We start from the raw sequence: 72,089 nt of genomic DNA on the forward strand, positions 1-72,089 counted from the left end.
AGGTTGAGACATCTTATTTAACATCCCTGGTGCACAGTAGCAGTATGTCCCCGTAATCCCCTCACCCACATACCGCAGCTGACATACCACATTATAAAGTCTGAAATCCAGCAAATTAAGCCCTCCCTGCTCTCGGGGGTGCTCCAAGACTGTATAAGCCAACCGAGCCCGTTTCCCCCTCCACAGGAATTTTTGTAAACTAGCGCTCAATTGTCGAAGATCTCCAGCCCTCAACCAACAGGGAATCATGTGCAGCAGATAAAGAAGCTGTGGCACCAGCACCATAGCGACCAAAAACAGAGAGAGGGAGGGCTTTAACATTATTCAAGGCAGAGTCAATGTTTAATAGGGATGTGCATTCGTTTTTCCTGAATTAGTGCGTGCTAACTCTGACACGTTAATGCGCACTAACCCGAAAATCGGGGCCCCCGGAAACAAAACCCTGAACCGCGGGAAAAACAAAATTCCCGTGGGGGGGTGGCGACACAATAGCAAAACCCGAAGCACATCTCTAATGTTTAAGGCATAAAGTTCTTCAGTCGATCACGTGATCTGAATCCCCAAGTAGTGGAAAGAAGAGCCGGCCCAAGCTATCGGAAAAGGGCCAGTCCAATTGTCTGGTAAGGAAGGAGATATAGGAAATGCCTCTGACTTCTCATAATTTATCAAAAGACCAGAAAAGGCCCCAAATTCATTGATGGTGGCAATGATGTCTATTTAGCACCTGTCGGGGTTTCCCAGATACAGTAGCATTTCTTCCACAAAAAAACTGTTGCCAGAAAAAGACTGGAGAGCTCACAATTTAATGGCGAGAGGCTCCAGGGCCAGGACAAAGAGCAGGGGAGACAAAAAGCACCCCTGGCATGTGCCCTGTCCTAAGACAAAGGTTTCTGAAAGGGTGCCATTTACCACGAGCTGCGTTTGTGGCTGGTTATGACAGCAATTTAACCCAAGATAAAAATGAAGTCTGAGATTAAAGCCTTCTATGACCCGAGACAAATAGGGCCATTCCATGCAATCAAATGCCTTCTCGGCAACTAGACTGACCAGGAGGTTATTACTATTTGCAGTAGTAGAGAAAAGGGTTGCCAACAGGGATTTTAAAATGTGGACAAGTGCAATGTGTTGCATATAGGGAAAAATAACCCTTGCTTTAGTTACACGATGTTAGGTTCTATATTAGGAGCTACCACCCAGGAAAAAGATCTAGGCATCATAGTGGATAATACTTTAAAATTGTCAGCTCAGTGTGCTGCAGCAGACAAAAAAGCAAACAGAATGTTAGGAATTATTAGGAAGGGAATGGTTAATAAAACGGAAAATGTCATAATGCCTCTATATCGCTCCATGGGGAGACCACACCTTGAATACTGTGTACAATTCTGGACGCCACATCTCAAAAAAGATATAGTTGCGATGGAGAAGGTACAGAGAAGGGCAACCAAAATGATAAAGGGGATAGAACAGCTCCCCTATGAGGAAAGACTAAAGAGGTTAGGACTTTTCAGCTTGGAGAAGAGACGACTGAGGGGGGATATGATAGAGGTCTTTAAGATCATGAGAGGTCTTGAACGAGTAGATGTGACTCGGTTATTTACACTTTCGAATAATAGAAGGACTAGGGGGGCATTCCATGAAGTTAGCAAGTAGCACATTTAAGACTAATTGGAGAAAATTCTTTTTCACTCAACGCACAATAAAGCTCTGGAATTTGTTGCCAGAGGATGTGGTTAGTGCAGTTAGTGTAGCTGGGTTCAAAAAAGGTTTGGATAAGTTCTTGGAGGAGAAGTCCATTAACGGCTATTAATCAAGTTTACTTAGGGAATAGCCACTGCTATTAATTGCATCAGTAGCATGGGATCTTCTTAGTGTTTGGATAATTGCCAGGTTCTTGTGGCCTGGTTTGGCCTCTGTTGGAAACAGGATGTTGAGCTTGATGGACCCTTGGTCTGACCCAGCATGGCAATTTCTTATGTTTTTCTTATGTCTTAAAAGATTGGAATTGGAGGTTATAAAGCTATTTAGACTAGGGAAAGTTTATTCTTTCCCTACTAGTCAATTTGATGGGACTCCTATCCTGATTAGAGATCAGGTTAGAAATTTTGGTGTTTTCATGGACTCAGCATTATCCCTTCACCTGCATTTTAAGGTGCAAGTTCAATGATGTTACTACAAACTAGGGGTGTGCATTCGGATTGACCGCATTAGTAAAACGCAACTCATATTTTTTTTTTACTTAAAAAATTGATTCGACATAAACGATCGGATTTCCCACATATCGAACATAGATATGTTCGATATGTGGGAAATCGCGATTGTTGAGCCAAAATAAAAATATAAACCCCCTCACCCTCCTTAATCCCCCCCCCCCGACTTACCACAACTCCCTGGTGATGGAGCGAGGAGTGAGGACGCCATTTCTGCAATCCTTGGCGAGAAGCATGTGACGTCGGCGGCACGTCGAGTGACGCCGGCGTCACGTGATTCCCGGCTCGTTCGCGCCGGACGGCTCGTTCGGCCCAAAAAGAACTTTTGGCCAGCTTGAGGGGGTCAGGAGGCCCCCCCAAGCTGGCCAAAAGTTTTTTTTGGGCCGAACGAGCCGTCCGGCGCGAACTTGCCGGGAATCACGTGACGCCGCGTCTGAGTGACGCGGCGCCACGTGATTCCCGGCAAGTTCGCACCGGACGGCTCGTTCGGCCCAAAAAGAACTTTTGGCCAGCTTGAGGGGGTCAGGAGGCCCCCCCAAGCTGGCCAAAAGTTCTTTTTGGGCCGAACGAGCCGTCCGGCGCGAACGAGCCGGGAATCACGTGACGCCGCGTCACTCGACGTGCCGCCAACGTCACATGCTTCTCGCCAAGGATTGCAGAAATGACGTCCTGACTCCTCGCTCCATCACCAGGGAGTTGTGGTAAGTCTGGGGGGGGGATTAAGGAGGGTGAAGGGGTTTAAATTTTTTTTTTGCACATATGTACATATACCCAACTCATTGGATTTTTTTTATGTCCATATTGGCCGCAAGTGGGACCCCCTTTCGGACATAAAAAATATGAACATAAAATTTTGCTCTGCACATCCCTACTACAAACTGCGTCTTCTATGTAATTTAAAGAATTTATTAAACCCTTCAGATTTTCAATTGGTGACACAATCATTAATTCTATTATCTTTAGATTACTACAGTGTTTTGTTTTTGTGTTTGCCAAATTCCAAACTAAAAACCCTGCAGTTGATCTTGAATTCTGCCACTCTTCTAATTTCAGCTTTAAAGATAAATGAACATATCTACCCTGTTTTAGCTTCTTTACATTGGCTTCCTATAAAATGGCAAATAAAGTTTAAAGTTTTATTTTGGTACCTCCATGCATTTCAGAAGCAGTCTGGATTTATCAACCTAGTCGTACCCTTCGATCAGCGAGTAAAAATTTTAGAAAAGTTCCTACTATAAAAGTGGCTTGATTAACGGAATCCAGAAATTGGCTATTTAAGGTGTCAGGTCCTTCTTTGTGGAATAACTTACCATTGGACATTAGGGAAGAACCAGACTTAATTCATTTTAGAAAAAAGCTGAAAGCACATTTTTATATTTTAGCTTTTGGAGATTAATGTTTTAATTTTCTTTTAATAGTATCTATTTATTTTAAGTGTTTTGTGAACTATGGCTGTTGTTATTAGTTTTGTATTGTTAATTTAAAGACTGCGTATGCAACTTTGTAATCCACCAAGAGTTTTAGATTGGTGGAATACAAATGTTTTTAAATAAATAAAACAAATAAATTAACCCGATTAACCACCAAATTAAGTTTCACTGAGATGTTACTGTTTAAAGCCTGGATGGCTTGCCAAATAGATTCAAGAATAATATTAACTGAGCTTACCAGCTCAGAGAAAGAAATTCCTTCTAGAGGTGAAACAGTTTCTCCAGTCTGCCATTGAGCCTCTGCTACAGTGCTTCCCTCATCTTCACTGAGAGTGTCAATCGGTGCTGGGGAAATTCCTGCGTGTGCAGCTGCTTCAGAACGAGAGGCATCACACACGACATCATCAGTCGGCATCTTGTCTCGTCACGTTCCACGTGACCTCACCTCAGCTGGGTTAGCAGGAGGGATCCGCTCTATCCGGGGACAAAGTTGTAAATGGCTCAGGGAGTTCTGCTTCTTCCTGGCACGACTCCAACAAGCCTCCTCGCAGATTAATTTTCTCCGCACCAGATGAGCGCCCACCGGCCCTACAATAAGAGTTGAAAGAGATATGGCTGAAACATCCCGCTCTCTAGCCCGTCATTTATGACCAGAATGAGGCATTGTACAAAAAAAACCAATGAAGACCAGGTAAGAGCGAGCTCAATCTTGCAATGCCGGTGTAGCCATCTTGGATCACTGTATCTCTTTTTCTCTGGTACTCTGAGATAATGTATATAATGTAATTTATTGATTGTAAATAGGTGTAAGTAATTTTATAATTTCAAAGTTAAATTGTTCAGTTTTCAATTCCCCATAAAGTATGATATGCAAATAGTGCTTCTTACCCAGTGTCCTCCCTTTCTTACCTCTCTCTGAAGTGAAGTGTCTTGTAACATAGCCTGGAGGCCATATCACCTCTGCATGTCTCTCTCTGGTCTTAGGCCCACCTCAGCATAGTTTGGTCTGTCTCCTTCTGGTCACATCTGCAGTTGGACAGCTTTCATCTGTTTTGGGCTGGATCTGGCTGTCTGTTCATCTGCCCAAGACCTGTTCATCTGCCCAAGTTGTCTGCATTGGGACTGATGCCTTGTGTTGCCTGGATACGTTGGCTGAGCATTTGCCCGGATACGTTAGGGTTGAGTATTTACTATATTGTTAAGCTGTGGCCTCACTCTTTATTGTGCTGTCTTGTTTTTCATCTCATTGCTTGGATCTGTGCATAAATCCCTACCCCTAAAATGTCAGGGCTTCTGGGTTATTTGGGTCAAAAGAGACTAAAATGTTCATTACAACATCATGTGTGGTTTACCTCTTCTCCCATGTGATCAGGGGATTGAAAAAGCTTCCGAATATGAGGTCTCCCCTCATTGGTTGTTTCTTCTCTTAAAATACATATGATGCTTATATGACACTTCTTATTCTTCAGCTCTCATCAGTCAATCAATATCTGGCAAAACTGAGCCTTTCAGGCTCACCTGTAATCATGTCCTCATTCTCGTCAATACTTGCCAAGTTCCAAAAGGCTTCTGTTTGCTTTGCTAGTGCAGGGTCCACCTGCTCTGCAACTGACTGTTACAGCTCTGACTTTTAAAAGTCACAAAATATTCTAAAAGTCCCAAATGCTGAAAAAGTCTCTAGGCCTCATTTCTCTGACTATTGTATGTATTTAAAGGTCCATCATTTTTAAATGCCCATTTTATCAATAGTATGCCCATTGCAGAATGTCCATTGCAGAAACTTAAACTGTTTGTGTTTAAATGTCCATTATTCTATGTATTCTAAGAGGTTTATATAGTAGGCCAAAAATATAAATGTACATATGAGAAGCTTCTTAGAGACAAATAGGACATTCTTCAGGAGCTTATCCTGACTTCCTATTACTAATCTTGTATGGAATTCTCCACCCGAGCTCTAATCATAACAGTAATATTTCATAATGTGCTGGGCGGAGCGAGGAGCAGAGTTGGGGGGGGGGGGCGTAACTTGGCTGATTTACTTGCCACCCCCCAAACAAAAAGGAATTCTGCTGCCCTTTATTTGAGCAATTTCAATTTCAATTAAAAAGTTAGGGAAGCAAAAGTCTGTATAACCCCCTCTCTGCTCTACAGGATTTATGCCTCATTCTAAAACAGGAACCCTTTCAAATTCCACAGCAACTTTATGCACAAGTTTTGAAAAACATTTATCATGGAATTCCCTCACCACCAACAGAAGTTGCAATCAATTTAAAGCCTTGAACAAAAGATGTATTATTTTAAACAGTAAATCGACCAGCATTCCTCTTTCACTAGTTTGCTTTAAGTGTGCCCGGACCTTACTCTTTCCTGATAAATGGGAAAACATTTATGCTCAGAATTTTGTGCATTGTCAAACAGAAAAACAAATGAATGAGTGGTGGAGTATCTGTGGTTCATTTTTATTGTTTCTAATGTAGGTTGCAGTTCCTTCCAGCTCTGTTTCAATGCTCTTTTTTTTTTTTTCCATCTGTTACAGCTAGGCTAGAATTATTACTACTGGATTATGTGAAGCAATGTTTTTAATTTTTTTTCTCAAATTTAAATGATAAGGCACAAGTGCTCAACAAGATCTGAATCAAAACTTCCAGAGCTAAAGCAATGCATATTATGACAAATCACCTGGAGGAAATTCCTGTGTTTATCAAGCACTGTGATCATCTCATTAGTGCCCACTATAAGCACTCAGCCATCTGGTCTCTAACTTCATTTAAAATTGCTTTTTGCTGTACATGTTTTATTGCAGAGTTCTTCCACTGTATTAACTATAAAGGGATAACATTTTTTTTTGTATAACCTGAATATGTCATTCTGATTTGCATAATTTTAGTATTTGTGCAACATGTTTAATCTAGATATTGATCTGGTAATATTGTAACATGACAAGACTATCAGAAATGTCAGAATGATAAGAAACCCATCACTTTATTCCCTCCTCCTCTCTCTCCCATCCAATCTGCCTCCCTCCAAAGAAAAGAGAACATTTCCAATAATGTCCTAACAGCAAAGGGAAAAAAAACCCTACAGAATTTCTACATGATGCTGAAATTATTTGGATCCATGACAATTTGGTAGAAGTGACCTTTCCAAAAATTTAAAGCACATATTATAATATACTTAAAACAACAAGTTGGTCTATGGCATTTACTGGAAATAAGAGCTTTGTGAGTATTGCTCTTATCTGCATTGTGAGTAGGGATGTGAATCGTTTTCCATATCGTCTTAACGATAGAAATCGTGTGGCAGGGCAAGAAAATCGTCTTAGGCACGATTTTTTAGTTAAAAAATCGTTAAAAATCGTTTTTTCCGATTAGTGCGCACTAACTGGGAGTTAGTGCGCACTAACTGAAAATGATACAATTTGACACTTTTCAGGTCAGTTAAGGTCAGTTTAGGAATGAATATGTATTCCTATTGGCTGCCCTCTTATTTATTCATGTTACCAAGTTTCCTACTGACAGTATATGGGGGATGGGAAATGGAAACAGTTGGTAGCTTGACAAAACAAGTAATGTGATCAGTCAATGTGACTAGAACTTGTGCCCTAACCCTGATACCAGGGGTATTGTGATCTTCCTGCACACAGTGCCCTATCCCTATTAATACCAGGAGTGTTGTGATCTTCCTGCACACAGTGCCCTATCCCTAATACCAGGGGTGTTGTGATCTTCCTGCACACAGTGCCCTATTCCTGATACTGGGGGTGTTGTGATCTTCCTGCACACAGTGCCCTATTCCTGATACCGGGGGTGTTGTGATCTTCTTGCACACATCCCGATATCAGGGATAGGGCACTGCATGCAGGAAGATCACAACACTCCTGGTATTAATAGGGATAGGGCACTGCATGCAGGAAGATCACAACACTCCTGGTATTAATAGGGATAGGGCACTGCATGCAGGAAGATCACAACACCCCTGGTATCAGGGATAGGGCACTGTGTGCAGGAAGATCACAATACCCCGGAGGAGTGAGGGTCAGGCAGCTCCCCCCTGTCTGTGAAGCCAGCCTCTCACTAGTAATGCAGGGAGGGAGCTGTCTCAGACTTCACCATCCTCCCCCCCCCCCCTCACCCACACACCATTCACTAGCTGGGACATGGGGGAAGTCAGGAGTGAGGGTCAGGCAGCTCCCCCCTGTCTGTGAAGCCAGCCTCTCACTAGTAATGCAGGGAGGGAGCTGTCTCAGACTTCACCATCCTCCCCCCCCCCCTCACCCACACACCATTCACTAGCTGGGACATGGGGGAAGTCAGGAGTGAGGGTCAGGCAGCTCCCCCCTGTCTGTGAAGCCAGCCTCTCACTAGTAATGCAGGGAGGGAGCTGTCTCAGACTTCACCATCCTCCCCCCCCCCCTCACCCACACACCATTCACTAGCTGGGACATGGGGGAAGTCAGGAGTGAGGGTCAGGCAGCTCCCCCCTGTCTGTGAAGCCAGCCTCTCACTAGTAATGCAGGGAGGGAGCTGTCTCAGACTTCACCATCCTCCCCCCCCCCCCCCTCACCCACACACCATTCACTAGCTGGGACATGGGGGAAGTCAGGAGTGAGGGTCAGGCAGCTCCCCCCTGTCTGCGAAGCCAGCCTCTCACTAGTAATGCAGGGAGGGAGCTGTCTCAGACTTCACCATCCTCCCCCCCCCCTCACCCACACACCATTCACTAGCTGGGACATGGGGGAAGTCAGGAGTGAGGGTCAGGCAGCTCCCCCCTGTCTGTGAAGCCAGCCTCTCACTAGTAATGCAGGGAGGGAGCTGTCTCAGACTTCACCATCCTCCCCCCCCCCCCTCACCCACACACCATTCACTAGCTGGGACATGGGGAAAGTCAGGAGTGAGGGTCAGGCAGCTCCTCCCTGTCTGTGAAGCCAGCCTCTCACTAGTAATGCAGGGAGGGAGCTGTCTCAGACTGGTATCAGGGTTAGGGCACTGTGTGCAGGAAGATCACAACACTCCTGGTATTAATAGGGATAGGGCACTGTAAGAGATGACTGTAGTAGATTGAATAAAGATCTGATGTTTCTGCTCTCCTCACACCAAACAAAAACAACACACAAGCAGAGAAGCCCTTCTTACAAAGCTGAGCTAGTGAGTTAAGTAGGAGGAAAAGTAAACATACTGGTGCCAGTGTGGCTACTTAAAAAATACACTTACCAACAATCAATTACATATATTTGAACTGTGTACAGTTCCAGCCAGGACCACCTTTCTAAAATGCACAGTGATTGGCAAATTCAACATGCACTAGCATTTCAGGTGCCTGCTAACAAAAATAATAAACAAACAAGTTCTAGTCACGTGAGTGCTGATCATTACATTACTTTTTTTGTCAAGCTTCCAACTGTTTCCATTTCACATCCCCCCAACCATATTGGTAACATCAATAGATAAGAGCACAGCCAGCCAATAGGAATACATACATACATATTCATTCCTAAGTGACCTTTACTGACCTGGGAAGTGTGAACACTTTGTTTCATTTTCTGTTGGTGTTCGTTAGTTTCCAGTTCCATTTCCCATCCCCCCAACCATCACCTCTGTGGTAACCTTGGTAATATCAATAGATAAGAGGGCAGCCAGCCAATAGGAACACATATTCATTCCTAACTGACCTTCAGTGACCTGGAAAGTGTTTATTTGTATCATTTTCAGTTAGTGCGCACTAAATCGAGTTAGTGCGCACTAACTCCCCGTTAGTGCGCACTAACTCGAGTTAGTGCGCACTAACACAATTTAACGATTTTTAACGATAAATCGTTAGAATTTCTATTGTATCGTGTTCTATAACGATTTAAGACGATATAAACATTATCGGACGATAATTTTAATCGTTGAAAAACGATTCACATCCCTAATTGTGAGTAGTTTTTCTTGCAAGAAATAGTGATGTTAATCCTTGTAGTGCATCCTTCTCATATTTATACTTGCACTTATTCCAGTCACTTAAGTTCTTATACAGGGAATGAAAGATGAATTGGGAAAGCAATAGGAATGGTCAAGTGTTTTGAAACATCAATGCAAAAATATTTAAAATCATTCATGTGGGATATAAGATCAATAAGCCACTGACCCATTAAGAAGAAAAGAACTGGAAATTATAAACAAGGAAAGGGAACAAGGAGTGATCTTCTCAGGTGACCTGAAGATTGCCAATCTGTGAGATAAAATGGTGGGTAAAGCTAACAATAGGTTCATATTCCTAAAGATATAGATAACCAGTAAGAAAAGGGAAGTAATATTGCCTCGAGTATGTCCCCCACCCCCACTATTGAGATCAGCTCTGAAAAACACATCTTTGTAAGAAAACATAGATGATGGAATAGTTCAGAAGAGAGTTCTCAAAATGGTGTAAGCCTGCAAAAGAAACTTGCATAGAGACTTGAACAACTCACAATGAGGAAGAGAAAAGAAGAATAAAGTAAAAATATACACATAGGGCTGGATTTTAATAGCTACGCCCGTGCAGCCACACGCATGTTATAAAATCCGGGGTTGGCGCGCGCAAGGGGGTGCACACTAGTGCACCTTGCACGCGCCGAGCACTAGAGGAGCCCTGATGGCTTTCCCCGTTCCCTCCGAGGCCTCTCCGAAATCGGAGCGGCCTCGGAGGGAACTTTCCTTTGGCCCCCCCCTTCCCCTTCCTTCCCCTATCTAACCCGCCCCCCAGCCCTACCTAAATCCCGCCCTACCTTTATTTTATAAGTTGCAGTAGCGACCAAAGGAAAAAAGGATCAATAAACGCCGTCTGAACCTTTTATAAGTTGCGCCTGCCTCTGGGCAGGCGTAGGTTGCGCGCACTGTCCGATGGCCAGCCCGCGATCCCGGGCACAGCGGCAAATGGCTGCTGTGCCTGGAGGCTCCGGCCATACCCCCGCCCCATCCCCAGACTGCCCCACCCCACCCATTTTTTTGAGCCCTGGGACATACGCACATCCCGGGGCTTTATGCGTGCCACCTGGCCTTTTGAAAATAGGCCTGGCATGCGTAACCCCGCCCCCCTACACACGCAAATCCGCCTGGATTTACGCGCGTAGGCTTTGAAAATCTGCCCCATATTTTCCATAAGAAAAAGAAGTTCAAAGGAAAGAAGTCATGACATCAAGTTATAAGGAGAGATAACGAGAGAAATGAAAGGAATAATATTTTACTGAAAGGCGATGCCTGGGGCAGATCCACAATGCAAAAGTAAGGGGAGAAGTGTTGACCATAGAGCAATGCGAGGTTTGGTCATCATAGGAACCAGGAATGGATCAGGTTGGAGGACAGATATCCATGTTAATGGACTCACTCTAGAACACAGGAAAAGACCAAAGCCTCAGGGAAAAAGCTTCCAAGATAGCCTTCAAAATCCTACCTCTTAACAAGTTGGATTAGGGGGAGGACCACTCGAAAAGATTTGTTGGAAGTAAAGACATTTTTGCAGCAACATGAAAGCCACGCAGCTTTCTTGCCACGGAACCTTAGTCCTGGGTTCCTTTCTACATTTTGCCAAATTTACCTGTAGCTTAGATCTCCCTCACACTAGAGAGCAGCCTGCTCTCCTGTAGACTTTATTGTCTCTTGATTCAGGATTTAAACTACTGGTTCACTATTGCAAGAGCACAGTTAGGGGCGGATTTTCAGCGCCCTGCTCGCCTAAATCCGCCCAAAACCGGGCGGATTTAGGCGAGCAGGGCCCTGCGCGCCGGTAAGCCTATTTTACATAGGCCTACCGGCGCGCGCAGACCCCGGGACTCGCGTACGTCCCGGGGTTTTCGGAGGGGGGCATGTCGGGGGCGTGTCGGGGGGGCGGGCCCGGTCGACGCGGCGTTTCGGGGGCGTGTCGGCCGCGTTTTGGGGGCGGGTACGGGGCGTGGCTACGGCCCGGGGGCGTGGCCGCGCCCTCCGTACCCGCCCCCAGGTCGCGGCCCGGCGCGCAGCAGGCCCGCTGGCGCGCGGGGATTTACGTCTCCCTCCGGGAGGCGTAAATCCCCCGACAACGGTAAGGGGGGGGTGTAGACAGGGCCGGGTGGGTGGGTTAGGTAGGGGAAGGGAGGGTAAGGTGAGGGGAGGGCAAAGGAAAGTTCCCTCCGAGGCCGCTCCGATTTCGGAGCGGCCTTGGAGGGAACGGGGGGAGGCAGCGCGGCTCGGCGCGCGCAGGCTATACAAAATCGATAGCCTTGCGCGCGCCGATCCAGGATTTTAGTGGATACGCGCGACTCCGCGCGTATCTACTAAAATCCAGCGTACTTTTGCTTGAGTCTGATGCGCAAGCAAAAGTAGGCTGTTCGCGCGCCTCTTAAAATCTACCCCTTAATGTGCTTACCTTGTCACTTGTTCAACATGAAATAAAGGCCTAAACTTGTACTTTACCTGCTGGTCTATCTGTGCCTCAGCAATCCATGAGTAAATCCCACAAGGACCTAATATTTAAGTTGAGTCAGTGGTGAAACAATAAGTCAAATGAAATGGACAAACTGAATGGGCAAAGTCATCTGCTGACCCCCCCTGCTATGTAGGAATCAATATTACAGTACATGAATCATTCACAATATTATACAGAAGAGGCAAATTGCAAACTAATCTGTTAACCAGACAGTCAGAACTAGCATTTCAATCGCTAATAACAGGAAGAATGATTCTCTTTCTATAGGAAGACCCAAGTAAGGTCCCCCAAGATTACCAACCAATAGGGCTAACCCTAGAGAGGTGTGGAACCAAGATGAATCATCCTGAACAGGGTCTCCCACAAGAGGAAGAAAAACTCAGGGTGGCATCTCATGACGATCTGCCAATATTAGAGATACCTGTTTTCTTTTCCACTGCTATGCAGGCCATGGTGAATCCTCGCCTGCTATAACAGGAAATTATGTTGAGGCTGGGCTATTATGGCATCACATCTGGGGCAAGAGACCCAATTCACACACACTCCCAACAGTCCTGCCAACCAGTAACTTGTCCACATACAATTTACAAGCTGTTTACTGCAATAGATGCAGATAGACTATATGATCACATAGGTTCTAATAATATGGCAATAGAACAGAAGAGCAGAGGGGGGAGACTCTTCAAGATGGCCGCCGAGTGAGACATGCAGCAAGAGAGCTCCCGCCAAGTTTACCTTTTATTCTATTTTTCTCAGATGAAATGCTTCACACTAAAAGGAAAGCCAGGCTAAGAGTTGTGACTACTAGTTTACCTTCTTTAGACCTGACTCAACCCCTCATCGAGGGTTTTCTTGCCGCAAATTCGGCTTGATCGCTGGGGGTTTGGTAAGAGAGCGGATACCGTCCCCCTTGACTTTTGATGTCACTCTAATCCCCGGAGCACCGAGTAAGTCCCCCCACTGTACCTGTGGGCTTGACTAGCCTAACGGCTGCAGCGACTACCCTGGAAGTGAACCAGGGAGGATCGGAGGCAGAGCGTCAGGTGAAACCTTCAGAGGTGCTTCAGGGGACCCAGGTGGTGAGAGGAAGGATGCCTGAGGATGCCGGTTACAGCTTGGATCGAACTTCCCCCCAGGCCTCATATTCTTCGGACTTTTTACAAGGATGCAAGGTACAGATGTGGGGGTAGGTGCCATTGTGGGTGGAGGTGGGGCCCAGGACAATGTTCTAAGCACTGGGTTTCAAATACAGCGACCAGCGTAATGTCTTTGGTAACCATATGGACAGTGTTAAAATCGATTGAAGTATCAGTAACTTCAATGTCCCAAGCTATTTTGGACACTAAAAGCCAAGTAATAGTTAATACAAATTTGATCTCATCATTTAATCAGAAAGTGGAAATTATGGAACAATGGATTTCAATGGTAGAAAAAGTACAACAAAAGTTGATTCAATCTGAGATAACTAACAACAGGAAACTGGAAAATATAGAAAATATCTTAAGGTCTCATAACTTGAGAATACAGAATTTTCCAGTGATTGATTTAGTATCTCCACTCAACTTATTTAAGGCATATGTTTGATGTGATCCATGTCATGAAAGCCGGTATAGTAAAAACAAAATAAATAAATAAATAAATAAATAAATAAATATGTAACACAGGTGTTAAAAATTCCTGAGGCAGCAATGCAAGTAATTACAAAGGCATATTACTTGCCCCAAGCAGCCCTAGTGAAGATGTTTCTAGATTGCATCCTGGGATGGAGATTTCAGAAATATTGGAGTTATCACAAGACACTGAGGTTGTGAGAAGAAAACCTTTATTGATCACCTTTGTTTTTCTAATGGTCAGAAACAATGTTTTAAGGCTTTTCTTTTGGAACAGACAGAGTCTATTCTATGGTCAAAAGCTATGGCTTTATCCGGATTGACAAAGTCCACTCAGATTCGAAGGAAAAGTTTTCTTGCCATGCGTATGGAAGCAATTCAACTGGGAGTAAGATTCTTATTGTGTTACCCATGCAAGTGTTCTATTAGATTTCAAAACGTGAACTATGTGTTCTTTGAACCCAGCCAACTTAGAACATTCCTGGATATACACACCCAAGGATCACCCCCAATTAGCTTGGCTTAATATAAGGGAGGTTGAATAACCCGCTCAATGCCTAAGTTTTTCCTCAGTAAATTAATGTGATTTCAAATTGTATCGCTCTTATTATAGAGTCTGCTCTCCTTAATTTATTTTATTTAGGTACATAAATGTTAGGTTTTTTTCTTCTTTATAATCAAGGATTGTAATGTATTTCTTACATGATGAACCGCGATTACTTACAAAGGTAATTCTTGTGAATGTTTGAAAATTCATGAGAAAAAAAAAAAAAAAGAACAGAAGAGCAACAAGAGAAGAAATTATGGAAGCAAAGACCAATTAATGTTCAATAAAACCATCATGATCGGCTGTAAAAAGAAAATGACATATCACACTATAGCATGGATTGTCTATAAGAAAGTTTTTGATAGCATTAAGAATTCCTGGATAGTACATTTCCTTGAAATGTAAAAAATAAAATAAGGATTGACAGAGTACATCAAGTTTGTTTTGATGAAAGCTAATTGTTAATTTTCTGTTTTTGCTTTTGAGGGCGCTGAAATGTGATTATACTATGTGTCATCTTTGTTAAAGTATTTGATCCTCTCAGATAAAAAGATATGTAAAAAAGAAAAATGATTTAACAGCACAGAAAAAGATATATGCCATCAATCAATTTACAATCCCCACGCCTTCATACAGCTTTGATATGATAGACTGGCCCCAGAAAGTTCTGAACTAATTGGATGTAAGAACAAAAATATTCTTTCATAATCACCAGCTAATCTTTAAAAACAATGTATGTCAAAACTGTACATCCCAAGAGCTGAAGGAGATCTAGATCTTATAGAAATAGATTGCGCATACAGCGCTACCATCTACCCTAAGGCATATTTAACAGAATCAATAGGGTTGTGCAGCCCAAAAATATTGTTTGTTTTTTTTTTTAGTTGCAGAGGTGGGGTTATTTTAATTTGGTTGTTTAATGTCTTTTTCAGTTCAGTTCATTTGCAAACAAGAAAAAAAAAATTTAACAAACAAAAAATCCCAATACAAAAATACCCAAATCAATATTTTTAAAAATGGTCTCTGGGGGCCCTGGCTGAACCTTCCCAGCACCAAGAACTAGATCCTGAGCTGAGTCCCAGGTCTGGACTGTGCCCAATGCTGAGACTTAGACCCAGCACCAAGATCTAGTCCCAAACCGGGCTTGGCACCAAGACTTAAACCATAAATGGCACGAGACATACTGGAGGGGAGATGCCAAAGAAACATCACTTTGGCACCATTCTCCAGGTGGACAACACCATTTTTTAAGTGCTGAGACTCTCTCTTCTGCTTTTCAGTAGATCCAGGAAGGGGATAAGTGGGGACTGTGGTGGAAGCTCTCCAGTCTCGGCAACTTTACAGAGTGGGAAGGCCCTGGCCTTGGTACCAGGCCTAGACCAGGCTTAGGTCTTAGCACAGGGCCCAGCCTGGGTCTAGGTCTTGGCACTATGCCTAGGCCTCAGTGTCAGGTCCAGCCTTGGCTAAATTTTGACACTGAGCCTAGGCTTCGGTGCCAAGCCCAGCTTGGTTCTAGGTCTCGGCATCATCTAGGCCTAGGACTTGGACACCAAGTTTGTCCTGGGTCTAGGCCCTGGTACTGGGCCAGACCCAGGCCTAGGCCTTAACACACGGCCCCATTGGTACTGGGAAGGCCCAGCCAGAGCTGCCAGAGGCCCTCTTTTTAAAAAAATGCCATGAATACGAAAACACCTGAAAATTTTGTGTTTATTTTTGTAAGTGGCTAATTTTGGTTAATTCCATTCTTAAGAAGCTGAAAATGGCCTAACATTTTACATTTTTGGCATTTGTTAAAAATGAATGCACATTCCTAAGTATCAGTAGACCCAAAAAGTGCTGAAGTACGAAAGCAAACTGGTATAGTTTCCATCTTTACACTTGGATATGTGTTCTGAAGAATAGGAGAGAATCTACCAGCACACATGTGAAAAGAAGCAACAGAATATTCATAACAAGAGAAAATATTCTTTAAAACAAGGACAAATGCACAAATACGGCAGGAAATACAAAGAGTTACTTCAGCCGTCAATCATAGATCAAAACCTGATAAAGGCATTGTTAAAGTTGATCTTAAACCTAAAGATGAGACTGATAATTGCAGGACATCAGGTCTCACCTTAGGAGGGTGCAGTGCCTGTGGCAAATTAACCACATTGGTGCCATTGAACACTGGCTGACAGCAAATTGTAATGTTGGGAATGGGGCTATCATGGTGGCATGGGACTCGCCATAGTGCAGTTGCTCCTATTCACACCCCCCTAAAGAAGACCATGCAACACAGGACAGTGGATTTTGGTCAAGACGTTTCACAGCCAGCAAAGAAAAAACTGGCAAAATAGACAAATGCAGATTCTGTAGTACAGAAATGGAAATAGTTACACAACTCATTACTGGATGTGACGTGTCAATATAAGAAGGCCTGTATACAGAATGATATAATAAATTGCATGGTTCATCTAGTGGAAACAGTGGAATACTAACTATAACATCACTGTACCAGAAAAGCACTGACATCATGACCCTTAACGAACTATAAGAAATGAAGACGGTGTGATCACATGAGACATTTCCATTTCAACTAATTAAAAGCTTGATGTAGAAAATCAGTCATTGTGGTAAAAGAGAAAAACACAAGGCCAGCATTTCTAGTAGAAGTGTCCATGCCAAGCAACTATTCTTTGCTACATATGGAGAGGCAGAAAATCATTAAGTACCATGAGTTGCAATAAGAGACCAAGAAAATGTGGCAGAAAATAGAAATAATCACAATTTCATTGGGTGCAACTGGCTTGATTAAAAAGAATTTCCAACCACATTATGACATGTTGCTTATACATATTGGGGCAGATTTTAAAAGCCTTGCGAGCGTAAATCCAGCTGGATTTACGCGCGCAGGGGGGTTACGCGCACTGAGCCTATTTTGCATAGGCCTGGCGATGCACGCAAGCCCCGGGACGCGTGTATGTCCCGGGGCTTTCAAAAAGGGGCATGGCGGTCCGGGGCAGTCCGGGGGCGGGACCGAGTCCTCCAGCACAGCGGCCGTGCCGGGGGATTGCACGCCAGAGGCAGGTGTAAATAACACAATAAAGGTAGGGGGGAGGATTTAGATAGGGCTGGGAGGCGGGTTAGATAGGGGAAGGGAGGGAAAGATGGGGCGGAGTGGAAGGAAGTTCTGATTTTGGAGCGGCCTCGGAGGGAACGGGGAAAGCCATCGGGGATCCCTCAGGGCTTGGCGCAAGCAAGGTGCACAAGTGTGCACCCCCTTGCGCACACTGACCCCGGATTTTATAACATGTGCGCAGCTGCGTGCGCATGTTATAAAATTGGGCGTAGATTTGTGCGCGCCGGGTTGCGAGCACAAATCTATGCCCATGTGTAGTTATTAAAATCCGGCCCATTATACCCTAGCATATGAGCTTCAGAAGGAAGCTCTTTTTGGCATAATGTAAGTATAAGACTAAAATCAGTAAATTTGAGAGCTTGAGATCATATCTTACCCTGACTTGTGCATAAAGTACATTCTTGTCACAGAGCAAACACACAATTACTCAAGAAAACTTTTAATTGGACTACTAAATTAACAACCAGAAAAATAAGTCCAATTTCTGCACTTATATAGTTAATTAAAAAATAGGACCATCATACACCATAGGAAACAAACTGGCTACAATTGGGTATTACAGAATATTAACATCAGTCCAAATTTTTCATGAATTTTATTTATTTATTTATTGTGTTTTTTTCTATACCGGCATTCACGGTTGGTCGTATCATGTCGGTTTACATATAACAAGGGGTGAGCAATACATTATAACGTAACGTACAGAACTATAACCTGTGAGTATACATTAGAAATTAGAAATTATAACAAGTGCACAGAAGAAGAAGTTACAATAAAACAGGGATGATTCTAACTGGGAGTAGAAGAAAAAGAAGATAGATGTTTAACAAAAGTGGTAGAACGTTGTAGTAGCTGGTGAAGTCTGGATCAGTTTGATGGAGGAATTTTGATCAGTTACTTCACCCAGTGTAAACACAAAAGTCAATAGCCAGGTAACTCTCAAATAATATATAGCAAATTGATAATTAAAAAAAAACTAGGAAGTCCAGCTTATTGCACAAAGCTGAATGATCCCACTTATCTCCAGGCCTGGATTTAGGCATAGGCAACTGCCTAGAGTGCCCAGTTTTGAAGGGACCAATTACCCGGCTCAAAGAGAAATCTTCTCCCTCTTGCTTTAGGGCCACACATCAGTTTCATTTCAAAAAGGCATCACCATTGCCCTCTGTCCCAACAACCCATCCTCTGCTTTCCAGTCTCTAGGGGTGAATTCCCTATTCTGGCTTCAGAGACTGTATTCCTGTGTTACTGACAGTCCCCAGGTCAACTAGCTCTTATCATCTGCTGGGCTCATCTGAAACCTTACCTGAAGAGCTACCCCAGATCCCGCCAGCTCCCCGATCCACTCTGGCCTCTGGGCATGCCCCCGATGATGTCACCAATCCAGGGGGTCAAGAGCCGGTGAGTGATGCTGGAGGAGCACCTGCTCTGTCACTCGCATGAAGGAGTACAACAAAGGAGCTCCTTTGTGCGCTCCTTTGTGCGTGCTGCGTTTAGATGATTTGTAAGGCCCTTTCCTTCATATTGCTCGAATCCTCGGTCAAGGTAGATATTATTTATTTATTTATTTATTTTTAGATTTTTATATACCGGTGTTCCTATATGAAATAAAGATCACATCGGTTTACATTGAAACAGAACATGAAAATTGCCAAAAGGCATTACATAGAACAAAGTTATGAAACTTGGAACAGAGTACATAAGTTCAAAATTTAACAATAACGTTGTAACATTGATGACCAAAAGATAAAGGAAAGAAAAAGACTTAAACAATTAAGTTGACAGGTCTTATTGAGCATAAAAATTATAACGTATAAGTGAGAAAGTCTCAAGTGTCCTGCAGCAAGAGATTAGATACCGAAGTAGGTAGTGGTATGGAAAATGGGGGTTTGTGAAGAAGATATGCTCTTGCTGGTTGGAGGGGAAAAAATGATGATCATGGTCCTGGAAAAGCTTGGCTAAAGAGCCAGGTTTTAAGTTTTTTTTTGAATGAAGAGTGGCAGAGCTCAAGCCGAATGTCTGGTGGGAGCGCATTCCATTGAATGGGGCCTGCTGTAGATATGGCACGTTTATAATGCGAGGATTTTGTTGAAGGTACATAGAGTGTGCCTTTATATGCTCCTCTGATGGGTCTAGAGGAGGAGTGAGGGCGTAGTTGGTTACATAATTGAAGAGGAGAGATATTGTGAATGGATTTATGAATTACGGTGAGTACTTTATATAGGATCCTTTGCTTTATAGGCAGCCAGTGGAGGAGCTTGAGAATGGGGGTGATGTGATCTCTTTTATTCGTATTGGTAAGGATTCTGGCTGCAGAGTTCTGTAGCATTTGGAGGGGTTTGATGGATGAATATGGAAGGCCAAAGAGAAGCGAATTGCAATAGTCGACTTTTGATAGAATAATGGCTTGTAGGACCATCCGAAAATCATTGAAATAAAGAAGAGGCTTCAATTTTTTTAAGACTTGTAACTTATAAAAACAGTCTTTGGTGGTTGTGCTTATGAATTTTTTAAAATTGAGCTGATTGTCTAGCATGATACCTAGATCTCGAACATGTGGTGAGTGATTTAATATGGGAGTGGATGAGTTGAGTAGGTCAGCTGGGTTTAGAAGTTTGATGTTGATGTCTTGATTGATGATTAGGATCTCAGTTTTGTTATTGTTAAGAATGAGGCAAAGGCTGGAGAGAAGATGATTGATCTGTTGCAAACAATTGTTCCAGTGAGTCAAGGTTTTTTGTAAGGATTCTGAGATTGGGATGAGTATCTGGATGTCATCCGCGTAGAGATAGTGAGTTAGGTTTAGTTTAGTAAGTAGATGACATAGAGGTAAGAGGTAAATGTTGAAGAGGGTAGGGGAAAGGGAGGAACCCTGAGGGACCCCCCGGTTGGAAGGGATCGGTTGTGATTCTTTGTTGTTAATCTTTACTTTGAATTGTCTATTTGCTAAGAAGGATTTGAACCAGCTGAAGACTGTTCCTTTAATGCCTATATCTGCCAGACATTTTAATAGAGATGAATGATTGACAGTGTCAAAGGCTGCAGAGAGATCTAGTAGTATCAAAAGATGTGGTTGTTTTTTGTCCATATTAGATAGAATAGAATCGGTAAGAGAGATAAGGAGAGATTCAGTGCTTAACGATTTCCGAAAGCCATACTGGGAAGATACAAGAATGTTGTTTTCTTCCAAATATTCAGATAGTTGTTTATTGACTATCTTTTCCATAAGTTTGGCAATCAATGGCAGATTAGCTATTGGGCGGAAGTTAGCTGGATCTGTGGTTGGAAGGTTAGGTTTTTTAAGTAGAGGTTTGAGAATGGCTAATTTAAGTTGGTCAGGAACTAGACCCTGGGAGAGAGAGCAGTTAATGATGTCTGCAATTGGTTTTGATATGGAGTTTCTTATTGCGATGAGAAGGTTAGTAGGAATTGTGTCTAAGGGATGAGATGACGGTTTCATTTTTTTAAGTATGTTTTCTATCTCAAGTGCTGAAGTGGTCTCGAAAGTTTCCAGCGTTGTATTTAGTTGAGGTGAGGTAATGTGAGGGAATGGGGGATATGAAAAAGATGATGAGAAAGAAATAGTCAGTTTGTCAATTTTATCCTTAAAGTATTCTGCTAGTTCTGATGCTTTGTTGAGTGCTTGATCATCAGGAATGGTAGGAGGTGATGGTTTAGTGAGAGCTGAAACGTAGGAGAAAAGTGCTTTTGAATCAAATATGAAATGATGTATTTTTTTTGAGAAAAAATCTCTCTTTGTTCTCAGTATGGTGATCCTATAAGCATTGAGGGAGGTTTTATAAATAGCTAATGTTGTGGGGGATGGGTTTCTCCTCCAAGTGTGTTCTTTATTTCTTAGCTCTTGTTTAAGCAGCTTCAGTTCTGGGGTGAACCAGGGTTTCCTGTTGTCTGGCGAAGGTTGTACTACTTTTGTGATGGAAGGGCAGGTAATGTCTGCAATCTTTTTGGTGATGTTGCACCATGAGGTGGTGGCTGTAGATGCGTTGGAGAGATCGAGATGTAATAATTCATTAGTGAACTGATTGATGAGAAGGTCTGTAGAACAAGGTTTCCTGAATTGAATAGTGTTTTTTGGGAACGAAAGTGGAGGATGTTGTGAAAGCTTGAAGGTCGTGTTGATGATTTGATGGTCCGACCAAGGGACAGGTGAACATGTGATTGTATTTGTGTTTGAGATGCACTGATTAATGAAAATAAGGTCTAAAGTGTGACCTGCTTTGTGGGTAGGGGTTTTTATAATTTGTGTGAAGCCCATGTAGTTGAGAGCTGAGAGTAGGGTAACACAATTTGGGGATTGTGGTGAAGCATCGACATGTAAGTTGAAATCACCCAGTAAGATGGCAGGTTTGTCTGGGTTGAAGTATTTGGCAGAGAGTTCAATGACTGGTGAAGGGTCAGAATCTAAAGATCCTGGTGGAGCGTAGATTAGGCCAATTTGTAAATGATCAGATTTAAAGAAAGAGAGCTCTAATTTTGATGTGGTATATGAATGTTGTAAAGTTATTCTTAGATCTTTCTTGGCTGCGAGAAGCAGACCTCCTCCCTTTCTTTTGGGTCTAGGTATGGAGAAAAAATCATAAAGCTGAGTTGGTAGTTGATTTAACTACCAACTATATGAGATATGATATCTTATATATAAGATATGATATCTTATATATAAGATATGGAGACCTTGCTCCTATATGCGCCCATAGAAGCCGTTTTCTAGTTTGTGCACTTTATAAACTCCCGATGCATTAGCATACCATCAGCTTACTGCATCGGGAGTAACATATATTTTAACCTGCACATTAAAAAACTGCACTGAATTTCAGCGCAGCTTTAATGCACACGCTATTGCATCATCCCCAATGAGAGGTAAATAACTCCTCCAGGGGCTTGGACCGGCCATCCCCGCGTGATCGGCGTCGGCCCATCGGGGCCAGGGGAGGCGGTCTCAGCGAAGGTGGTCCCGGGACAAGCCTCCCACGAGGCCCCCGAAGCGGCGCAGCGCCATTCAAAGGAAGACGGCAACTTAAAAAAGAAAAAGAAAGAAAAAAAAGCAGAGAGTCGCCGCGCACGCGGTAAGCCCGCCCCGGAAACCCTGTCATCACTCCCGGCACTCCAAAGCCCTTTAAAGGGCTGAGACGGACCCAGGCGTCGCGCGCCTGGCGTCGCGCGCACGAAGGAGCGCAACAAAGGGGCTGCCCCTTTGTGCGCCCCTTTGTGCGCGCCTGAGCTGAGAAGGTTAAACAAGCCCGCTAACCCCTTATCTCATATAAGCTCACCTACAACACTTCTCCGCAAGCTTTCGCACACCCAATCCTCCATTTGTCTCTAGCCACTCCACTATCATCCAATACTCTCCAGCATTTCATTTGTGTTCCAGCCAACAGCGGCAGCTCCCTCCTCCTACATTTTAACAGCAACACCAGAGGGACTCTCAAATCCAGCTCGGACCAGTCCAGGAACCTTTTTTGTCAGGCTTATTAAATACCAGCTCTCGGCCCCTCGCCAAAATGCACTCCTTTACCATTCCAATCATCAACAAGCACCTAAGAAATAAAGAGAAACCTTCTTCGCCTCACACTATCCAGCAGAAGAGGCTAATCCCCATCATTCTTTCACCGATGACACAACTTCTAGGCCTCTCTCTCTTCACCTTGACCCTTTTCAACGCCCAATCCCTCTCTAAAAAATCCCACATTCTCAATGATTATCTCTCAGAGGCCACCCCAGACATCTGTGCCATCACAGAAACCTGGTTAAAACCCACAGACTCAGTTCTGTTAAATCAACTTCCCACTCAAATCTATGACATATTCTCTATCCCCAGACCTAAAAAAAGAGGAGGGGGACTTTTTCTAGCAGCTAAGAAAGGCCTAAAAATCACCCTTCAACAATCAAATCAAATTGCTAACCTAGAATGTGCATATTTCAAATCCAAACAACTCCAAATATGCCTTATCTACGCTCCTCCCGGAAAGCTCAAAACCAACCCATCACCCCTCATAGAATACATCGCCAAACACATCAACTATGACTCCCCAGCACTAATAATGGGAGACTTCAACCTTCATGTAGATGCAGCCATACACTCCTCTAACTGTGAGACCCTCCTATCCTCTCTTCACCACATGGGCTTTAAACAGATCATTAACAACCCAACTCACAAGGCAGGCCATACTCTTGACCTGATCTTCATGAATGAAGGCATCTCTCTCTCATCCTCTCCAACTTGCACACCGGTTCCTTGGTCAGACCACCAAATCATCACTACGGTCCTCAAGATTGCAGACACTCTTCCCCCTTCCTTCCCCAAAACCACGGTTCACTTTAGGAAACCTTGCTCTTCAGACATTCTAATTAAACAGCTTGACAGGAACTCCCACAGCTCAATCTCTCAGATGCTAACTCAGCCATCTCATCATGGCACTCCATCACCAATAAAGTCGCAGAACAAACATGCCCTCTAATCACCAAGGAGCTTCACAAGGCCCAGGACAACAGAAAACCTTGGTTCACACCCGAACTGAAGGCTATTAAGCTAGACCTCAGAAACAAAGATCATATTTGGCGTAGAAATCCTTCACCCACCACTCTATCAAGCTTCAAATCCACCCTCAACAACTACAGGAACACCATCTTCAAAACAAAGAAAGACTTCTTCGCCAAAAAAATTCACCATTTCAGCTTTGATTCCAAAGCTCTTTTCACCTACGTCTCTGCTCTCACCAAACCCTCCCCACCATCCATTCCAGACGACCAAGCTCTCACCAAAGCCACAGAACTGGCCACCTTCTTCGAGAACAAAATCATCAATCTCACCAGACCGTTTGCCTCCCCCAACCCCTATATCCCCCTTTCGATGGCCCCAATATCTCAACAGGTCGCAAGGCTAGAATCCTTTGAGACTACCTTATCACTCGAAGTTGAAAATATCCTAAAGAAACTCAAACCCTCATCCCATCCACTAGACACCATCCCATCTAACCTCCTCATCTCAATCCCAAATACAATTGCGAAACCCATTGCTTAAAATCATCAACTGTTCGTTATCAGAAGGATTAGTATCGGATTCGCTAAAGCAGGCCATCTTGAAACCTCTCCTAAAAAAAACCCAATTTACCAACCTTAGACCCGGCTAACTTCCGTCCCATAGCCAACCTACCCATCATCGCCAAGATCATGGAGAAAATTGTTAATAAACAACTCACAGAATACCTGGAAGAACACAAGATCCTGATACCTTCACAATATGGATTTCGCAAATCCTTAAACACGGAATCTCTTCTGATCTCTCTCACGGACTCCATCATCTTGAACTTGGAGAAAAGACTACCTCACCTACTCATTCTCCTCGACCTTTCTGTAGCCTTCGATACGGTCAGCCATGCAATCCTTCTAGACCGTCTCGCAGACATTGGTATCTCTGGTACCGCTCTCGCCTGGTTCCATTCATTTCTTAACAACAGATCATTCAAGGTAAAAATCAACAACAAAGAATCACACCCAATCAGCTCCAACCTGGGAGTCCCTCAAGGTTCTTCCCTATCACCCACACTCTTCAACATATATCTTCTCCCACTTTGCCTCCTCCTTTCCAAGCTGAAAATCAAGCATTACATTTACGCGGATGATGTTCAAATTATCATCCCAATTAAGGAGTCACTACTAAAATCCCTAAAATTCTGGGACAGCTGCTACCAGGAAATCAGCGCACTCCTCACGAAACTCAACCTAGTCATCAACAAAGACAAGACTGAATTCCTCGTCATCTCCCATGAAGACAACCTCTTTACTAGAGAGACTACCTCTCTTCCAGTGGGTCAAACACAGGAAGACAGCCATTCGATCACCAACTCCACCTCAACAATTCCAGACAGCCTGAAAAACACTTCTTATGTTAGAGATCTAGGTGTGCTCCTGGACAACCAGCTTAACCTCAAAAGATTTGTAAACAACACAACTAAAGAAGGTTTCTTCAAATTACAAGTTCTCAAAAAGCTAAAACCCCTCCTGCACTTTTATGATTTCCGCATGGTTCTTCAATCAATCATACTCACCAAAGTTGACTACTGTAACTCACTGCTCTTCGGGCTCCCTGCCATCACCACCAAGCCACTACAAATGTTACAGAACGCAGCCGCCAGGATCTTGACGAACTCAAAAAAAAGGGACCACATCACACCCATCCTCTCCAACCTCCACTGGCTCCCCATTAAATATAGAGTTCTCTACAAAGTCCTAACCATCATGCACAAAAACTTAAACAACCTAGCACCATTGGATCTCACCTTCCAGTTCCACCTTAACATCTCCTCCAGACTGATAAGAAGAACATACCAAGGCACCCTTTTGTCCCACAATCTAGATCTTCTCTAAGAAATAGGGCCCTTTCCACAGCAGGTCCTACTCAATGGAACTCTCTACCACCAGATCTCCGACAAGATCCCTGTCCAATCTCTTTCAAGAAAAAACTCAAAACATGGCTATTCAGCCTAGCATTTCCAGAACCCGCATGTTAACCAATACATCCTCACCTTAGCCTCAACATTCCCTTTCTAATTTCTCCTTCTCAAGTATATGTTTTAACTCGCTCTCATATGCACTCTCATAGTCTCTATTCTCCCTTTATCCCTTGACAAGGGCCTTTGATCCCCTCTGGTTCTGCCTTTTTCATGTCGCATTCTTTCTATCATGCTCTGTGCAATTCCCTCAGTCGTTCCGTTCACCCTCTTTGCAACATGCCCAAACGGTTTAGTGCAATCTTAAGCCTATGTTCATCTTTTTCGCTTTGTTATGGTTTTGTTTATGATATTATTTAACTCTTATACCTTGTTACTCAAATGTTCTGTTTTTTTTTTTTAATGTTTTTTGTTCTATGTAATTGCTCCAGGGCAAGTATTCAGTTTGTTTCACTGTAAACCGGTTTGATTTGTATCCAATGCAAGAAGATCGGTATATAAAAGCCAAAAATAAATAAATAAATAAATAAATAAAATCACAAAAGAAACCGGTGTCAGTGAGTTTTCAGAAATGCTGGACACAGCTTACCATAGGAAACTAATATTAAAAAAAAAATAAAAATTGGGGAAAACCAAAACGACACAGAAATTTGTCCCCAAATGACATGAAATGACACCCCACAAAATCTTTTGGCCTGCACACCCCTAATATTGATGACAGTAATATTGCAAATCAGACCTCAAGTTTAGCCACCTACATTTAGCTGCATAACAAATGCAATCTATGCAGAAACAGTACCATGTATTTCAAAATTGGGTTGTTTTATGTATGCTTAAAAATACACACACAATTTTACCGATTTGCACTGTTGAAAGTACACCCGAAAATGTCCAGATTCCATGTTAACAGGTATCAGATGTTAGCTAATTAGCTAGTTCCTGTGCTATGCAAAGCATGTTGTGTTTAGTAGCTGCTGTGATTTTTTTCACCTAGCCATAGTCTGCAATTTATGTAAAATGGACATGAACTGAGTCAGGTGCATGAAATGTAAAATTTATTTCTTCTCTGCAAATCAATTAAAACACAATTACATCTACTATACTAGTTATTGTATGCATATATCATCCCCTTTGATGATGAAAATGGAAAATTACCAATAGTGTGGCTATTCTGCAAATCACTCAATAAATTATATACCCATACAGTGCATTCTAATCAGTTCTGCTATATGGCCATGCAAATTAAGTAAACAATTAAATCTGCTTATGAAACCCAATTATAGTAGTTTTCAAAGACCCCCAAAAGTCAGGATTTCATTTCTTTATAAAAAGTCACATTATTTAATGAAACCAAAGTGGTTTTTTCACTTAAATTTTTTAGAATGAAAGGTATTTATGTTCCTAAATAAAGAATATAACAATATAAAATAATGAATATTTCCAATATCCTTTATACATATATCTCCACTGTATTACCACCACCTGCATATATCCCAATGGCAATCAAAAATAGAAAAAAATCCTTTCAAATAACCTTTCTACTAAATTTTCATGAAGAATGCCTCATTTAATCATCATTTTCTCCAACTGTTTCTTCCCTGATTTGATCACTGTGATACCAAGGCTTTTATTTTTCTGTTATCTTGTTTACTACTCCCTGTAGCATGAGAATAGGATCAATGAAAATATGCAAACCGAGCAATGCCTGCACATTGCTATATTCTCGTTGGACCACATGGGCCTCCCTATTTTTTGAACAAAGTCCCAGTGCTCCTGTGCTTAAAATAAACACATTATATCCTTCACAACTTGTTAAATCACCATTCCTCCCCCTCCTCATTACTTTCTTTCCTTCCCTCCACCTTGAATTTAGCTGTAGTGGGAGAAAAGGCTCCAGCTTTATTTTGACATGTACAGCCAAAATTTGTTACAATCATAGTAATTTCATAGAAACATGATGGCAGAAAGAGATCATGTGGCTTATATAGTTTGCCCATCTCTACAATCATTATTTATTTATTTATTTATTTATTTATTTAACATTTTTCTATACCGACCTTCATGAATAGATTCATATCAAACCGGTTTACATGGAACTTAGGGACTAACTAAATAACCACTTTGGGACTAACTAAATTACCACTTCATTATCATTACCACTTCATCATGAATCCTCTGTGCCTGTCCCATGCTGCCTTGAATTCACATCCTATCCACCACAGGCACTGAGAGGCTGCTCCATGCAGCCACCACCCTCTTTATAAAGAAATATTTCCTCTTTCACCTTCATCCCATGACCCCTTGATCCAGTCTCTTTTCCTTTGAACGAGACCCTTCCCCAGAGAGCACCCAACAGAATAAATTTGTTAAGCAATTCTACTTTTTCCCCGTCAGACTCTACATATACTACACTTCTCCTCTGAGTCTCATAATTCTACTTTTGCACCTCCTCGTCTCGCTAGCATATCCAGAAAAATACCTTGTTCTCCCCCACCATTTTTCTGTACTTATTTTCTTGTATTTGCATCTTTGCTTTCCTGATTACTTTTCCAGCTTCTTACTTTTTCCAGATATTGTTGCCATCTTCCTCTTTCTGTGATCTCTTGTAGTTTGAACACTAACTAAAAAAAAATTACGAAAAATTACGAAATTACGAAATAAATAAACCTTTTTATCCGTGCTATTTCAGCTACTGCTTTAGAAACCCATAGTGGTTTCTTTTCCCTCTCACTTTTATTTATCTTTTTACATAAAGATTTGACTTTACAATATCTACTTTTAGTTTTGCCTATCACTCCTTGACTTCTAGATTTTCCCATTGAGCCAACAACTTCTTGAAGTACTGGAAAAGGGATCTGAATGAAGAAAAAAGGGCATAATATAAGCACAGGCAAGTTAGAAGCAAAGCATAGATAAGAAAGGCAAAGAGAGAAGTTGAAAAGAAGCTTGTCATGGAAGGAAAAACTCATAATAGAAACATTTTCAGGTATATTGAAAATGAAAAGCCTGTGAGGGAGTCAGTTGGACCATTAGATGATCAAGGGGTAAAAGGGGCACATAGGGTTGACAAAGCCAAAGCAGAGAGACTGTATGAATGATTAGAATTTGGTGTATGTATTGAAATATACATCTTTAGCACCTCTTGTAGCCTCATTGGTCCACAAATACTGGCCACTCTTACATCTTCATTCCAACTTCTTAAGCAAGCCTTTAATAGCTTACAAACATGGTAAAATCATATATGATTATATGGTACATTCCTGGTTTATGGATATCAACATTGTGAATACAGAAGAAGACCCCATTTGGAAGAGTCATTGGTACTGTGGTGGCTGCTCAATCTGCTGGCAGTCTATTACTGGCCCCATTTGGCATGACGAGGTGACAGGAAAAGAGTATTATGCTCAATATTACACCGATTGCATGTCCTGCAACATTGTGTACGTGGTAGTTTGCCCTTGTGGCAAGAAATATATTGGAAGGACATCGCAGCCTGTTCTGTAAGCATATTGTTGAGCATCATAGGTATATTTCAACTCAAAAAATGCAAGCCCCTATGGTGCAATATTGCATTCAGATTTTCCATCAGTTTTCCAATCTTAAGTGTGATTGAGTGAGTGTGTGATAACATATGAGGAGGTGACCTTGCTTTCCAGTTAAATTACAGAGAACAATTTTGGATATTTTATCTTAATTCAATGCAATCCAATGGTCTCAATAATGAGATCGATTGGTATTCACTGTTATGAATTTGTTTGCATTTTTGACATCACTCAATGGTTGCTGATTGACAGGTTTTGGGCTTTAAATTCACCGGTTGTCTAAGAGGATTCTGTCTAATTACATTTCCAGTTTGGTGCCGTGATTTATGTGAATTTGTTTTAAAGCAGCAAAAACGTTTTACTTTGTATAATGTTTAAAAAAATGCTCAACATAATTTTTGTTTTTAGACCTCGATTACAAGATAGCACCTTGAAGAAGAACTTTGTTTGAAACACAGACCTGTATCGGGCTAGGAGAAGATGGGTGACTTTCAAGTAATTACTATTCTGCAGTAGTGTTTCCCTGTTATGTACGACTTCATATAAGATAAGATATGTTGCTGGACTATTAAGAACATAAGAACATAAGAAAATGCCATACTGGGTCAGACCAAGGGTCCATCAAGCCCAGCATCCTGTTTCCAACAGTGGCCAATCCAGGCCATAAGAACCTGGCAAGTACCCAAAAACTAAGTCTATTCCATGTAACCATTGCTAATGGCAGTGGCTATTCTCTAAGTGAACCTAATAGCAGGTAATGGACTTCTCCTCCAAGAACTTATCCAATCCTTTTTTAAACACAGCTATACTACCTGCACGAACCACATTCTCTGGCAACAAATTCCAGAGTTTAATTGTGCGTTGAGTAAAAAAGAACTTTCTCCGATTAGTTTTAAATGTGCCCCATGCTAACTTCATGGAGTGTCCCCTAGTCCTTCTACTATCTGAAAGAGTAAATAACCGATTCACATCTACCCGTTCTAGACCTCTCATGATTTTAAACACCTCTATCATATCCCCCCTCAGTCGTCTCTTCTCCAAGCTGAAAAGTCCTAATCTCTTTAGTCTTTCCTCATAGGGGAGTTGTTCCATTCCCCTTATCATTTTGGTAGCCCTTCTCTGTACCTTCTCCATTTTTATTATTTAATATTTATTCAGTTTTAAACATTTAATAATACAAGATCATTCTTGATTAAGAAAAGCATTAGGGTACAATTCATAATTGTTACTTAAATTAACAGTACTAAGGCAAATATATCCATAATGCAAATTTTAGTCCTCAAATATAAGGAACCAGTTTAATCTAATTTCTCATAATAAATATTTACTAATCTCAAGTAAATGTGCTTGCTACGTACTCTATATTTATTTTAGGGCTCACTGAACATATAGATAGATACTATGGAGATTCCAATTCAAGATTTCCCACTTGAGTTTTGTCACTTAGAAAAATTGATAATTGAGGAGGAGTGTAAAAAACAAAGGGGCGGATTTTCAGAGCCCTGCTCGCCTAAATCTGCCCAAAACCGGGCGGATTTAGGCTAGAAGGGCCCTGCGCGCCGGTGAGCCTATTTTACATAGGCCTACCGGCGCGCGCAGAGCCCCGGGACTCGCGTAAGTCCCGGGGTTCTCCGAGGGGGGCGTGTCGGGGGCGGGCCCGGTCGTCGCGGCGTTTCGGGGGTGTGTCGGCAGCGTTTTGGGGGCGGGTACGGGGGCGTGGCTATGGCCCAGGGCAGTCCGGGGGCGTGGCCGCGCCCTCCGTACCCGCCCCCAGGTCGCGGCCCGGCACGCAGGAGGCCCGCTCGCGCGCGGGGATTTACTTCTCCCTCCGGGAGGCGTAAATCCCCGGAGAAAGGTAAGGGGGGGGTGTAGACAGGGCCGGGCGGGTGGGTTAGGTATAGGAAGGGAGGGGAAGGTGAGGGGAGGGCGTTAGAGGATTCCCTCCAAGGCCGCTCCGATTTCGGAGCGGCCTTGGAGGGAACGGGGGTAGGCTGCGCGGCTCGGCGCGCGCCAGCTATACAAAATCGATAGCCTTGCGCGTGCCGATCCAAGTTTAAAATCCAGCGTACTTTTGTTTGCGCCTGGAGCGCAAACAAAAGTAGGCCTATTCGCGGAGTCTGAAAATCCGCCCCAAAGGATTTACCCTTGTATCCTATACAGCATTTACAAGGATATTTAAGGCGAAAGGTTGCCCCTATTTGGAAAACCTTTTCCCTAAATAACAAAAATTGTTTCCTCCTCTTCTGTGTTATTTTAGAGAAATCTGGGTAGATTCTTATGGCTAAAGTAAAAAATGGTTCTGTCCTATGTTTAAAAAATAATCGAAACACCCAGTCATGATCGGTTTCAAATACAAAAGTGATTAATAAAGGGGCACTCTATACTAGTTCACTATCGGATGTCTCCAAAATTTTGGAAAGATCCAGACTAGTTTCCAATTTATCAATAACTTGTGTTCCCTCCTGTTCTTCCTACTGTGTTCCTCTTCTATACATTGGAATGTAATAACTCTTCACTAATGGTGGAATAGTGTTCTCTGGTACTTTAAGGACTTCAATTAAATATTTCTTAAACATTTCTTTAGGTGTCACGTGTCGGAGCATTGGGAAATTAACAAATCGGAGGTTTTTCTTTCTATTAACATTTTCTAGATTCTCCAATTTTATTTGCAATATTTGATTTTCCTTTATCATTGTATCTTGTACCTTTTTTGTACTATCAATATCTCCCTTTATTTTCTCTAGTTCTTTAATTTCTTTATCTTTTCTTAATTCCATATTAATTAATTTTCCCTGTAGATTGTTTACTTTGTCTATCACTGGATTTACTTGAGCTATCATAGAATTCTGCAAGCTCACTATAGCTTCCATTATTGCATCCAATGTAACCACTTCGGGCTTGATTATCTGTGGAACACTTATTTTAGACAAATAAACAGAGTTGTCCATCTTTATTAAATCTTGATTGTTATCTCCTTGTACCAAGTTCGGTGAGGTGTTCTGTCCTATCCGGACATCCCCCGGACTTTCCATTCCAGACAATTCCAGGGAGCTTGGGCCTACTACTGGGGACCCTATTTCTGCGCCTTCCGCAGTTTTGGCCACCCTCCAAGGCCCCTGGGCTCTGAATATAGTCGGGTTTTCTGGTGGTTCCCTTTGGATCGGGGATAAAGATGTTGAAAGGTCCGATGGTGAGGCCTCAGAAACAAATTCAAGAGGCCCTTCCATCTGCGCCCCATCCGATCTTAATGTACGTTGCACATGTGAGTCCATTGGTCCTTTTATTTGATTACCAGGGATAGTTGTAGGCTCAACTCGCTCCCTGGCTCTCCTTTTCCTTGCAGAATGAGGCACTTTGATAATTATTTTACTCAGGACTTAATAGGAACCCACATTCAAAACACTCTCTTCTTGGCCCCTTAGAGAGGAGAAGTAATAATGAGAGGATTACTTACAGTTAGGAAGACAAACCATTCACTTAAATGTTCCTCGCAGAACCGACACAAAGCCGCACTAACGCGGCTTAGGACAAGCGCCGGCGACGTCAAGCGTCGCTGCAGGTCTGATTTTATGTGCCCAGTCGTCCCGCCTCGATGACGTCACACGGGGGCGGGGTTTCCAGCGTCGTCGGGGCTGGGTAGCCTCACCACAGGGAGCTCAGGGCCGGGCTGCCCTCACCTCCGCAGGTATTCTTTTTAATTTAGAAGCCTCTCTCCTCCTTCTCCTCCGAAATTGACTGCTGCAGGGCTGATTTTATGTGCCCAGTCGTCCCGCCTCGATGACATCACACGGGGGCGGGGTTTCCAGCGTCGTCGGGGCCGGGTAGCCTCACCACAGGGAGCTCAGGGCCGGGCTGCCCTCACCTCCGCAGGTATTTCTTTTTAATTTAGAAGCCTCTCTCCTCCTTCTCCTCCGAAATTGACTGCTGCAGGGCTGATTTTATGTGCCCAGTCGTCCCGCCTTGATGACGTCACACGGGGGCGGGGTTTCCAGCGTCGTCGGGGCCGGGTAGCCTCACCACAGGGAGCTCAGGGCCGGGCTGCCCTCACCTCCGCAGGTATTTCTTTTTAATTTAGAAGCCTCTCTCCTCCTTCTCCTCCGTGCTGCTGGACTATTTTTGAATCAAGACAATATATTTTAATTGCAAATGATAAAAACAAAATAAAAGTGGGACAATTTCACAGACTGATGATTATATATAAGGCCGAAGACATTTAAAAATGTTTAATTACATTATTCTGATGATGCCAATTATGAAGGTTTACATTTAAGAAATGTTTATTAAAAGTAATGTTGAGTAGGATTATGTATTTATGATGGTTGTTATTCACTCATCTTGATTTTGTTTTGGGGACTATTGTTTTTTGTAGAGATATACCCATATACCCATATGGATAAAGGTGAGCCAGTTGATATACTGTATCCGGATTTCCAGAAAGCATTTGACAAAGTCCCTCATAAGAGACCTCTTAGGAAATTAAAAAGTCATGGGATAGAAGGCAGTGTCCTATTGTGGATTGGGAACTGGTTAAAAGATAAGACTAAATGGTAAATTTTCCCAGTGGAGAAAGGTGAATAGTGGAGTGCCCCAGGGATCTGTTCTAGTACTACTGTTTTTTAATATATTTATAAATGACCTGGAAATGGGAACAACAAATGGGGAGATAAATCACATATCACACTGTCCCTTTAAGGACCACAAACGCTTCACCCTCAGCGGCCAATATTCATCGCCTGCCACAGCAATCTCAGAATGTCTCCATCTTTTCCGATCCCAATCCTCCCACACTGGCCACCTTCCAAAGGACATTCAACTCGACAGGCCCAGCACCACAACCTTAAAACCCTATCTCCAATCATGATCACTCCCTTCACCCAACTGCTAGACCTCACACTATTTTCGTTAACATTATTCAATGCGCAATCACTAACAAAGAAATCAGTAATACTAAACGACTACCTCACCGATGTGAAACCGGATATATGCGCAATTACTGAGACCTGGCTTAAACCCTCAGACTCTGCAATAATTAACCAACTACCCACAGAGACATATAACTTCTTCTCCATTCCACGCCAGGGAAGAAAAAAAGGAGGAGGTATCCTCCTAGCCACAAAAAAGGACCTCAGATTCACTCAGCACTCCACCAATACAAACTCTAAACTTGAAATTGGCTTCTTCTCTTCAGACAAACTACAAATTCTACTTGTCTACGCCCCTCCAGGTGTCCTGGAAACGGACGCCTCTCCTCTGGTCGAACTAACCACATCCCTCATCAATCTGGATGCTCCAACCATAATCTTAGGAGACTTTAACCTCCACGTCGACAACTCTAAACTATCACCCAACTGCGAAGCCTTACTCACAGCATACTCAGCTCTGGGTTTCACTCAACTAGTCAACAAACCCACACACAAAGCTGGCCACACGCTTGACCTCATCTTCGTCAATACAGCAATCAAACCTGTTCAGCACCCCACTTACACGAAGGTCCCTTGGTCAGATCACTCCCTCATAACATCTTCATTCTCAATAAAAGACACCAGTCCACCTCGCATACCCTCCCCCTGCTTCACTTACAGGAAAACATGCTCCATGGAAGATCTTAGCAATCACTTATCATCACATCTCACTCAAGTAGACCTCACCAATCCTAATTCAGCTCTACGTTCTTGGAACAACATCACGGAATCCATTGCCAACAAGCTATGCCCTCTAACAACAAAAAAACCGCACCCCAATTCATCCAAAAGACAACCGTGGTTTACCCCAGAGCTAAAAAATCTCAAACTACTGCTAAGACAAAACGAGGCTAAATGGCGCAAAAACCCAAGCACCACCACGCTATCTACCTATAAATCAACTCTTCAACAATACAAATCCAATACACTAAGATCCAAGAGGAACTATTACGCATCCAAGATCCACCACCTAGTCTTCGATGCTAAAGCCCTCTTTAGCTACGTTTCTAACCTCACACAAACAAGCCCTCCAGAAATAGCTCTCACCCAAGCTAAATCTAAAGCGGAAGAACTAGCAATATTTTTCAACAACAAAATCAGCAAACTTCTAACCCAGCTTCCCTCTAACACCGTTTATACATCAACCTCACCTCAGACCGCCGTCAACAACACCCGCTTAGCTGAACTGGAACTCACTTCCTCCATCGAGATCCAAGATATCCTACGGAAAATGAAACCTTCCTCTCACCCATCGGATCACATCCCCTCGAAATTGCTTCTATCAATTCCTGACGCCATCTCCAAATCCCTGTCAGACATCATAAACTGCTCAATACAACAAGGATCTTACCCAGATGACCTCAAAATGGCCTCGCTCAAACCACTACTCAAGAAACCAAACCTAGATCCTAATGACCCAAACAACTACCGACCGATCGCCAAACAACTACCAAACAACTACCAAACAACCAAACAACTACCGACCGATCGCCAACCTCCCCTTCATAGCCAAGATTATGGAGAAATTGGTGAATACCCGTCTCTCAAATTACATTGAAGAAAACAACCTCCTATTCCCATCACAATACGGATTCCGCAAAACACTTAGCACAGAGTCACTCCTCATCTCCTTAACAGATCACCTCATCTTGGGCCTTGATAAAGGTCAATCATTCTTACTGATCCTACTGGACCTCTTGTCAGCCTTTGACACCGTTAACCATTCCCTACTCATTAACCAGCTAGCCTCCTTAGGTATATCAGGCACAGCACTCTCCTGGTTCATATCATTTCTCAGCAATAGAGGATACAAGGTCAAGCTACAGAACAAAGAATCCTCACAACACCCTTCATCAGTAGGAGTCCCACAGGGCTCTTCCCTGTCTCCTACTTTATTTAACATTTACCTCACACCGTTATGCCAACTTCTCACCGACCTCAACCTCAAACATTTCCTGTACGCTGATGATATACAGGTCCTGATCCCCATTAAGGATTCCCTCGCAAAAACGCTGTCTTACTGGAACACATGCCTTCAAAAAATTCAACTCCTCCTCACCAGCCTGAACCTGGTACTAAATTCAGGCAAAACAGAACTCCTACTCATCACCTCTGAGAACAGCACCATCATAACCAACACAGCAAGACACACCAACAATTACACAAGTGAGAGACCTAGGAGTCCTAATTGACAATCGTCTGAATTTCAAAGCTACTATCAACAAAACAACCAAAGACTGTTTCTACCAACTACAGGTGCTGAAAAGAATTAGACCTCTTTTCCATGCCCAAGATTTCAGAACCATACTGCAAGCAATCATTTTTTCAAAACTGGACTATTGTAACAGCATCCTACTTGGTCTTCCCGCCTCTTACACCAAACCGCTGCAGATGGTACAAAATGCAGCTGCACGAATACTGACAAACTCCAGGAGAAGGGATCACATAACCCCCATCTTAAAGAACCTCCACTGGTTACCCATACACTTTAGAATAATATACAAGGCCATTCTTACCACATACAAAAATATCCATCTACTGGCTCCCATTGACCTACAGATCCCTCTCCAACTACATAACTCGTCAAGACCGACAAGAGATGCATACAAAGGATCACTACAGGTACCACCGCCCAAATCCACCAGACACATCACGCTAAGAGATCGGGCATTCTCTACAGCCATTCCACCGTTATGGAACTCTATCCCCTCTAACATCAGACTGGAAACATGCATCTCAACCTTCAAAAAAAGACTAAAGACATGGATATTCATACAAGCATTCCCGGACTCAAACTAATATATCTCATCCTCGCCAATCCTTATCTCCAATTACACCATGATTAACCATCTCCATTATTGTTTACATGTTTGAATTAATAACCTGTCCTTTCTCTTCTTTCTCTGCCAAGTTCCAATCTCCCTGTTATATGTAACTGCATTTTCCGCACCACTGTTTTTAGTTTATGTTTATGATGCACCCCTGTTCTATGTGAACCAGCATGATGGGACTGCGTTCCCGAATGCCGGTATATAAAAACCCAAAATAAATAAATAAATAAATAAAATAAAATTTTCCGATGATACAAAATTATTCAAAGTAGTTAAATCACAAGAAGATTGTGAGAAATTGCAAGAGGACCTTGCAAAACTGGGAGACTGGGCATGCAAATGGCAAATGAAATTTAATGTGAACCAGTGCAAAGTGATGCACATAGGGAAGAGTAAACCAAGGTTTCACATTAGGAGTCACCACTCAGGTAAAGGAACTAAGTGTCATCGTTGAAAATATGTTGAAATCTTCTGTTCATTGTGTAGCTACAGCCAAGAAAGCAAATAAAATGCTAGGAATTATTAGGAAAGGAATGATTTGATTTTAATTTTAAATTATACTTTCCCACCCACCTCACACCCCTTCCCCTCCCTCCCTCCCCTCGCCCTGCCCCTCAGCCTACCCTCCCCCCCTCTCCCTCCCCTACCCTCCCTCAAATCTCTATTCCTTGGTTTCATTTATTGTTTATTTTGTTGTATTTTGTTTTTGGTTTGTTTTTTGCTCTTGCGTTAGTAATATCATACTGTTTTATTGTCATATTGTTATACTGTATCTCCCACCTGAGTTCATTGTAAACCGGCATGATGTGCTTCATGAATGTCGGTAAATAAAAGTTAATAAATAAATAAATAAATAAATAAAACAGAGAATATAATAATGCATTAGGGGATGCATGAATATGATCACCTCACTCATTGCACAAGAAATTGTAGGCAAAACAGCAGGATTTTAAAGGTCAGGCTAATAGAGGAGAAGGGAGGCTATTAAACTAGGAGGGGGTTGGAAGTCCTATCCCTTAATTAGGTAAACTGGGAACAAACTGGGAAAATGGCCAATGGTGTCGGCACATGTGGCTTTTAAAATCCCTCCACTTACATGGTAAAAGTGGCATTTGTGTACACAGACATGTACCTACTTAAAATTGTGCTTGTGTGCACATGTGCACGCAGCCAGGCTATTTTATAACTTATGTGCATATACATGCACATGTTATAAAAGAGGTATGGCTAAATTCCTGGAGGAAATGTCCATAAATAATTATTAAGGAGCACTTGGGGAACTCCACTCTTACTCAACGCACAATTAAGCACTAGAATTTGTTGCCAGAGGATGTGGTTTGTGCAGTTAGTATAGCTGGATTTAAAAAGATTTGGATAAGTTCTTGGAGGAGAAGTCCATTAACTGCTACTAATCAAGTTGACTTAGGGAATGGCCTCTGCTATTACTGGCATCAGTAGCATGGGATCTTCTTGGTGTTTGGTTACTTGTCAGGTTCTTCTGGCCTGGTTTGGTCTCTGTTGGAAACAGGATGCTGGGCTTGATGGACCCTTGGTCTGACCCAGCTTGGCAATTTCTTATATTCTTAAGCAGCATGGAATCTATTTACCCCTTGGGATCCTGCCAGGTATTTGTGATCTAGAGTGGCCAATGTTGGAAACAGGATAATGAACCTATGGTCTAACCCAGTATGGCAAATCTTATGTTCTTTCATTCTTATGTCCTCCTCCTTGTAAACAAAGTTAGTTTTACTGAAGTCAAGTATCCTTAGAAAGAGTCATCACCACCTGTGCTCTAATACTGAACCACACTATCCGATGATCACTGGATCCCAGATGATCATCCACTACAACATCAGAACTGTTATGACTTGTAGGTATGTTGGCCCTGGGCCGAGGTGAGAGATGTTACCACCTACAGGGATGCGCCCTGTGAGCCTCACCATTGGGAGGTGCAGTCTCAGCGGACGTCAGACACAGCTGTGGAATAGAGTCTTTATTAGAGAGGTAGAAAGGCAGAGCCCGCATAGCGGGGGTGCAGGAGAAAGTAACAAGGTCTGTGCAGAGGGGTATACTCAGAGGGAATACCTCAGAAGTGGAAATCCGATAATGGCCCACAGAGTGGGGTACTCTGAAGAAGTTACTCCGTAGGGATGATGTGTTAGTGGTCTGCAGCGCAGGGTACCCCGAGGAATTCCTCACTCCAAGATGGTATGGTAGTGGCCCGAGGTACGGGGTACACTAGAGAGGATCCCACAATAAAGCTGGTACATTAGTGGTCCATGGAGTCAAAGTACTCACAGAGTGGTAGTTCCAGGAAAGGTCCCAGGGAACGGGAACAGACAGCAGTCCAAAGCAGAAGGACCTCCAAGGAGCGGGTACCCAAAGCGTCTCACGCCGAAGTGCAGGAAATGGAACAGGAAATCCGTAAGAGTGAAGCGGATTCAGCAATGAGGAAACTCCTTGCTAACTCGTCAATAGGCAGGGCCAGCCAGCTTAAGTATTGCAGCGTGAAGACGTCATCCAGAGGGGACACCCCCGAGGTTCCCGCCATGATGTGCTTAAGACTGGCCCATGCTCGCGCGCGCTTAAGTGATCCCGAAGGCAAGATGGCGGTCGGCAGCACCCATGCTGTCCCGGGAATGCCAGGAGGGCCGGCGGTAGCCGCCACTTTCCCCAATGATCTCAAAGCAGTAAAGAAAGAGGTGAGCATTAGTGGTCGCAGCTGTCTGTGACCAACGGGCGTAACAAGAACACTGTCCCCATTGATAAATACCTGGTCTAGTATCACCCCCTCCCATGAGGGTTCCATTAATTCACTCTGCAGAGAATACAGGATCACTCTTCTTCTAGAAGATTCTACAGCCAGAACGTCCCAATCAATATCCAGCATATTCAAATCACCTATCAGTAGCATACTCCCTTCATAGCAACTTTAAAATCCTCCATAACAATTTTATCAATTTCTTTTGCCTGCAAAGGAGATCTGTATATCACATCAATATAGATGAATGTTTCATTCCCTCTTCCAGATTAACCTAGAGAACCTCTTCCTTACCTCATAAGCTCTGCAGCTCTATTCCTTTAATATTATTTTTTTATATATATAGTGCATTCTTCCTCTCTTTTTTCCTACCCTATCCTTTCTGAATAGGTTGTAGCTCAGAATAACTGTATACCAGTCATGGTTTTCCATGTACCTCATGTCAGTGATCGCCACTACTTCCAAGTAAGCCTCTTCCATTACTGCCTTTTGATCTGGAACTTTATTTCCCATTCTATGGGAACTCGTATACATAGCTTACCAGAACTCGTATACATAGTTTACCAGACGTCAGCCTTCTTTCTCATTTCTATACAGAATATTTAATATTTTACTTACCTAAGGGCTTTTTTCACCTATTCCAATGATCCTAGTTTAAACCTCTCCTCAGTAGATTTGCCAGTCTGTATTAGAAGGCACTTTGCCCCTTCTTCAATAGGTAGGCACCAACTCTGTTCAACAGTCTTTGGAATGCCATCCCATTGTCCAGGAAGCCAAAATGCTCCCATTGCCATCAGCTGCACAAGCATTCATTTACCTCCAGAATGGGAGCTTCTCTGCTTCAGTCTTTATCCTCGACTGGGCGAATTGAGGAGGAAAACACCTGAGCACTCACAGTGATGAGAAAAAGTTTGTGAGCCTCAAGTATAATTTAAAATTAAAAGTTCTTACCATAATATCCTTATTTAATTTAACTACGTCTTTTCTTATGCTATAAAAAGAGTATAAATTGAACCTTTGTCTCTTGAGACACAATGATGTTCAAAGTAAAAACAACAAGACTAATTCAGAATTCATTCATTTATTTTTGTCTGCTGGTCAGATGTTTAGCTGAGAGGATGCCTGAACTAGCCGAATCTGCTCCTGCTCCCAAAAATGGCTCTAAGAAAGCAGTGAGCAAGACCCAGAAAAAAGACAGCAAGAAGAGAAAAAGAAGCAGGAAAGAGAGCTATGCTATCTGTGTACAAAGTGCTGAAGTAGATTAATCTGGACATGGGCATTTCCTCCAAGACCATGAATATCATGCACTCCTTCATGAATGACATATTCAAGGGCATTTCTTCAAATGCCTCCTGCCTGGCTCATTTCAACAAGCACTTGACCATCACTTCCAGAGAGATCCAGACTGCCGTGCGCCTGCTACTGCCTGGTCAACTGACCAAACATAAGAACATAAGAACATAAGAAATTGCCATGCTGGGTCAGACCAAGGGTCCATCAAGCCCAGCATCCTGTTTCCAACAGAGGCCAAACCAGGCCACAAGAACCTGGCAATTAGTAATTACCCAAACACTAAGAAGATCCCATGCTATTGATGCAATTAATAGCAGTGGCTATTCCCTAAGTAAACTAGATTAATAGCCGTTAATGGTCTTCTCCTCCAAGAACTTATCCAAACCTTTTTTGAACCCAGCTACACTAACTGCACTAACCACATCCTCTGGCAACAAATTCCAGAGCTTTATTGTGCATTGAGTGAAAAAGAATTTTCTCCGATTAGTCTTAAATGTGTTACTTGCTAACTTCATGGAATGCCTCCTAGTCCTTCTATTATTCGAAAGTGTAAATAACTGATTCACATCTACTCGTTCAAGACCTCTCATGATCTTAAAGACCTCTATCATATCCCCCTCAGCAGTCTCTTCTCCAAGCTCAACAGCCTTTCCTCATAGGGGAGCTGTTCTATCCCCTTTATCATTTTGGTTGCCCTTCTCTGTACCTTCTCCATCGCAAATATATCTTTTTTGAGATGCAGTGACCAGAATTGTGCGGTCTCACCATGGAGCGATATAGAGGCATTATGATATTTTCTGTTTTATTAACCATTCCCTTCCTAATAATTCCTAACATTCTGTTTGCTTTTTTGACTGCTGCAACACACTGAGCCGATGATTTTAAAGTATTATCCACTATGATGACTAGATCTTTTTCCTGGGTGGTAGTTCCTAATATGGAACCTAACATTGTGTAACTACAGCAAGGGCTATTGTTCCCTATATGCAACACTTTGCACTTGTCCACTTGTCCACATGAAGCATCCAAGGGGACCAAGGCAGTGACCAAGTACACAAGCTCCAAATAATGCTAAGAAAATCTACAGCTAGTGTGCAGGAATTAAGTGATCCCTTAGTTTCTGTACAACTAATTGATTAATTAGAATTGGATGCTTAAATAATTGAGCAACAAGTAAACCATCCTGCAGAGTAAATCTATTCAACTAAGTTTGGGCATCTTGTCCTATGTAAAGGTTTAAAAGGTTTTGAGTTTGGTCTTCACCATAAAAGTTAGAGGGAACTCATCATATCATGATCAATAGACAATTCAATGGACTTACAAAAAAGAGATACAAGACTATTTCTAAATATTTGAGGCTGCATCCATCCACCATGAGACAGTAAGTCTACAAATGGAAAAAGCTAAAGACTGCATTGGCTCTATCCAGGAGTTGTCAACCTGCCAAGCTAACCCTAAGAGCAAACATGAAAATCATCATGAAATTACAAAGAATCCCAAACTAATATCTAAAGACATGCAGACCTCTCTTGCTTTGGCTGATTATTATTATTATTATTACAGATTTTTCTATACTGCCTATAACAGAAAAACTGTGCTAAGTGGTGAGCAATAAATCAAATAACTAAACAAAAACAGGTTCTAAACATTTCAAAGTAATCAGCAAATCAAATAAAACATTGATATGAGGGTTCATGCAACACCCATCAGGAAAAAACTGAATGGTAATGATGTTCGTGTAAGGATAGCTACGAATAAACTATTGCTTATTAAAAAGAATATTTCTACCTGTCTCATTTTTGCCAAATATCATCTGGATGACACACAAGTCTTCTGGAATAATTTTTATTCATTAGATAAGTCAAAATTTGAATATTTTGGTCAGAAAAACATATATTTGGCAAAAGTAACCCCAACTGCCTTCCAAAATAATAACGTCATACTGATTGTCAAGCATAGTGGTAGAGGTATCATGGTATGGGTCTGTTTTGCTGAATCAGGGCCTGGATGAATTGCCATCATTGATGGAACCATGAATTCTTCTTTATATCAGAAAAGTCTAGAGGAGAAGGTCAGGCCATCCATCCTTGAGCCGAAACTAAGCCAAAGGTTGGTCAAGCAGGGTTGAACAACCCTATAAATTCAGGTAAATCTACTACAGAATGGTTAAAAAAGAAAATATTTCTTGTTTTGGATTGGTAACATCAAAATCATGACCCAAACCTGAAGCGAGCTCTTCATGCAGGAAAACCTTCCGGTGTCATAGCTGAAACAGTTCTGTATAGAATAATGGGCCAAAATTCCTCAAGGGGGATATATGAGAGACTGATCAACAGTTACAGAAAACATTTAGGGGTAGATTTTCAAATACCGCGAATAGGCGTACTTTTGCTGGCGCATCAGGCGCAAGCAAAAGTACGCGGGATTTTAGTAGATACGCGCGTAGCCGCGCGTATCCGCTAAAATCCGGGATCGGCGCACGCAAGGCTATGGATTCTGTATAGCCGGCGCACGCCAAGCCGCGCAGCCTACCCCCGTTCCCTCCAAGGCCGCTCCGAAATCGGAGCGGCCTCGGAGGGAACTTTCTTTTGCCCTCCCCTCACCTTCCCCTCCCTTCCCCTACCTAACCCACCTGCCCGGCCCTGTCTAAACCCCATCCTTACCTTTGTCGGGGGATTTACGCCTCCCTCTGGGAGGCGTAAATCCCCGTGCGCCAGCAGGCCGCTAGCGCACCGGGACGCGACCTGGGGGCGGGTACGGAGGGCGCGGCCACGCCCCCGGACCGCCCCGGGCCATAACTGCGCCCCCGGGCCCGCCCCCAAAACGCTGCCGACACGCCCCGAAAACAGTGTGGCGCTCGGCCCCGCCCCCGACACGCCCCCCTCCGAAAACCCCGGGACTTACGCGAGTCCCGGGGCTCTGCGCGCGCCGGTAGGCCTATGTAAAATAGGCTCACCGGCGCGCAGGGCCCTTCTCGCCTAAATCCGCCCGGATTTGGGCGGATTTAGGCGAGCAGGGCTCTTAAAATCCGCCCCTTATTGAAGCTGTTAATTCTCAAGAATGCCAACAGTTTCTGAATGAACGGTTTTCATATTTTTTCACACAAGGATATTTATTTATTTATGTATTTTAAAATCTTATATACCACAAAATCCAAAAATATATTTTTCAATACGGTTGCTTATAGTTAAATCTTTGGTTGAATAAATAATAAAAATATATCCTTGTAGTCTGAGTTATTTTGTTCCATGAAATTATCTTTCTTTCTGACCAGGGTTTAGATTAATGCTGTGAAGAACAGCTGGAGAGGGGGTGTTGTAGAGATCACCACCTGGAGGGGCACAGTATGGCAGGACTGGAACTTGGAATGGGCAGTCTAGTGCGACTGAGCAAGAGTAAGTGCAGGCTGAGCTGGAGCTCAGGAATGGAGTAGAGGCTGCAGTGGAGGTCTGGACTAGAGTGCAGGCTGAGCTGGAGTCCTGGAAGCTAGAGACACTGGAACAAATTGGATCTGAGTGGAGGTAAGAGTAGACTACAACAGCTGGAACAGATTGGATCTGAGTGCAGGTAAGAGTGGACTGGAACAGCTGGAACAGAATCGATCTGAGTGCAGGTAAGGGTAGAATGGAACACAATGGAGCTGAATGGAGGTAAGAGTGAACTGGAACACATTGCAGCTGAGTGGAGATAGGAGTGGACTGGAACACATTGGAGATGAGTGGAGGTAGGAGAGAATTCAGGAACTCAGGGACAGACTGGAAGACAGGACTCAGGTAGGACAGAACCAGATAGGATAAACAAAGAGCATAAAACACAGAGCCCAAAGACTGCAATACAGGAAAGCCCCAAGGGGCTAGCCAGAGAGAGGCCTACTGAGAGGGGAGAGACCTAGGAAGTCTCAGGATAGGCCAGGAGCCAGGAAACAGAGAGGCTTAGATTAGGCCACAAGATAAGGAAGGGTCGGAATAACCACAGGCCACAGAGCAAGGCACAAGGAAGAAGGCCGGTTGACCAGAAGACAACAACAAGGAAAGGCAGAATTAGAAGTCCCAAAGGCCATAGGAACACAAAAAGCAGTACTGTGAAAAGAAAGCCTGGAGGCCATGAAGAAATACCAGGAAAAGTCCTTGGAAGACCTCAAGCAAGAGTGGCTAGAGAAGGGAGCCTAGGATGATTCGATGCCGAAGCATTGAGGCATGGGAGAGACAGAGTTAAATAGGGCTGGAGTCTGGGTATAGTACAGGCAGGAGAGAAGGGCTTGGCCAGCCAGGGGAAAGAGCTCACAGAGGTCCCCTACTGGCATGGAGGCTTTAGAACTGGCTGAAGACAGGAACCAGAGACTTGCTGGAGAATGTAGTTTGAAGCCAGGCTCATCAGGATCTTCTGGTGGAGGGGAGGCTATGCAGTAGTTGGAAATGCAACAATTAAGATCTATTCAGAAGAACTCCAAAAAATTCAGGAATACTCCCAGTTCAGAAAGCAGCTAAGTTCTAGATCTTCTGCCAAGCTTTCTCTACCAAACCTGAAAAGCAGACATTAAATGTCACTCATGGTATACTACCTCAAATGTTTTAAATGCATTGCTGAATGAACATTATTACCATAGTACTTAATTTGAATACATCATTATTATTTCTCCTTTATGTTGCAGAGTTTAGTTAATGTTTATTATATAAAATGTAGTGCTGAGGTGCACCTTAAGTTGTCACATGCTGCTATTTGAATGTATTATAAACTACTTTGGGTGAATCATGTATTCAAAAAAGCAAGTAATAAATACAAATAAATAAATACATGTTTTAAATATAAATTATGCTGTAATACAGACTCTTCTGAGGGTTCACAAACTTTTTCTCAGCACTGTATCTGTATTACCTTCTCTCCCTGAGTCATGAATTCACACTTGATGTGATCCAGGGGCACACCTAGCAGTATCATATGTGCCAACATGGATGAGCTGCATTGGTTTAGTCAGTAGGCTTGATAATTGTTGGCAATATTTCTATGATGTTTCAAATCATAACAGATAGCACAAATCCTATAACAGCATGTCTGGTTATCAGATGGATGTCGGTGACCTTCAGAAGAGAGTCACCAACCACTACTACCCTTGCTTCCTAGACACAGTGGAAGCTGATCCTGCAGTTTTAGGGTATATGAGCTTAGATTCCTCCTTATACTGAGATGGTTTCTCCACTTCTACTTTCAGGGCTGTATATTGGTTCTTCAGCCTGAGTGAAGCTGGAATTGGTGTGATGATTCTATTTGCTTTGATAATCTTTGTTCAGTTGTCATCTTGTGGTCCAGTTTTTCTTCTCTGGAGTTTTCCATATTAGATACATCAAGAAGCATTTAATCAATATGGTCCTCATTGTCATGGATGCTTCTAAGTCTTGCTATATCCTCTTTCAGTTCTGCCACCTGTTTTTTGAGTGAATCAACCTATAGGCATATTTCATACTATCTGGTTCCTTGCTGTGAATCAGGATATCTGACTGGACAGAGGCAGAAATAATAACTGTAGTGGCAGCTTTGCCATGTTTTCCAGCCATACTTCTGCTCTTCTGAGTACATTGATACCTGTAGAAGAAATTATGAAAGAGACCTACCAAGTTCCCTACCTTTTCCTCAACTGATCTGCAAATACAATCAGCTGACTTCCTTTCTGTGAAATCTCACTCTGATACACTGATTCTCTTTCTGTAGCCCTGTTTGTTTGCACATGTTTAAATATGAGGTATGGCCTAATGTATCTTATCTTTATGTTATCTCTATCTGGTATGTAGTCTTTAAAGAGTCCTGTTGCTTTGGATACAAAATATCAGACCAACTAAACATAATTACCTGAAGGATAAAATATGGCATTAATAATTAATCTCCCCCTGAACCTTACTTAAGTGTTATATTCTTACAAATTACTAACAATCTAAACTACTTATGTTTCTATTTCAACTAATTTCAATTTATTCTGAGTATTCCAAGCCCTGATTAGTGGAATAGTCTATACAGTAAGAACAGAAAGTGGTTTGGGAGGCAGGGACTCTAAGAAAAAAAAGAAATCTCCTAAGAGCAAAACAGCAATTTCCCTCAATAAACTAAGCAGTAATGCTAATCCGGCAAACCAAAAAAATCAATGTGAAAAAATATCTTGATTTCAAAAACAACTGAGAAGCAATGAAAACAATATCCTTTTCAAAATTAAGTCACAACACTTGAATCAATAGCCAGAACAAAAGTACCTGTGCTTATAATTGAGACCCTAAATAAACCTTTTCTAGCTAAAGGGATTAACAGCTAGATTCATCAAAATATGATAAATTTCTCATGAATAAAGCCCACGATAAGGAAAAGGGATATAGCTATGAGTTACTGTACTGTGTGCTATTTTAGTGCTTTGCATAGGTGTTTTATTGCACCTGTGATATTTTTGCAATGCATTTTCTTATTTTTGGGTAGCTCATGGAGAGATAGAGAGAGAGAGAAAGAGAGAAAGCCTCTTGGTGGCACATCTAGTAGTCAACTATTTATACCACTATAAGAGGGCTTGTTAGTAACTCGAGGTGAGGTCTTGGCGGCGTTTTAGGGTTTTGGGGCCAGTTTTATATACACAGTGAGACGTACGAACAGCACAGTACACATCAGTGAAGATGTGATGTGATTTTGAGTGAAGAAAGTCACACCAAGATGAGATTTCTACACCCTAGCTTGATAGTACCCTGGTAGAGTCCATCTAGCTAGTGTGAGAGAACATTGTAGAAATCTCACTCCAAATCACATCAAATCTTCACTGATGTGTACTGTGCTGTTTGTAGGTCTCACTGTGCATGAAAAACTGGCCCCAAAAGCCTAGACCACCATCAATACCTCACCTTGAGTTACAAGCGTACCCTCTTATAGTGGTATAAATAGTTGACTACTATATATGCTGTTTTTTTCTCTCTCTCTCTCCCTCCCCTGAATTTATGATATATATTGCACAGCTTAACACTAGAAAAAAAGGTGTAGTTATTTCCAGTGATAACATGTATTATGCTGTGTTAATGCCCCTCATTTTCAAAGATCCCACCCATTCTCCTCCCCTTTGAATACATTTTCAAAATTTGCATTTGTGTTGAGCGACACGATAAATAACGCATGCATTATGGTGTTATTCAAGCCCTAGTGCCTGTAATAATGGCCTAACTCATTTTGATGAATGGCTCTGTAAGTTCTTTATCAGTTTACTTTTTCAAGAACTCAATTTTCAAGGCCACTCAGCTGCAGGTAAATAGCAATTTACCCCTGTAAACTGGGTATCTGAAAATTGTCCTCCCCCATCTAATCCAGCTAAAATTACATGGGATTTTCCATGGCACTTTATACTTGTAGCTGGACTATGAGGCAGTGTTTCCAAAGTCATGTTTAGGTTAGCAGAGGAAAATAATGCATGTAAATGGATTTTCAAATTTTCATATTTTTTGTTCCATTGAAATTTCACCTGCACAAAAATTAAGTGCACAATCCATAGGTACAAATTCTGCATGAACTTTGCTCCTGGGTACCAAGGAATAGTTTTTGTTTGAAGCCTTGGAAGTTGAAAGGAACTCTTTACCTGTGTTAATTGTATCAGGGCTTGAGCTCTGAATATAGGTCATCCAAGATAATAAAAATATGCCATTCTTGCAAGAGCTGAATTACAAACAGAGGTAATTTTTCTGGCTTGAATTCAGCTGCTGAGACCTTATTTTGAAGGGGAGATATTTTTTCTTCATTGATTTTATTTGGTTTACGTTTGAAAAAATATTGCATTGCTTTTTTGTTTGGTGGGTATTATTAGTGCTTAGCTATGGAAAGGAATAGTAGATGAGAAAGGAAACCCTCCCGCACCCCAGCTCTCACCCATCCCCCACCTATCCCTTCCTTCCATTCTAACATGACATTGGTTGGCAGAGAAACACAAAGGAAGTTATTTAGATACTTTTAGTCATTTGTGAAATCAGAACACTTAATTAAAGTTAAGGGGGAGCTTAATTTGTAATACTTTAGTAAATCCTTCAGGTAATTATTTTTATTATGACTGATCTTTAGTAATTAAGGCAACAGGATTCTTTATAGAATACACTCATACACTTTTATATAATAAAAAAGGGTTTTGTAAAATTTTGTTTAATTATCTATTAGTAACCTTAAATAAATAAATGCGAAATTAACCCTAATGAAAATTATAAGAAATAGTAGGTCCTCTTTATTTACGCCCACTGTGGATCCATCGTCTAGTGGGCGTAAATAAAGAGGAGGCAGCAAAACACTGCACAGAGCGGCAGTAGCCACAGAGGCGTTCACGGAGTGGGATGCCAGTGGCCAGTAGGTGCTCCACCTTCAGGCAGCAAAACACTGCACGGAGCGGCAGTAGCCACAGAGGCATTCACGGAGCGGGATGCCAGTGGCCAGTAGTTGGTGTTCCACCTTCACAGAGGGCTGCCATCTCCAAATAAAACTAAAACAAGAAACAAACAAACAAAGCAGGGATGGGTAGGAGTATGGGGCAGGGGTGCGGCCTGCTTGTTGCGGCGGTTGCTACCCCTGATTGAGCTGGATGTTCACTGGGATGCGGATACAGCGCTGCTCTCTGCATGGTGGAGGGGTAGAAGGGAGTTGGGGCCGGAGGGTGCTGGAAGCCAATAGTGATGGGTGGGAGGGAGAAAAAGGGTGGGAAAAAATAAATAAAGAAAGAAATAAATGGATGAACCTCGTGGCTTGCTGGGCAGACTGGATGGGCCGTTTGGTCTTCTTCTGCCGTCATTTCTATGTTTCTATATAAGAGATCATAGGTAGAGTAAGATCGTAGATTCAAAGAAATTACTAGTCCTCTTTTCAGGAAAGAATTGCTTTGTACCAGAAAGGGGAGAGAGAGCAAATTATTTAGGTGATTTTGTGTCATCTACACAAAGAACAAATTGAGTTAAATTTCTTGTGAGCTTGATTGGTAGCATAATATTTGATCTTTGTGGTAATAATTTCTAGTTGTTCTGGTTTATTTTTAGACCCTGAGAAACAAGAGTCTTCAAAAGGAGCAATACAAAATTACATACATCATAGATTTATAATTATATTTCATAGTCTGAAAGAATAAGATGACACTTCCTGCTTCCATGCATCAAGTAAACAAACAAACAAACAAGATTTCAAGCAGGGATCCCAAGGGTAGAGAAGGAAGTTAGATTCTACAGGCTATTTTTAATTTATTTTTTTATTTAATGAGTTTTATATACCGTCATTCGGAAACGTCAAAATAACGCCATCATAACGGTTTAAGGCTAGTAATGTTTACTTGCAATGTTGTTGAGGGAAAGTTGGGGACTTTGGTATGTCTTTCTCATTTTTTTCAACAGGTACCCAGAAGCTTCCAACAACTGAAGGGTGGGCCCAAAAAGCAAAGAGGAAGACGGTCTAGAAAAGCCGTGAGGAATAAAACAAAAAATAGCCGAAAGTCCTTCTAAAAATCTTTTATTGATTGCCCAAAAATCAATAAAAGATTTTTAGAAGGACTTTCGGCTATTTTTTGTTTTATTCCTAACAACTGAAGGGTGGCCAGGAAACATCATATCTTCAAAGCTATTGCTGCTGTCACCACTTCTACTGCTGTCAAGACAGATATCCTGATCCACAGTGAGAAACTGTTTCAGTGTGAAAGATGCCTGCAAACTGGCTCACTCAGGGAGCAGGTGATAGAACTCAGAGAGGAGGTGGTAAGACTGAGAAGACTCCGGGACTTTATTTCCCATACCATGAGCATTAATGTTCCGGGAGAATGAGAACTATATTGAAGAAATGCTTATCAAAGCATCAAAGATGGAAATCTAAAGCAGAGGGAAAGGTGAAACTGGACTACATGATGAAAGCTGGACTCAGGTTACTATAGCTACAAGACCTTATACTACAACTTCAATTTCCATCAAGCTAAAGAACTGGAATACATCCCTGGAAGCAGAGGAGGAGAAACTATCCCAGGATGAAGAGGAACAGACATATGCAAACACCAAAGTTGCAGGCTCAACAACCACTGCACCTAGGAGGTGAAGGATAGTGGTAGTGGTTGGTGACTCATCTCTGAGGGACACTGAGGTAGCCATCTGCAAACCAAACATGTTGTCCAGGATGTGTGCTTTCTTCTGGGTGTTAAAATCCAAAACATTATTTATTTAGAACATATTATTTATTTTTATTTATTTATTTATTTATTTTAAGTTTTTTTTATACCGATTTTCCTGCATAAAATGCATATCAAACCGGTTTACAATGAAACAGAATGAAATTATACATAATCTCTACAGATTATGTATTAAATTATTTATATATATATTTTTTTATTATTTATTATTTATACATAATATCTCTACAGATTATGTAGTGAGTGTGAAAACTCTTCAGGTCTACTATCAGATTCTGCTCATAGTAACATAGTAACAAAGTAATGACTACAGAAAAAGACCAAATGGTCCATCCAGTCTGCCCAGCAAGTTTCTTATGGTAGCAACTGCTGCTCCATTCAGCTTATCCCCATGCCTCTGATAAAGGTAGTAACTGCTGCTCTGTGCAGATTAGGGATGTGCATCCGTTTTCCACGGATTTGTAATCCGCAACTTATTTTTTGCTATCTGTTAAATATGTGGGGAGGCGAAACGCATCGCGACTCCCCACGTATTAAACAGATTTCTGTTTTATTCGGCCTAAATAAAAATTTAAACCCCCCACCCTCCTGACCCCCCCAAGACTTACCAAAACTCCCTGGTGGTCCAGCGGTGGGGTCCGGGAACTCACTCACACCCTCGGTGCTAGTTTCATCATGGCGCCGATAACCTTTGTCACAGGGGCTACCGGTGCCATTGGTCAGCTCCTGTCACATGGCCATCGGTGCCATCTTGTGCTCCTACCATGTGACAGGGGCTGACCAATGGCACCGGTAGCCCCTGTGACATAGTATGGGCAAAGGCTATCGGCGCCATTTTGAGTCCTGGCATCAGATGGCAGGTCGCTCCGGGACCCCCGTTGGACCCACAGGGACTTTTGGCCAGCTTGGGGGGCTTCCTGACCCCCACAAGACTTGCCAAAAGTCCAGCGGGGGTCCGGGAGTGACCTGCCATCCGATTCCAGGACTCAAAATGGCGCCGATCGCCTTTGCCCTCACTATGGCGATCGGCGCCATTTTGAGACTCAAAATCGCCGTCCGATGCCAATACTCAAAATGGCGCCGATCGCCGTCATAGTGAGGGCAAAGGCGATCGGTGCCATTTTGAGTATTGCTATCGAACGGCGATTTTGAGTCTCAAAATGGCGCCGATCGCCGTCATAGTGAGGGCAAAGGCGATCGGCGCCATTTTGAGTCCTGGAATCGGACGGCAGGTCGCTCCCGGACCCCCGCTGGACTTTTGGCAAGTCTTGTGGGGGTCAGGAGGCCCCCCCAAGCTGGCCAAAAGTCCCTGTGGGTCCAACGGGGGTCCCGGAGCGACCTGCCGTCTGATTCCAGGACTCAAAATGGCGCCGATAGCCTTTGCCCATACTATGTCACAGGGGCTACCGGTGCCATTGGTCAGCCCCTGTCACATGGTAGGAGCACAAGATGGCGCCGATGACCATGTGACAGGGGCTGACCAATGGCACCGGTAGCCCCTGTGACAAAGGCTATCGGCGCCATGATGAAACTAGCACCGAGGATGTGAGCGAGTTCTCGGACCCCACCGCTGGACCACCAGGGAGTTTTGGTAAGTCTTGGGGGGGGTCAGGAGGGTGGGGGGTTGTAGTTAATTTTAATTTTAGCTGGGACAATAATTTAAATTGCCGTAGTAACATATTTATAGATCGACAACTTATGGAATTCTCCATACTTCCGCATGAAACGGAATTGACCCCCCACGAATACGTATCACGTATGCAACGAAAACTTTTTCCCTGCACATCCCTAGTGCAGATTACCCCAAGCCTTATGTTAAGGGTAGTAATATTAAAAATCTAAACCAAGCAACTGTCAAACCCATAACAAAATTATTGATACCAACATTTTTACAGTGTGAGCAGTCTTCCTGATAATTCATACAGTGCTGCTGCTTGAACGTGCTTTGCTTTTGGACTTGACCATAGAAGTAATCCTGAGCTTTTTCTCAAATGTCTGTGTATCAGAACCCTAGACCATAAAGTCAGGGCCCAGCATGGGCTGTTGTCTGAATCCAATTCCTTTTTTCTCCCTTCCCTGCCATTGAAACAAAGAGCGATGCTGTAGTTGCATCAAAATCATGTAACTAATTGATTAAGGATAGTAATCCCCACAATGTCTGATGTTTCAACCCCCTGCACTTTCAAACACCCACCCACACACACACACACACACACACAGTCAGAAACTAAATGGCATTTATCACAATTCGCTTGTGATTTAACTACTCTGAATTATTTTTTATCATCAGCAAATTTGATGACCTCACTCATCATATTAAAAACATAAGAACATAAGAATATGCCATACTGGGTCAGACCAAGGGTCCATCAAGCCCAGCATCCTGTTTCCAACAGTGGCCAATCCAGGCCATAAGAACCTGGCAAGTACCCAAAACTAAGTCTATTCCATGTTACCGTTGCTAATGGTAGTGGCTATTCTCTAGGTCAGAGCTTTCCAAACTTTTCATGTTGGTGACACACTTTTTAGATAAACATAATTTCGGGACACAGTAATTCAGTCTACTAGCAAACCAGAGGTTAAATGTTAAACAAATGAAATGTATTTCAACAATTTATATATGTTTCCTTAAATATATACATAATAAAATGTTTCACGACACAACCTATCTTGTGAAAACCTTTTATATTAAAAATATATAATATTCCAAGATTAATGTTATTGTTATAATTTATGAGTAACAATAATAAAACAAAGTTTTTGTGTTATTCAATTTACATTTTTAATGAGATATATGAGCTTGATGGGATGAACACAGCTTTTGAATATTTCATGTTAATAAAAAAGTCCAAAGGGTCTTCTGCGTAATTTTAAAAAGCTGGCCAGTTTCACACTATAAAATTATTTGATAGCCTCTTTCAACTAATTCTATATGGCTATGAGAGTGAAGTCTGGAATTTATAGGAAGGGACAGAATGTCAATATAAATCCTGCACCTCCAGTTCTGTAACTCTGCATCCACTGAAATTCCCCCAAACAATGGAGCTTGGATGTTTCCCTTACAGCTCATCAGAGCAAAAGATATTTTCAAAACCTCACAGTAACAGCAGCACAAGCAGATCATTTATAAATATATTGAAAAGCACCAGTCCAAGTACAGATTCTTGAGGGACTCCACTATTCACTCTTTTCCACTGAGAAAATTGACCATTTTATCGTACTTTCTATTTTCTGTCTTTTAACCAGTTTGTAATCCATGAAAGGACATCATCGTCTATCCCATAACTTTTTAGTTTTCTTAGAAGCCTCTTATGAGAGACTTTGTCAATCACCTTCTGAAAATCCAAATACACTACATCCACCGATTCAGCTTTATCCATATGTTTCTTCACTCCTTCAAAAAATGAGGGACATTTTTGAGGCAAGTCTTATCTTGGGTAAATCCATATTGACTGTGTTCCATTAAACCATGTCTTTCTATATGCTCTATGATTTTTATCTTTAGAATAGTTTCCACTATTATTCCCGGCACTGAAGTTAGGATCACTGGTCCATAGTTTTCTGAATCGCCCCTGGATCCCTTTTTAAATATTGGGATTATATTGGCCACCCTCCAATCTTCAGGTACAATGGATGATTTTAATGACAGATTACAAATTTTATTTAATAGATCAGAAATTTCATTTTTTTAGTTCCTTTAGAACCCTGGGAAGCATACCATCTGGTCCAGGTGGTTTGCTACTCTTTAGTTTGTCAATCTGGCCTACTATATCTTCCAAGTTCACAGTGATTTGGTTCAGTTTATCTGACTCATCACCCTTGAAAACCATCTCCGGAACCAATATTTCCCCAACATCCTTATTAGTAAACACAGAAGAAAAGAATTAATTTAGTTTTTCTGCAATGGCCTTATCATCTTTAAGAGCTTTTTAACCCCCTCAGTCATCTAACAGTCCAACCAACGCCCTCACAACTTTCTTGCTTAGGATATATTTTAAAAAGATTTTATTATGAGTTTTTGCCTCTACGGCCAACTTCATTTCAAATTCTCTCTTAGCCTACCTTCTCAATGTTTACACTTAACTTGACAATGCTTATGCTTTTTCATATTTTCTTCAAATTGATCCTTCTTCAAATCTTTGAAGGATGATTTTGGATAAAATAGTCTTTCACCTCACCTTTTAACCATGCCAGTAATCATTTTGCCTTTATTCCGCCTTTCTTAATGTGTGGAGTACATCTGGACTCCACTTCCAAGATTGTTTTTTTAAACAATGTCCATGCATGTTGTACACTTTTAACCTTTGCAGCTGCACCTTTCAGTTTTTTTCTATTTTCTTCATTTCATCAAAGTTTCCCTTTTGAAAATTTAGTGTTAGAGCTGTAGATTTACATATTGTTCCCCTTCCAGTCATTAGTTCAAATTTGATCATGTTATGATCACAGTTGCCAAGTGCCCCCTGCCTCACCGTTACCTCTCTCACCAAATCCTGCGTTCCACTAAGAACTAAATCTAAAATAGCTCCCTCTATCGTTATTTCCTGAACCAATTGCTCCATGAAGCAGTCATTTATTCCATCCAGGTACTTTATGTGTCTAGCATGTCCTGATGTTACATTTACCCAGTCAATATTGGGGTAATTGAAATCTCCCATTATTACTGCACTGCCAAATTGGTTAACTTCCCTGATTTCTCTTAGCATTTCATCATCTGTCTGATCATTTTGGTCAGATGGTCGGTAGTATACTCCTATCACTATACTCTTACCCAACACACATGGGATTTCTACCCATATAGATTCTACTGAGCATTTAAGGGCATATTTTAAATGCCCAGCGCACATAAATCCCAGCTTTTATGCGAGTGGCTGGGCCTTACGTGCGCCAGGTGAATCTTCCAAGAGGTCCAGCCACGCGTGTAAAGGTTGGGACACGCTCAAGTTCTGGGCCTCTTGGAAGGGGCAGGCCAGAGGGTGTGTTTTGGGTGAGGGCGGCGGAGCGGAGGGCAGATCGGACAGCGCCCCGATCTTCTGGCTCATTCAACAGCTGGTGCTACATACTCATAAGGAGCCAGAATTTGACAGGGATTAGTAGGGCTTCCATGCAGCCTCCTAAGCTAGTGACAACATGGGGCTATAGAACAGACCATCCAGTTGCACCTAATTCCAGGTCCCGGGCTCTTGGTGGAGGGAGACAAGAGAAGAGGATCCAGAATCCAGGGTAGAGGTTCTGCTAGGAGGAGGTCTGCTTCTACCTGTCACTGCCCCTGCTTTTCTGTTGGGGCCCAATGACAGTAGTCTTATAGCCCTTCTCTATAACACCCCATAGCCAAGGAACATGTGTGAACTTTCAGAGGCTCATGACTCACAGAATAGGTCATGTCCAAGGAGATTCATGGAGAGTCCTCCCTACAAGGATCAAACATGCATCCACCTAACCCCTTCCCATAGGAAGAGGGTGGCCAGAAGCTCACCCTCCAGGGTGGGTTCAGATTCTTCTTCTGGAAAATCTATCATTCTTCCCTGTACAAGAACTCACAGTTGTACTCCTATAGGAGATACTCTCCACAGGTATAATTCCCACCAAATGAAGTATTTGTATTTGCCAAGCAGGCATTCTCACAGTCCCAGCCCTCAGCTTGGCTACACATACTCTCCAGACAGATATTATTCACACAGATACTCCATTCCATTTACAGGGGCTTCTGTTATCACCCTACCTTTGACTACACTTTGAAAATACACTCCCCCAACATTGCTTCTACCTTTCACACTCTAGGTATAGGTAATGCTCTAGTACTACGAGGCTCCACGTGCCAGAGGAGTGGCACTGACCACCTGAGGTGCAGCACCTGCCCTCTTCAGCCTATTCTGGCCAACAGACATCTAGGTCTTCTGCTATTGTGCTTCTAAGTATGAGCACCATTGATCCCATGGTGGTAGACACAGGGACCCTGGTGGTAACAAATCTAAAATCTGCCTTGTCTGAGATACCTTCCATTAAAAGTGGTATGCACAGATGTAATAAGAAACCAGTTTATTTATTTAGTTGATTGCTCACCTTATCCTTCCAGCTCAGTAAAAATGTTTACAATATACAATTAAATAAAGCCAATTCTCCCTTCATTTTTTTACTTTGATTATTTGATGTTTGAGATAGGTGGAAGTATTCAACTCTAACCTTCTATAATCCTCCCCATCTCCACAATTCACAGAATTTTAAAAGACCGTCATAACAGGCATCATCAAGGAGTGTTTTCATGCTATATATTTTCTGCCTTATATTTAATAATTGTTCACTCATATCAATACCAATTTTTAAATAATTTTTTGTGCAAATAAAATAAATGTCAATTAAATTCCATGTATCTTATATTTCAAAAACCTTATCATGATTACTGGCCGCCGTTATATCATAGCCAGCGTTCTTACAATATACAATTAACATTATCAGCAAATACAAACTATCCACCCCTACCTCCTTTAAATAGAAGTAAAACATGGATAATATTAGGAAGGGAAAAAAATTGGGGCATCAAATTATGGTTTACTGGCAAAAAGGTTTAGGACTGAGAAAAGAAAGCAGAAAAGAAGGAGTTACAAAAATTTAAAAAGGATTGTTTCTGCCACAAACTCATTTTTTTTTTTTATCAAAGCTTTATGTTAGGAATACATTTCTAATGGAGCACAACAGAATTTGAGCTATTCATATTCAGATGTACATGCTATGAAATCATTTAAAAAAGTACTTGAGTTTACCACAAAATATGTTGGATATGTAATAATATAGTTTATGATATATGAGAATGTGGGAATGTATCCTGACCTGATACATCATGCATGTTTCTGTTTTAAAATTTTCCAATATAAGCAAAATGAATGAAATGAGATTTTCACAAATAAAAATGAGAGGAAAGAGTGATTCTTGATGATGATTTGGAGCTGGGAACAGCACGATTTAACATAATTTGGTGATCTGGAAAGAAAAAGAAAAAGCGAGGGAGTCAAAGATAAGGACTTTTTTCTTGTCCTAAGTAGTAGAGAAAAATGGAGAGGGTACACCAGGAACAGAGAATTGTTGCGTGCCACGTCCGTGTCCGCGCACGAGCCTGCTCACCTCTCTGACTCCTCTGCAGGTCCTGGTTTGGCCTCCTCAGCGGCAGCCTTGAGCTCCTCCAGGCCTCGGCGTCCTGCGGCGGTGGTTGCCGGACCTTCCACTGTGCACCAGGCCTCACACCAGAGTTCGGCATCTCCTGTGGCGTTGGCCACGCCCCTATGCATGCGGACCACCCGGCCTTTTGTAGGGCAAGGGTGGGTCCCAGCTCTGTGGCGCGCCCTTATTGAAGGAACTACTTTAAAGAAATTCCTGCCTGCACTTCCTTGCCTTGGCAATCGGGTCGACATTGTATTGTGTGCTAGATTGTCACTGCGTTCTAAGCCTTGTTCCAGTCTCATTCCAGCCTTGTTCCAGACTTGTTCCAGCCTTGTTCCAGGATCCTTGCCTTGTTTCTGCATCCTACTATTCCAGCGTCCCTCTGTTCCTGTGTCTGTCTGTTTGTCTCCCAGGTAGTACCCTCAGACTGTCTCTTTGGTGCTGACCTCGGCCTGTTCCTTGACCTTCCTGTCTGCTGCCTGCATCCTGACCTCTGCCTGCTTTGTGACCTTGTCTGACCTCCAGAACCTGACCTCTGCCTTGTTGACTACACTTCGGACTGACCCTCGGATTCTGACCACTGCCTTGTTGACCACTCCTCGGACTGACCCTCGGATTCTGACATCTGCCTGATTGACCATGTCTCCTGATTCTGGCTCTGTCCCTTGCCTTGTCATCGCCTACGTTGTTCTGGACCTCCTTGCTCCATCTGACCTACAGTCTCGAGTCCGACAGCGCTCCCTTGCTGTCCATGGGCACGCCTGTCTACTACCTCTCCAGGAGACCCTGCGAGGCCCACCTAAGTCCAAGCGGCCCAGGTCCCTATGGGCTCCACCCAGGGGGGACCGCGGGCTTCCAGTGGTGAAGCTCATCCTAGCCTCTGTCTCCTCCAGTGCTCTGCCCCCTGGGGACAGGTGCTTCCTGGTCCGTACCAGGGAGCCATTCTCCACTGCTCCAGGACAAGGGTCCACCCCCGAGCGCAACAAGAATAAAGTTTAGAAAGGCCATGGGTGGAGCAGGATGACACAAAATTTGCCTTTCTCAGCAGGCCATTCAGAAATAAACACATCATTTATTCTTTCCTGGTTTGATTTATTGTGATAATTCACTTGGGCCAAATAATTCTAGATACCCACTGATGAACTGTGTGAGACAGATCTGCATATATTGGAAATCCAGGGTATGCAAATCTATCTCATGCATATTTATTGTGGCAATCCTGAAAGCCTTCAGGAGAGAGTTGGGAAACACTGCTATAAGGAACTTTTTTTTCATCATTGATGTCAGATCAAAAAGGTTTGTAGAGATGTAGAGACTGCAATATTTTTCTTAGGTTGTGTTTCTGGCCAGCCTGAGTTTTAATTTAAAATATTTACCATAGGTCTTTAAATAACATCAATTGTTTTAGTAATTTACTACCCTTGTCTAAAGATATTATTATAGTGCTGGCCTTATTCTTTTATGGAAAAGCTTTCTAAAAGATATAAGCTTCTTAAAAGATAGAAGCTGATCTTTATATTGGTACACAGGGTTAGATGTTCAACTAAAGGGTTTCTTTTTCATTTTGTGTCTATGGGGGTCAATGCTTAGTTCATCTGGCCCATGATCTTTCTGTGTGCTCATGTGAATTTGAGCAGTCACACTGTGAAATGATTTGACTGTGAGTTTAATTTTATGTTACTTCAAAGAATAGAGAAGATCTGCCCTGAAATTCCCAATTAACTTTGTGTTGCCAGGTGTCATCAAAATGGCAACAGATGATTGAGTAGCTTGACCTGTCAGCTACCAGAAAAATTGATGGTAACTTTCAACACTGCGAGTAATCATATTAAAGCTAGCTACATGTGGGTCACCAACTGTAAGGTAAGATCAGTAGGACCTGCCATGGAACCAAGAAAAAAAACATGACATTTTACGATTCTCTTTTAACTTTCTGGCTTTACAATTGGTTTCCAGCTGACCTGAAACCATTTTCCTAAGTCATTGGGTCAAATGAAGACCATGCTAGAATCATTGGTGGAAAATGCATAATTCTTTCTTTCATTCTTTCTTTGTCCATGTCCTTCAGGGTGCTACATAATTGTATCAGAAAAGCATATGGTGGTACTGAAGTATTCCTGTTATACTGTCTGTGATACAGATACTATATTTTTAATGTGCAAATTATTAATACAGATATTGAACCAATATACAGATCATACAAGACAAATGAGTGTAGGTGTAGGTAGGTGGAGATGGGGAGGGGAGAAGGTGTTTAATAATTGGTTGCAGAGATATAGCAGCTCTTATGGTTGGATTTAAGTGTTGGGCAAAAGTCTCAGACTAGATTTTGCCTTGCAGGAAATGTAAGCCTTAGGCTACAAGATTCTGTTTCAGAATTGCACAGGTGAAAGAAAAGGTTAAGTTACCCAAGTCTGAAACTTGTATGTAGAACTGTAAACATCATTGCCAAGGTTTCAACACATGTCATATATTGACTCCCTTTTCATAAATATTCATATACTCGCTCATGATTTATAAAATTCCTGGAGGAGAAGTCCATAAACCATTATTAGCCAGGTAGACTTGGGGAAAATCATTATTTATCCTTAGGCATTAGCAGCAAGGAATCTATCTACTGTTTGGGATTTTGCCAGGAACTTGTGATGTGGATTGCCACTGTTGAAAACAGGATACTGGGCTTGATGAACCCTCGGTCTGACTCAGTATAGCAATTCTTATGTTCTAAAGTCCTCCATATATCTAAATCTGGCTTTTACAATGAGAGTATTCTGAAATGTATTCTTTTTAAATTTATTTTATATTTATGCAATTTACAAATACATTTTTAAGAACAAATTGAAAAGTAAAATGGAGTACAAATGAGACAATATAAAAATACAAAGAAAAACCCTAGCAAAATATCCTCCTATTACTCCCTATCTAGACTACTAATGGGAAGAGATGTAATCCAATAAGAACCTTAACCTTAACACAAATAGGAACAATTACAAAAAAGGAAAAGCAAAATAAATAATATACATGTGCAAATTAAAACAAGTGTAATGCATACTACAACAGTGCTAAAACATCCTGGTCTATAAGTCATACTCAAGGACTGAGTGCTGCTGACCACTATATTAAGTCAGTTCTATTTAGGAACACTCTCAACTGTTTTGAGACAAATACAATTTTCTGCAGTATATACTAATGACTGTAGCTCTAGAGATCAACTTGTCTTAAAAGATTCATACTCATTGTCAAATACTACTAAATTAAAATCCAGCTCCTAAAGCAGTAGCTCTGTCACTTATGATGAAGGTGACAGAGCTAATTCAACATGTAATTGTGTTTTGTCCAAATCTTTAGTAGCTTGAGGGGGATTATTAAATGTTTATCTATATTGCTGGGGATATATTTTTTTGGGTTGGTATATGTAAACATTTGTAAAATTATGTTTAAAACAAAATAAATCAAGGCTTCAATATATGCTGCCTTCACAGCATCAAAGATAACCTCCTTCAAACCACCCTTCTTTGAATAAATAGCAATCAGAGGAAATTACATGTTCTGATAGCCATGGTTTTTAATATATCAGTATGAATGCAAGCATATTTTGGTTCATAAGGGTTAATTTGCAAACATCGGGCCTTATCTACAATATAGTCTGCTCTGCTTTGTGGGATTGTGCATAACATGAGCTGGAAGGTAACTGGACCTTGAAATATTAATGCACTGTTATGCACTGCAAGTAAAATCAGCTTATGAAAGAGTAGGTGAACTGTGCTGAAGCATACAATAGTGTATTTACATTGCCTACTTGCAAATAGAAACATAACCAAAGTCAATGGTATTGATAAACTGTGGCATTGTGATTAGTGACCGGTGACTCTAGACAGGTAATTGATGAAAGGTCCAAAAAAAAAAAAAAGGAAACAGCTAAGGCATCACAGAAGTCAATCGCATTGATTTGAATAAAATGCAGTTCAAGGCAGTTTTACATTCAGAGAGTGAGAAGACAGGCAAAGAAGATACAAAATCAATAAGAAAGTGAAGTAGAAAATGATCTGAAAGTGCTTAATTGAGGCAAGAAATAGGGGGAAAGTCACAGAAGAAGACTGATAGCAAAGTTCAGCTAGCAATGTTATTATATGGATGTCTTGTCCATAGCAAGGTCCAGTAAATGAAGAAATCATCTACTGTTAGTGCCTTATAGGGAGGGGGCAGTTTTCAATAGTGGCTGCAGGAGGGCAGCCTTGGGCAGGCGTAACTTGTGCAACAAAGGTAGGGGGGGTTTAGATAGGTCCGGGGGGGTTGGTTAGGTAGGGGAAGGGAGGGGAAGTGCGGGGGTGGAAGGAAAGTTCCCTCCGAGGCCGCTCCGATTTCGGAGCGGCCGCGGAGGGAACGAAGGCAGGCTGCACGGCTCGGCGCGTGCAGGCTGCCAATTTTGGCAGCCTGCACGCGCCGACCCAGGATTTTAACAGATACGCGCGGCTATGCGCGTATCTATTGAAATCCGGCGTACTTTTGTTTGCACCTGTTGCGTGAACAAAAGTACGCGCGCGCATAGTTTTATAAAATCTGCCCCAGGAAGTGCCTAGCATGCACTCTAAAGGGCTTCCCAAGTATGGTAGGGTACAGGGTAAAATTAGAATATCAGTTCTAGGCCCACTGGCACCCTATGCAAACACTCAAATTTTGCCTCCCCCACTTTATGAAAAATACTGACTTCTTATGCATCCCTGCTTGTAGTTTCTTCTGGGATCCCACCTCCTTTCCCTCCTCCTCAGTGATGAAGTAATGATCACTTGAGCCCTATTGTAAATGCTCATTTTGTCCACTGTCAACACGCACATGTATAAACTGGAACTAACAAGAGTCATTCATTACTTTAATAGAAAAGGCAAAAGAGATGAGAATGAAATGACAGAGCATTTTGTGAAAAAAAAAAAATTACATTTTGTTTTTAAATTCACGCATCACTTGTTGCTTCTTCCACACCCCTATGAGAAAAATGCCCCTCAATGCAGCAGGGCAACCAGATTCTACAACCCCTTCTACTTCCAAAAGCATCTAACGAAACCCTGCCAAAAAGACATTCAGAATCTATATGACAACCCTACCATATCAAAACAGCATTAGCTACCAGGAAACAAACAACAACAACAACCCTAGTTATAAAAATACATTGAAAATTTTACACTGGGCCTTAGTACACCAGTATACATTATTATTAGGTGATGTACAAGCATATACCTTCATAATAAAATCACAAACATAAATAAAACAATACTAAAGCAGACAAACATTCAAAAACATATCATGCCATGAACTCATTATAACAGAAACAGAATGATAGAGAAACTGGCAGCCTCACGAGAAAGCTTGCTGGAAAAGATAGTCAAGCAAAGCTTTAGAAGATTTTGTGCAAGTCATGAGGTGGAGACTCTCAGGGAAAGAATTCTAAAATATAGGGACGGCCACTAAGAAAGCCCTTTCATTTGTTTCAGCCAGGCATGCCATACCTCCAAAAACCCTCTTTGAAAAGAACGGAATGCAGGAAATGGATTATATATGCAAAGCATTGAGTTAGCCCACAGGAATAAGTCAAGATTTGGACGTTTGTGCACTAACAACGCCACTTTATACTTGACTTGACAAACCACCAGCAATCAATGCAGATCTGCAAGAATGGATGTGATTTGCTACCAATTGTTTTGGACTGAAATCAGACAAGCAGCGGTGATTTGAAGTACTTGTAATACTCTTACAGTTTGATCTAGAAGTCCAATGTAAACAGAATTGCAGCGATTGAGAATTTGCAAAATAAACACCTGAACAATTAACCAAAATTTGGAAGGACCCAGTAAAGGTTTTAAGCCATGTTAAATTCACAGCTTAAAGAAACCTGATATAACTAAGATTTAATATGATGCAGAAAGGTCAAGTTGGTAAACCACGTCATTCTTTCAGTGCTGACGCTCTCTGTGGCTCCACCCCCTGGGGTCACCCTCTCAGATACTCCTCCTTAATCTGCCTGCATTCCCCGCTCCTCTTCCACACTCCACCACTAGGGGGATCTACTCTGGCTAACCACAATCCGGCCTCCTACTCTCCCTGTACTCGCTGGGCTGTGTCACCTGTGGCTCTGACCTCGCCTCCCGACGGTGAGGCTCAGCGGGGCTCCTTCCCGTGGGCGATACCACCTCTCACCAAGGGCCCACTAACTTACAAATCCTAACACTCTTCCTTGAGTTGATATATACCAATTTGTACCTTCTCATGATCATACTTTTATGATTCCTTCTGTTAAAGAGACACAATTGGCCATAACAAGATGCAACCCATGGAAAATTTATCTGGATAAAGGGGGGAGAGAGAGAGAGAGAGAGAGAGAGAGAGAGAGAGAGAGAGAGAGAGAGAGAGAGAGAGAGAGAGAGAGAGAGAGAGAGAGAGAGAGAGAGAGAGACTTACTATAGTGCCTATGCCCTACATAGGTATTTGAATCCCTATGGGAGGGCTACCCACTAACTCGGGGTGGGGATTAGGTATGAGCGTCGGGGGTTGGGGGCCACTTTTGCATTCCACATGAGACCTACGGACAGAACAGTGGTCTCTAGTGCAGATTTGCTGGCCGTCGGAGTGAGGACGCTCACTCCAAGCGGAGATTTGGCCAACGTTCTCTCCACCTAGCATGTTGTTGCCCAGGTAGAGTGTCCATCAAGCTAGGTAGAGAGAACGTTGCCCAAACCACTTCTTGGTGTGAGCGTCCTCACTCCGACGGCCAGCAAATCTGCACTAGAGACCACTGTTCTGTCCGTAGGTCTCATGTGGAATGCAAAAGTGGCCCCCAACCCCCGACGCTCATACCTAATCCCCACCCCGAGTTAGTGGGTAGCCCTCCCATAGGGATTCAAATACCTATGTAGGGCAGAGGCACTATAGCTCGCAGTGAACATTTTCAGCTAAACCTTTAGGAGTAAATCAATTTTTAGACATTTGCTTTGTTTATGATTTTATTTACATTTTTAAGGGGGTTTGCTTATTTTAGGAAGATAGAAATATAGGTTATTTTTTTATTTATACCTGTATTTTTATTATTATTTTAATTTTACTGTATTTTAGACTCAAAATTCAGTAGGATGATGAGCAATAAGTTATCCGGCTAAAGTTAGCTGGATAACTTATGCTAGATATCCAATGGGATAAATGTTCCACCGAATATCCCTGATTAAAGTTATCAGGCTAACTGTAGCCTGATAACTTTAAGCCTAATCGGCCAGATTTTGAATATCCCCAGTTATGAAGTTACTTAGCTATAATTAGCCAGATAACTTTAGACTTAACTGGCTATATCCAAAAAAATAAAGCTGGCTAATTGAAGCTTTAAAAATAACGATTGCAAGCCTACTGGCCCTAACAGGTCCCCCCACTTCCCTCCCATCGAAAGTCCAAATGCTCAACCCTGCTGTGCCATGGCTGAAGGCCCCCCCCCACAGACTCCCTCTATATGACCTGAAAATATAAGCACCGAGGCTGGTTCTGGTTTTGCCCCTTCTCCCCTGCTCCAGCATAGGTGGTTAGTGACACCAGGAAAACCACACCCAGGTTGCAGTAGGCCACAACTACGATCTGGGTGGAAAATAAAAGTACTGGGCGGGTCGAACAGTTTGGTTTTGGATGGGAGGAAGGAAGGGGTCCTTGGAGCTTATAATTCTTTTGAAATTTCAAATGGACATGGGATCTGAAGGGAAGGGGCGAAACTAGGATGGTGCTTATATTTTCATATCAGATTGAGGGGATTTGGTAGGGGCTATAGGCTTGGTCTAGCAAGGCTGAGCATTTGAACCTCAAGTGAAAGGGGAAGGGGTGACCTCTTAAAGCCAGTAGGCCCGCTATCTTTCTTTTAAAGCCTCATTTTAACACTTAACCTGCTATATTCTTTTGAATATAGTCAGTTAAATCTAAAGTTATCTGGGAACATCGACTGGATAATTTTTAGATCTGCTCTCAGGCATGTTTAGAGTTAGGCCATAAACTTTTCTGGGTAGTTCTTAATATTGGAGTTAGCCAGCTAAGTTATTATCCTAACTCAGTCCATCGTAGAATGCCCCCAACACTTATCCAGCTAAAAGTTAGCGGGATAAGTCTTATCCCGCTAACGTTTAGCCAGATAAGAAAAGAGAATTTTCAAAATTAGGCATTTAAATGGATATTGTTAGGATTCATGGGTTAGCGGGCCCTTGGCCAGAGGTGAGAGATGGGACCGCCCATGGGAATGAGCCCCGTTGAGCCTCACCATTGGGAGGCGAGGTCAGAGCTATGGATAGCACAGGCCAGCAAGTATGAAGAGAGTGGGAGCAATGAGCCAGATAGGATCCGTCTGGTGGAGGAGTTCTGAATAGACCCCGAGGAGTGGGGAGTGCAGAGGGAGCGGCTCCGGGGGCGGAGCCACAGAGAGAGAGTCCAGCACCGGAGGAATGACTTAGGTTACCTGAGACACAGGGAACCCAGGGATCTCTGGTATTCAAGGGGACACTACCCCAAGGAGCGGGGAAGTGTGGCACAATCTCGGAGTGTTGGAGGAATGCTTCCCCGAGGAGTGGGGAGCCAGATGTAGTAGCAGTAATCAGGCATTGGCTCGAGGAGCCAGAGAGCGCCAAGCAATCACAGTTCACAAGCGCAGTCCCGAGGAACGGGAGGTGCGGCTTGTCCTTAGCGATGGCAGTGGCCCGTGGGGCCAACAGAAAAGGTTTGATGATTGTGAATCATTAAAACCTTTCATGTATCTGAAGATTTGTATCATATTTCCTCCCCACCTCCTCTCTTCCAGGTTATCCATATTCAGATCCTTCATAAATCTTCTGATGCTGACCCCATACCATTTTGGTCATTCTTCTTTGGACCGCATCCATCCTGTCTCTATCCTTTTTCAGATATGAGCACCAGTATTGAATGCAGTACTCCAGGTGAGGTCTCAGCAAGTACCTGTTCAAGGGCATCACCACCTCCTTTTTCTTACTGGTTATTCATCTCTCTATGCAGCCCAGCATTCTTCTAGCTTTAGGTATTGCCTTGTCACATTGTTTCACCACCTTCAGATCAGCAGACACTATCACCCCAAAGTCCCTTTCCCAGTCCATGCATTAGTTTTTCACCACTCATTACATACAGCTCTTTTGGATTATCACATCCCAGATGCATGACTCTGTACTTCTTGGCATTGAATCCCAGCTGCCAAATCCTTGACAACCTTTAAGCTTTCTTAAATCACTTTTCATGTTCTCTACTCTTTCATAGAGATGTGCTTCGTTTTTTTCTGCCGGGTTGTTTTTTGACTCGGATACCTCGTGGTAAATTTCGGGTTTTCTCGTTTCGGTTTTTTGAAAAACGAAACGAGAAAACCTGAAACCGGGCCAAAAAACGAAACGGCAAAAAAAAGCTTAAAAAAACCCACCCCAAGCATTTAGAATTTGTTTTCTAAATACAAACTACCCCCCCCATCCCGATCCCTCCCCAAGACTTACTAAGTAGTACATCCCTGGTGGTCCAGCGGGGTCCCGGCTTTCATTTGCCCTCCGTGCCCGGTGTAGTGCAAGCCCTGCGCCTCAAAATGGTGCCGAATAGCCCGAACTACCATGTCACAGGGGATTTCGGCGCTATTGGTCAGCCCCTGTCACATGGCCATCGGCGCCATCTTGTGCTCCTATCATGTGACAGGAGCTGACCAATGGCGCCGAAAGCCTCTGTGACATAGTATGGGCAAAGGCTATCGGCCCTCCTGACCCCCCCAAGGCTTGACAATAATCCCTGGGGGTCCAGCAGGGGTCCGAAAGCGATTTCGTTTTCGGCTGCCAGTAACCAAAATGGCGCCGATAGCCTTTGCCCATACTATGTCACAGAGGCTTTCGGCGCCATTGGTCAGCTCCTGTCACATGATAGGAGCACAAGATGGCGCCGATGGCCATGTGACAGGGGCTGACCAATAGCGCCGAAAGCCCCTGTGACATGGTAGTTCGGGCTATTCGGCACCATTTTGAGGCGCAGGGCTTGCACTGCACCGGGCACGGAGGGCAAATGAAAGCCGGGACCCCGCTGGACCACCAGGGATCTTCGTAAGTCTTAGGGAGGGATCGGGATCAAGGGGGGGGGGGTTGTATTATAGCTAATTTAAATGTTTGGGGTGGTTTGGGGTGGTTTTTTATTTTAAAAAAAAAATTTGTGCCCCTCTCCCCAGGCAAACCCGAAAACCGAATTTTCCCCGAAATTCGGGGAAAATTCATTTCGGGTTTCGGGGACAACGAAACAGCAACGAAGTAGGAAATTTCGTTCAATTTCCTACTTCGGGCGAAAAACGATACACATCAGGCATGTCGAACTCTGTTTCAGATCTTAGTATCAACTGCAAATAGACAAACTTTACCTTCTATCACCTCCACAATGTCGCTCACAAAGATATTGAACAGAACCAGTCCCAAAAATGATCAGTGTGGGTAAAATTCAATGAATAAATCCATTTGGGTTTACTTTTGGACCCTGGAAATGAATGGAGAGGTTCAATGAATTTAAACAAACATTTTTATCTCATTACTTTGTCTCTCATTCAATTTATGGTCCATTTAAGTCTATGGCTGTACTAAGCAAAAAAAAAAAAACAACAGCCATAAAGGCTAACTGATAACTATAGCAACTGACTGTAGTCTGTGTGATATCACAGCCTATTTGGAGCTGAGGTGGGACAAGTTGGCAAGGAGACTGGATAGAGGACAAATCATGATGAAACAGCTTTTTAATTAACCTGTAGCTTCGATCTGGATCAAGTGATTCTGATATCCTCCCACTGAAAGGCCTGAGCATTTGCAATAATGTCTCTATTTTCTCTTTAGCAATTGGTATAGAAGGATCTGGTTTTGAAAAGATCCAGGAGAGTCTGAAAAAAGCTTTGAAATAGTTGACTTTGGCACTGTTTCTGATCTTCTCTGCTGCAGTGATCTCACTCACTGTATCAAAGAGACAGGCAGCGGCACTGTCCTTTCTCTGTTCACTGGGGAGGGTTTTACCATGGATACTGAAGCAGTGCTTTTGTCTGTGTCTAAGTGTCTAGTGCAGTGCAGTGAGGTTAGCACACTGACAAGTGAAGATTAAGAAGAGCCTTGCCAGGCTATCAGCCTTGTTGGTTCTGTTTCACTATAATATTTTTGAATGTGTGGAAAAGAAGTCATTCAGCAGTGCATTACACAGCACACATTTTGAGGTACATTTTAAAAAAGAGCGCACGCGCGAACAAAAGTACGCCAGATTTTATAAGATACGCGCGTAGCCGCGCGTATCTTATAAAATCTGGGGTTGTCGCGCGCAAGGGGGTGCACATTTGTGCAACTTGCGCGTGCCGAGCCCTGCGCGCGCTGCCCGTTCCCTCCGAGGCCGCTCCGAAATCGGAGCGGCCTCGGAGGGAACTTTCCATTCACCCCCCGCACCTTCCCCTCCCTTCCCCTACCTAACCCACCCCCCGGCCCTATCTAAACCCCCTCCCTACCTTTATCTTAAAAGTTACTACTGCCTCTGGGCAGTAGTAACTTACGCGCGCCGGCGCAGCAGGCCCCGACACAGGCCGCTGTGTCGGGGCACTCGGCCACGCCACCGGACTGCCCACACACCCCCAAACACGCCCCCGATTGAAAACTGCGCCCCCCCCAGCCAAGCCCCCGACCGCCCCTTTTTGCAAGCTCCGGGACTTACGCGCGTCCCGGGGCTTGTGCGCGCCGCCAAGCCTATGTAAAATAGGCTCGGCACGCGCAGGGGGATTTAAAAGGGTTGCGTGCGTACCTTATGCACGTAACCCTTTTAAAATCCGGCCCACTCTGTATGTATATGTGTGTGTTTGTGCCGGTCCTGTATATATGTGCTGTATATGTGTATGTCAGTGGTGACATACACATATACATTCCTTTGTCAATAAATTCCTTTGTCATATCCAAAATCCCAGTAGACATTTCAAATGCCATCATGCCACTGGGAGGAAAAGGCAGAGGAGGACGAGGGAGCAGAAGCCTTGGCAGGAGTAGAGGATATGTTATAGTGCCAGCTCAGCCTAGTTGAGGTTCTGGCCCCTCAGAGTTTCATTTCATGACTTCTAGTTCTACTGTTTCCTTTCCAATGGAAAAGTTTGAAGTATGTGTTGCGGTCCCGGTCGCTAGGCTAGCGACCAGGTCCTTACCTGCTCTTCGGGTCCACCGCTCTCGCCGCAACCCGCGCTCCGTGGAGCCGGTCCGACCGCATGGCAGCGGCCTTCTCCACGTGGAGATGCCGCCGAGCCCCGAGCCAGACTCCTCCCCCCGCTGGGGAATGCACGCGCGCGCGAGGGAACCCCTTTTCTAGGTCCAGCACCCAGAAGTGCTGAACCGCCCCTCTCCTGATGACAGACGCCGGCTACCTATTTAAACCAGCGTCTGACTCTCCTACCTTGCCTTTGCATTGAGGTCGCTCCTGTGAGTTGCTTCCAGCTCTGGTTCCTGCTTGTTCCAGCCGTGCCTTGCTTCCAGCTCTGGTTCCTGCTTGTTCCAGCCGTGCCTTGCTTCCAGCTCTGGTTCCTGCTTGTTCCAGCCGTGCCTTGCTTCCAGCTCTGGTTCCTGCTTGTTCCAGCCGTGCCTTGCTCCAGCTCCGGTTCCTGCTTGTTCCAGCCGTGCCTTGCTTCCAGCTCTGGTTCCTGCTTGTTCCAGCCGTGCCTTGCTTCAGCTCCGGTTCCTGCTTGTTCCAGCCGTGCCTTGCTTCCAGCTCTGGTTCCTGCTTGTTCCAGCCGTGCCTTGCTTCCAGCTCTGGTTCCCTGCTTGTTCCAGCCGTGCCTTGCTTCAGCTCCGGTTCCTGCTTGTTCCAGCCGTGCCTTGCTTCCAGCTCTGGTTCCTGCTTGCTCCAGCCTTGCCTTGCTTCCAGCTCTGGTTCCTGCTTGTTCTAGCCGTGCCTAGCTCCTTTCTTGTTCCTGACTTGCCTGACCCTGCCTGTTCCAGCCTCCGCTCCGTGGTTCCGCTCCAGCTTTTCCAGCATCCTGCCTTGTCTTCAGCCAGCCTCGACCCTCGGACTTCCTCACGATTCTCCTTGTCTTCAGCCAGCCTCGACCCTCGGACTTCTTCTCTACCGGATCTCCTAAGTCCCAGCAACCCGGACCCCTATGGGCTCCTCCTGGGGGGGTCTCGGGTTTCCAGGGCGAAGACTCCGTGTATCTGCTCCAGCCTTTTCCGCCTCCCGGCTCCTTACCATCTACTGGAGTTCCTCTCCAGTCAGCCGGCCCAAGGGTCCACTAACAGATTCTTTTCATACAGTCATAACAGTATGTGCATCATTAAAATCTGAAGGTCTCCTCTGTACCTCCTCTCTTCCAGTGTGTACATCTGCAGATCATTCAGCCTCTCCTCATAAGTCTTCCAATACAGACCTCACCCTTCTCTGGACTGCCTCCATCCTGTCTCTGTCCTTTTTGAGATATGAGTTGTTCCAGTACTGAACGCAGTACTCCAGGTGAGGCCTCACCAAGGACTTGTACGAGGGCATCACTTTCGAGTTGTCATGCTATTGTGGTTGTGCCCTCTTTGAAGACTTGGGGTGTTCTTACAACTCTTCCT

At 42.9% G+C, this 72,089-nt stretch overlaps 1 pseudogene; it reads left to right on the forward strand.

The window, feature by feature from the left end:
* The first annotated feature begins 41,017 nt into the window (after positions 1–41,017).
* LOC115093194 lies at positions 41,018–42,261 on the forward strand (annotated as a pseudogene).
* The last annotated feature ends 29,828 nt before the right edge of the window (positions 42,262–72,089 follow it).

This window comes from Rhinatrema bivittatum, chromosome 6, assembly GCF_901001135.1.
Source record: "Rhinatrema bivittatum chromosome 6, aRhiBiv1.1, whole genome shotgun sequence".
NCBI lineage: Eukaryota > Metazoa > Chordata > Amphibia > Gymnophiona > Rhinatrematidae > Rhinatrema > Rhinatrema bivittatum.